The sequence below is a fragment of the Electrophorus electricus genome, chromosome 15, assembly GCF_041902795.1.
Source record: "Electrophorus electricus isolate QZ-2024a chromosome 15, ASM4190279v1, whole genome shotgun sequence".
NCBI classification, from domain to species: Eukaryota; Metazoa; Chordata; class Actinopteri; order Gymnotiformes; family Gymnotidae; genus Electrophorus; species Electrophorus electricus.
The window spans coordinates 10828729-10892845 of NC_137511.1; the positions used below are offsets into that span (position 1 = coordinate 10828729).

Here is a 64117-nt window from a genome sequence, read left to right on the forward strand (position 1 = left end):
AGTCATCTGTATTAAAATTTGCTGACAGGAAAGGTGTTTGTTTACGAGTCAAAGTAACATGCCAAACTCAATTGGTAAAGTTTACTGAGTTGAACTAACATGCCAAACTCAATTGGTAAAAACCCGCCTGACACATTGCCCACTGATAAGCATGCTGAGAAAATGGCACTGAAATATGCTGCTGACTATTTCTGGTGAATAAATTGTGATTGGATGAAAATCTACGAGATGGATTTGATGTAGTTGTTTTGTAGACAAAGACTATGTCATTGATTCTGTATGATGTGAGTCAATCTGCATAAACAGATTGCGATTTAGAGCAGGGAATTCTGAGAATGTGCTCCAAAGGCTTGGATACTGGAAGCCACTGGGTTTGAGCACTGACCCCTGCATTAGTATGTTGCCCCATTCTTAAGATACATTTCACAACTCCATGTTCTGTCCCACTGAGTGAAAACACTGCAACAGTTCATTTGTATTTGTTTCAGCTTTTGCATAAAATTTGCACTGAAATAGAATAGGGATACACTTGAATGTGAAATACATAATTGTATTTGTTACATGGAAAATAAATAAACTGATCATATAAATATTTATAAAAGAAGAGTTCTGATGTGTTTGGTGAGTTTTAGTTTTAGAAGCTGAAGTGAACAATATTTTTGTGTAATCTATTATGATTGTGTTTTAGAATGTGTAATAAAGTGGATCTTTTTAAACTAATGTAAATAACTAGATAATGATATACCTCTTTATGTTGGTCTTGAAAAATAATATGAAATTATGCTGGTATTACTATATGAATTGCTTTTTTTTTTTAAGTAATTTATCTTTGGTAGCAGTTATTAATGTTTCCAGGGGATCATTAAATAGACATTTGCACTGGTTATGTTTAAGATGGTAGAAGATGATGTCAGAGTTCAAATAGTTTCTGGCTTTGTCGGCGACATTTGTTGCACTACTCGCTTAATGAGGTACATTTAGTGATCTAGTGTGCATAAGGGATTTTGCTAAGTTGTTCTCTGTCTATTGGAAATGTTTTCATTTCAATTTGTGTTCCTAAACTGGCCTTTGAGGTGAATAAAGTTTAAGTAAGAAGGAACTAAATGAGTCTAACATGTGTTTGATGTTGGGCTTCTGTATGTAATAGTCTCTAGTCTCCAGAAGTCATACAGTTGTATGGCTGGGCTGTGCTTAAAGGCATACAACCTTTCCTTCACATTCCTCTGTTACTGGTAACAACACAGCCAGGAGAGTTGGCAGAATCTATACACAAATATGTACAATGTGTGTAAAATTTCAGGTTTATGGAAACGTTCAGCTACTGTGGATAGCCACTTATTCTGTGCTGAATGTGTTGGCCTCTGGTTTTGCGTATACAGCCCTACTGCACTAAACATTCCAATTGAGCAATGAGTGCAAGATAATTGATTAAAGCAGCAAAAGGTTGTTTAGTGGTGTTTGTGTTTTTGTAATATCAGTACACTTCTAGCACTCTTACAGACTTCTCAGTCTTTGCTCATTTAGGATGTTTAGTTATTCTATCAGTGGTCAAACACACTTATGCCAGAATCACTTCAAAATTGCTTCCAGAGAGAGAGAGAGAGAGAGAGAGAGAGAGAGAATAGACCTGGCATTAACAGAGAGAGCTTTCATAGCATGGATTATTTCCATCTGTTTGTGAGGCATCCTAGCCATCCATAATTTTGTGCTTGCTGGAAAAACCACACTATCATTCCCTGCACATGTGTTCACATTTCTCACTCCATATTCAAAAAACTCTTCTTTGGTTAAGTGATTCAAACCTCAGATGAAGAACAGTCCGTACTTCAGCTTGACTCAAAACACAATGCAGACATGTGCTATGTAATGAGCACTCTTTGTCCATGTGCGCTTTTTTTTGTGTGTGTGTGTAATAGTTTCCTGTGAGACTTTTTTAATAAAAATGAAATGATAAATAACATTTCAATGTAATTGCTTAAAATTGCTCACAAATACCAATAATCAATTATCAGTAATGTGTTGTCAGACAGAGAAAGAGGGGTGATGTAGAAGAAATGGTGAAGAGTGTGCATACACACTGCGAACGGGGAAAACACAACAGCTGAGGAAACTTTCTGCTCACTCGTCTGAACTACAAGTGGCCACATTTCTACATCAAAGCTTGGACACTCTTCAGAGAGATATTGGTGACTGAACCTTAGCAGAGGTCAGTGCCTCCTCTTCTTCTCTATTCTTCTCGTCTCTTCTCTTCTTGTCTCTTCTCTGCCGCTTCTCTCACTTACTCACTCATCACTCACTCGCTCACTCCAGCCTGTGCAGTGATAGGCTGTAGCTCTTTGGGCGAACCCCTTCCAACAGGTCTCCGGCTCCCACCTGGCCAAACAACTCTTAGAATAGGTGTTGTGTTAAAATGTCTTGTGGGAAATTGGCTGCTCAATGTAATCTTGGGGTTTTTATTTATCAATGTGTAAGGTTAGAGTTAATTTGGGTGCTGTGTTCATACCTTTTCTAATGACTTGACACAGATGTTTGGTCACACAGGTTGTTGAGAGAACTACATATGCGTATGCTGAAATGTTGAGTATGGTTATCTCGCAGGGGTGGAAGCCAAAGACTGCTTATAACAGTATACATGTCCTGATGAGCTGTCTATGACATTAGTTTGAAGAATATGAATATTCTTCATCACCTACACAGACCCTGTCTCAACAGATGGTGTGATCTCCTCAGAGTTTAGTCATTACTTACACTCAGAAAGGAAACCCCAGCACTGTGAACCATTACAACATAAATAAAAACACACCCCCACACACACAGCCCACAAGAGACAAGATAATTGGTTGACCACCAGTATCAATATCTACTCATCCATATCAACAAAATGTCTACAACACAGAAAATCTGTGGAAAGAGGCGATAGAAGATGGTCGTTTTGGTCAGAGGTTCAGATAATTACAGGAGCACCATAAGGAGGTCTGTGCAGGCTCGCAAGAAGCTTTAAAGACAGTCAGAATACAGCAGGTAGCATGTAACAGAGAGCAGCATAATTAGAGTTTCATTCCCAGCACCATTAGACCGGAACTTTGCCTTTAAAAAAGAATGTAAAAAATCTACAAGGTAATTTGACCCTGAAAAACCCAGATCCCCCCACTTCCCTGGTGCAGGCTGATCAAATGAACAACCTGGTCACCTCACTCTCCTCATACAGGCTGATCAAATGAAAAGCTCAGTCACCCCACTCACCTGGTGCAGATTGATCAAATGAACAGCCTGGTCACACCACTCACCGGGGCGTGGCTGATCAGATGAATATGCAGTTTGTCTAAAAGCAATAATAAAGGTGCAACTCTGTGATCCGCACTAAAATTCACAGAGGGGAAAAACATTGCAAAAAATGTTTGTGTATGAATTTATTGATTACATAAAAGATATCTGGTTTATGTGAAGCCCAAAGCACAAATTAGCTATGTGCATTGTATAACTCTACAGGTTGATGCCACGGAGCTCATGTAATATTGTCTTTATTAACCATTTGCTCATTGGTCAATGTCTCTACTGCTGCATAAATTATCAGTTCATCTGATTTCTCAAGCATTCTTGGACTGCTACAAAGTATTTAGTTTAACTCAAATATGATATAAAACATAAATCCTGCTAGATTTGATCAAGAAAGTGGTCCAGGGAGCTGGAGTACCAGATTATTGGTAGTTGTATACTAGGCTTTCCGACTTATAAACAAAATAGTGATCTAGTGTCATTTGAGTACCTTTACATGTGCATAATGAAGGACCATTATTTGTTTTTTTACTAGTCAAACATACTAAAGAGAATTTTTAGAAAGTGCTAACCCAATTTTCACATTTTATATGTTGTTAAAATGCATTTTCATGTCATAACTGAGAGCTTTTAAGAGACTGGTATTCCATCAGGGTTATTAATCTTGGATCGGGTGATGGCTCTGAGAGGTTTCTAAGACAGTCCTAGGAAATCCTTAGTTCACACGTCTGCTATGTTCTAGCTCCTAATTCACCTGAGGCAGGTAATCAAGGGCTGTAAAACACTGGTGTCCAGATTATGGTGGGCTGGGGGCTGGAGCAGAACAGAACTGTGGACAGGCTGAAGTCCCCTGAGGACTGGGCTGAGAATCTCTGGTTTTTTACTTATAGCGACATAACTATTCACTATGACTATCTTGCAGTTTTCAACCAGCAGCCTTTAATCCAGGCCAAAATGTCAAAACCTTCATCTTTAGCAAGTCTATCTGCAATAATCACATCCACATAGAGTACTTTAATGCCAGAGTTTATTAAGAGCAGTGGTTTTAACATTTCATACATTTACATAAAGAATACAGATACTATTATCAGTAAATGGAACAGATAACAATAAAGTCCCCAAGCATCAAGCATTACCAAATGTCCCAAAACAACTGTGGGTCCAAGCTCAAACTAACCCATCTGGCACTAATATGATGATGATTCTGAATATGACTTGTAGCTGGAGCAAATATGTTAGGACTCAAACTAAACTGAGGGAATATCTCCTGGAAATGTTGGGTCCCCCTGGTTTAAGCAACATCAGAATAAAAAGCTCAAGTAATTCAGCAAAGTAACAGGTCTGAACTCTCAAAAGAATGGCAAAAAAAAACAGAATTCAACAAAACAAATCCTGTTAAAATGCCTCAAATAGCTTCATTACATCATTAAAATAAATTGCATAAATGGCATAAATTACCTCCTCTTTTAATTAAAAATGTTATAATTCAGAAGCTCTTAGGCTATATAAGAGATGAAAAGGTCCAGTTATTAAATGATTTTAAAGGTTTTGATTTTATCACATCCTACCTTCTTCATAAAAATCCAGTTTGCTCATACTGTTCTACCCCAGTGAGTTCTAATAAATGTCAAAGCCCTTGTCTTACGCCAGAGGAACTGATACAGTTTTAAGTTCTATCTCCATGCCTTACAACTGATCTAAATGACCTATTAACTTGAAAGCAAATTTATGAAACTCAATCCTGAGGTAATGTGATCTTATCGATGGCTTGTACATCTAGCAATATCCTTTTAAATCCTTTGCTCATGCAGTCTTTAATTATAATAATTCAAAAAAAGGCATTTGACCTCTTCCACTTCTCTGTTGCCATTGGCACTGGTTAGAAGTGGAACCAGCCATTATCTGAAAATTTTAACATCAGCAGAAGAAAGCTAATACAGTTGGAAGTAGAAAACTTTGGTTCCTAGGTAACTGAGCAGCCCCGTTTTCCCCCTGCCAAACCATTCTCAGTCTGACTATGCCACATTTCCTCCCAGTAAAATAGACAACAAGCAGTCTACATAGCAGTCTAGAAATCTAGAAAGTCCATCAAATAGTGAGAGGACAGTACTGGGACCAATGTTGTGGAACTGTATTTCCCCTGCAGTCCTCAGAAGTCCCCTCTAGGTCCCCAGGGGTCTATGTCGAGGTCTTCTTGGAAGTTGCCGAAGGGTGACTGGCTGCTTATTATACTTCTTCATGATTTCTTTGATTCGCGACAGGTTGGAGCGGGTGACAGTGAAATCGCAACGTGTGGCACCCATGTCATAGCCCACCTTGCACATTTTGCTGGTGGTGGGGAAGCCTTCAGCTCGCACGGTCACCCTGTACTCCCCTGGGTTCAGCAAGCGCCAGTAGTCACCTTCAGCAGCTGCCCAAATGCAAAACACAACCATAGGACCATGTTACTCTGCTGATGATTTTTTTTCATAAAAGGAGTACCCAATAAAATTATAATTTATAAAAACATCTTAAGTAAAACATGAGCTACATTAAATTACCATAAAACTATTTCTATTTAGCACAAAGTTAAGTCTTTAATTAAATTAGTTCATGTAGCTGGTCTAAATGTGTTTAATTTTTGCCATCTCTGCAAGACAACACTAAGAGGTTATCATTTTGTGATAATCGTTGGCTTGACTCAAAGAGAGAAATTTGATATAATTTATCCAGTACACCCTGCAGTCTTTTCATTTCCTTCTCTGTTCCTTCAAAGTTTTGTCTCTAAAACTTTGGGAGTACCTTTAATGTAGTACCTTTCTTTACTTTACTTTAAGTGACTGCCCTTTTTTTTTACCAAATAGAAATTTTCATGTTTCTTATTAGTCCTCATTGTTCTAAGTGACTCAAACCTCTGAGCAACTGCCAAGCTCTTCTGAGCAAAAGCTAAACTTGTGGACAGCATAGCTATAATACAGGTCAGGGACAGAAGGTGAGCATTAATGAAATATGAAAAGTCTTTTCCATGCAAACACCTACAATCTTTCATGTAGATATGGAGAATGACAGATAGGTTGACCACATTAAGTTCCTTTAGATCACAAAGGACAGAGCAGCAGTTCTACCTTGTTTGTAATAATTGGTAATTATTTTAAACATGCAGTTATTACTATAAACACCTAAACACCATCTTATTATATACTGTATATAACACTTTATTTATTATATATAGTATGTTTGCTATAAGAAAAAAAACCCTTGAGAAAATCTGTCTGATTGATTCTAAAAGCTTTTTACTGTTAACAAGGATGTCATTTCTACTAGATAAATTATCTATCCAGGAAAGGCAACCCACAGAAAGCAACTATGGGCTTTGAACATTACAAATAGAAAATCCTTTTCTTTTGTTCATTTATGTTAATATGGTAGCTACAAGCTGGAGACTTGAGACATCTCGGAGAGGCTTTACATGCATTGAACAAACATTTGTATTTATGGTAATCACGATAAATTACATCTCTTTTAATTTCCTGCTTAAAAAGAGGCCACTATCTCTCGAACATTCACTGTAAGAGGGAAGAATGTTATTTTATTTGTGCTTCTCTGCAGAAGTCTGCTGTCACGGTCCTAGCGTCCCAGTCTCCATGGTTTCCCTGTCTTGTTTATTTGTTTTGCTTCCGTGTTTTGTTTATCCCTGCCCATCTTTGGTAGCACCTGTGTCTAGTTAAATCTTATTAGCACATGTATTTAAACCCTGTCTTGTTGCATGTGTGTTTGCCGGTCATTGTGTTAAAGACTTGCCTCTGTGTGTTAATCCTAGCCACTGTTCCTTTTCCAAGCCTCGTGTTTTCTTTGCCTGTTTTGTGATCTTTTGTTTTTGCTCTTATTGTTGCTTGTGCTATTTTTATAGCCTGCTTCCCATTTTGTGATCGCGTTGTGTTTCATGTAGTTGCAGATTCCTTGACTGCATGGCAGTCCTGACCCTGCATGGCTCACTGACCCTGGACTGTGATTGTGGATTTGCCCTTAATAAATCTTGCTCTTCTCAGCGTATGCATCTGCCTTGTGATCACTCCACTTTATATCTGCTATTCTATGGGCAAGAAGTCAAACACTGTCATTGTGAACAGCTTGCTTAAAACTAATGTGACTCAGCTGGGGAGAAAAAAATATTGTTAAAGTTGCTTTAGCACTATAATGTTTATCAATATAGGCAATACAAATGGTAGTTGTCTGTAAAATTCTATCTTAAAACACTACAAACATACCTTATATCGACAAACAATTTTTCATTTAAAAAAATCACTTGAATGGAAACATGACCAGTACTTTTCCAATAATAATTAAACAATGCCTGTGAGACATTTATACCAATGCCCACAGCAGCACACACTCCAGGTAGCATTTCAGTTAAAGCGTTTATTTAAAAAAATCTTGGACCTCAATGATTGTACATATCATATTGGCTTTTGGTGAGAAAGTATGCTTATTTTTAAGTCATCTAAGCTATTTGAAAGCAGACATAATCACAGTCAACAGCACCTGCTAAAGGGCTTTAGCTAGCAGCATATGCATTGAGTGTCTCTAAGGCACTGCTAGGAGCAGAGGCTCTCACAAATGCACAATGTTGGCATCTGAATTCAGGCACCCGGAGAATCACTGGAGAACATGCAGCTTTAGGAGAACCAGACTGCATTGACTGTACAGTGTCAGCAATCCTGCATGCTGTTTCCAAGACAGAGCAAAACATGGCAGGGATAGAAATGTTTTTCTGCTTTAGCAGATTAGGATATATGTCAATAGGTAACAAACTGCAACATCTGTCAGAATAAGAGCTTTTGCAGAATGTTATACAAAGGTAATTAGAAGTGTAATATGCCATGGTGGAAATGCAATATTATGCCAAAAGCCAATTTGGAAATGTTACAGACACAACAGACAGTAACATTCCAGTACTGGCAACTAGTCAAGCTAAATGTACTAGCATGAAAAGGGGAGAACATAGAGACTTTCCAACAATTGCACAGAGGTACAACACACCAACCAAGCCATTGGCCTGGAGAATACTGGGGCTTTGTGCTTCAACTGTCTGGACTGAGCACAACCTAAAAGGTGCATGTAACTTTGTTTAAGTAAAAGATAAAAACACAGAACTAAAGAAAGATGATCTTCAGTCATAACATAGAAATATGTTTCAAAATTCAACTTTAAAGATTTTTTATTGCATGGTTGGTATTACAACTGTGTTAAGATTTCCTAAAAATGATTAGAAAAATGTAGTTGATGTGTGTATGATTTTAATGTATTAATAATAATATACCATTGATCTACATACTGTATAGTGTTCCATGCTCATTTCTCATTAGGTATTCAAATTCATAATGCTCGGTTGCACTGTACCTGTTCGAATGTCATGGTTGATGCCCTCCACAGAGATTATTGCATTTGCAATTCCTCTTCCCTGCATATCCCTTACCACCCCTTTAATACCACGATGAACCTAACACACACAGAGACATCCACACAGTCATCATCACAAAAGATTAATTTACAACTGTATGCAGTGGTAGCTCCGTGGCTGAGGTACTTGACTAGTAATTGGAAGTTTGCCAGTTCAAGCCCCATCACTGCCAAGTTTCCATTGTTAGACCCCTGAGCATTGCTTAAGTTCTATTCAGTCATACTTGTGAGTAGCTTTGGATAAAAGTGTCAGCTAAATTCCATACATTTACACTGAGAAAAAAGTTAGCTTGACTAGAAAGATACATAACTATATATTCATTTATACCACCTACACATTTAAGACTACAACATTTAAATTAGATATTCATTGTAACTGCCTTAAGTAAATAATCTTCATTAGCCTCTTTGAATTCAGCTAAATTGTGAGAAAATATTTAAATTTGACCCTTTGAAAGCCCCCACACACTCACACTACACTTGTTAAGATTACCCTGGATCTCATGAGGCTCCCATCACTGCCACTGCTGGTCTCTTCAGCCTACTCTGATTACATTCTTCCCACTTAATTCATAGTTTCACAAATGCAGAACCCACTGCTCGGATATTTATGCTGAAAGGTGATCTAGAGATCGCATGTGTAGGCTGTTGGTGTAAATGTCATTGGGTTCATTATGTCTTACTGTGGAATATGCCACATGCCAAGTGACCCCTCAGCAGACCTGAATGGAGGTCTGTGTTAGATCTCTGACTGCTACAGGTGACATGATTTACCTGAAGTGAAAATTTGGCTTGGGTGCTGGAAACTAATAATACTGGAATAACAGACATGTCAGTATTTCCTCTCTTTGGTTGGTTGTTGCTGTGTTTGTGTGTGTGTGTGTGTGTGTGTGTGTGTGTATGTGGGTGGGGGTACCTGTTCCATAAAAACAAGTAGCGACTCTCGGTTGTTCTCCCACTCCTCAGGCAGTTCACTCTCGTGGGGGAACTTGTCACAGCCAACATACATGGACAGCTCAAAGCAGTTGGTATGGAGGTAGCTGAAATCATTCATACCTGCAAAACAGAGCAAGCAGCACAGGCACAAGCCTTCCATCTGCTGTACCAAATGATGTGATTGTGATCTATCAGGCATCTTAAACCATGCTGCAGCTCACACTGATTGGCCTGCTGTTACAAAACCCAGAAACCATGCTCAGCCCCGCACTGCCACGCCCACTTGCACACACCCCCAATCTGATTCACCAGAGTACTAATACACACCTGATACTCATCTTCCTCATTACTGCCCCCCTACTTAAGCTTCCCTCCCTTGCGTTCACATCGTGAAGTATTGCCAACTCCATGTTGCGTACCGAGAGTTCCAGATCGATGTTTGTCTTCGACTTCTGCCTGTGTTTCAGACCTTGTCTCCTGCCTGAGCCCTGGACACCATCTGGACTCTGCCCCATGTTATTGACCTTGGAACTACCTGACTACAAATACCTGCCTGACCCCACTGATCTGTTTGATTTAAAAAGAAAATAAAACCTCTTGCAATTGGATCCTCTTCCCCTTGTGTGTGTGCAATCGTTACACCTGCGTTCAGATAAGCATCACTGCTATCAGCATCTGAGGATCTAACTCACCACCACTGCACTTCAATTACAGTGTATAAAAGACTAGCGTGAACACAGCAAACTTTCCTCAAGTCAGGAAGTTTCAGGAAAATGTACTCTCTCTCATAAATATGTAGAATACCTGATTAAGTGCTATCTGGTCAGTCTAAGGAAATGGCACCAACACATGCTGAGCATGCTGAGCTGCAGCAATAGACTGGCTGGGTGCACGTGTCTAGTCACACGTGTCCTGATGGGAGCATGTCTTGCTAACTCCTTCATCATATACTTATAACTGGGGCCAAATAGTGTAGACTTTATATTGATATTTTGAGAGTGTTATATTTTTGTTTTCCTTCTTTTACAGAAAGTTAAACCATGCAATACAGTGACACAATATTATGCTCTGTAAACCAAATGCATACTTTACAGCACATAATCAATAAATAAGGCTTCTGTGTCCACTGTAAGAAGAAGCATACCAATAAATGTGCAAATACAATAATATTTTTTAATATGTTTATCATAGAATTTTCCATTAAATATATAGAGCAACACACAGCCATAACAAATGGAATACTTCTCCAGGAACAGAACCCTGACCCCACACTGACCAGTGCCTCATTTACCACCAGAGTATAGCCTAGCCAAAATTATACCAAACTTATCCTTAATGCTACAACATGCGGGTGACAAGTGTTCCAAGACCCTGACACCTGTAAGAAAAATATTTTTACACTAGATAAAATAGTTAGACTTCATAAGGCACTGCACATTGTAACAGGCGTTCAAGCTCCAGATTTGTTTTTTGGCATCTGCTTGTTAAATAAAACTGAAACCCCACCTGCCACCTTCAAAGGCCTGTGATGATCTACTAACCCCCCACCCCAAGTGCCTGTGATGAGCTACTAACCCACTTGCCACCCTCAAAGGCCTGTGATGAGCAACAAACCCTACCCACCACCCTCAAAGGCCTGTGATGAGCTACTAACCCCACCCAACACCATCAAAGGCATGTGATGAGCTACAAACCCCACCCACCACCCTCCAACGCCTGTGATAAGCTACTAACTTCCTGCTGCTGTGTGCCAGGACGCGCCATTAATGGTACCATCTTCCTTGGCGAAGTCGTCAGTGTGGCACACCCTGCGGGCAGCATCCGTCATTAGTCGGTGGGTGGAGGCATATGAGAATGCTAGCCAACGGAACACATGGTCATCTGGAGTGGGTGTGGCTTCCCGCATGGTTCTGTGGGGTCGAGTGCGGTCATACGGGAAGGTCACCACCAACTCGCCGCCTTGCAGGTTGCTCCCCAACACGAATGGAATCTTCTCCATCCATCCCAACAAGGCACGTGTCTCCATGGCAACCTGCACTTAGTGACCAGTGGAGTTTGGATTTGGAGGAGGGGGATGTAGGGAAATGTGTTATCCTTTAAAACTTCAGGCTTATTATTTAGTTATTATTCTTAATATATATTATTCAGTAACTACTGTGAATTATTCAGTTACTACAGTAAATTATTATTCAGTAAAACTGAAAATGATGTGGTTACAAAAGTGAGGGATGACAGTCAAGAGTTCTCAAAGTGCTAGAGGTTAAATGTGTTAAATGTGTTTGGGGACTTTGATGGAGCAAAGGCTCTTAAAACAAGGATAGGATTTAAAGTGGTGCAGCGTTATTATTTCACAAGAGTAATCATGAATGTTAATTTGGAGGTACCTTATAAGAGAAAAAGATATATTATGGCACTGACAGTTAGTACAACACCATGCTAACTCTTTCCTTAAAAGCATTAGACTTTGAAAGGAGTATTATTTAGAATGATAATGCCACAGGGAGTGGTTGAGGTGATATTTCTGTAAGAAGAAACATTACTGGTGAAATAAAGAGAAAACATTAACTCCCCACAGTGCATGTTTGCATTAGTGTGGCAGCCATAATTAGAAAATAGAGGCAAACTGCCCAGGCTGTCAGTGTTCACACTGTTTTAGCAGCGTTTATTCAACAACGCACACACACACACGCACCTCTTCCTGCACAGCAGAGTGTGTGTAGCTACAGCATCTGCTCTGCTGTTGCAGTTATTTTTGAACATGTGTGAGTCACTGTCAGTGCTGCCTGCTGTCCTTGCTGTCCTCATTATAGAAACCGCAAGATTGCACCATGAATTACTGAACACAAAATGTGCTGCTTATGAAACCCTCTTAAATAGACACAATGATATAAATTAACAGCTAAAGCCCTATGTTATAACTGGAATTGTTTAAAAAATAATATTGGCAAGTTTGTTTTTTGTTGTTGTCATTGTTTAGGATAACATAAATATAAATACATTCTAAAATAAGAGCTCTTCCTAAAATTCCTCTGTGTGAAAGATTCAGGAAATTCCGGAAATGCATCACTCCTGAATACCTTTTTCATATTCTTTAGTTTCTAATTAGCATTCCTTTTGCCTTTGCATTCTGTTCCTTTAAAGCAACATAAGAGCTATGAATGACTAGACATAACAGTAACATACCGTGGCATTCTTGGACTGGTACCACTCTGGAATGGGTATGTGGTGGTTGGGGAATCTGCGGGGGACCCACTTGCGGGACTCCGCTTCCCAGAGGATGGCATTGAGATCAGGGAAGTTGTGGTGGATGTCCAGGCCATCCTGGCTCCATCGACCCAGTGACCAACCACTCAACTCAGAACCCTGCGAAAATGTTAGAAGAGTGTTAGGAGTGAGTATGTGTGTGTACGTGTGCATATTAAGTAAGATCAATAACTTGAAATAGCCAGTACAAGACATACATTTAATGAAATGTCAATTAAATTCTACACGAAAGCTGGGAAAAAATGTAAAAAAAAAAAAAAAACATTTTGCAGTTTTTCAAAAAAACTGTAATCAGGTCATAGAGTGAATAAGGTTTTATGTACAAAAGAGCTTTCTATTTCCTGATTAAACATAAGGTATAAACAGAAACATTAACTGTTCATTAATTTCTGTACTTTGCTTATTAAGGAATTTATTCATTCAGTTGTGATTGCAATCAAGTTGAAAGTTATATCTGCTGTTTTGATTGTTGTTTTGTTCTAGTTCTGTTTTTGTTTTTGGATATTGTATTTTGGCCAGTGTTTTGTGAGCAATATTTGATTTTGATGTAGATTCAGAGATTACACATGGCACTTAAGAAAAAGGTTCCCTTCTGTATTGTATTGTATCCTATTCTATTTGTGCACTGATACCAAAGCAGAGCATGAATGAGTATGATTTAACCAAAGCTATAGAAATTAATTTCAGGCAAATGTGGATTTGCACTTCTTCCAATGAGCTGTCAGTATTGCACATGACCCATGGCTGTGTCAGTCTTGAGGCTGTGGGAATGCCAATACCCTTCACTCAATCCTCTACTGCTTATACTACAGCTCAGCAGCAGCACTACACAAGCTCTGTCGAAGGTCAGAGGTCTGTAGAATACTTTCATTTATTCTCTCTCTCTCTCTCGTACACATACACAAATGTTTTAGCTACATCAAAGTCACATACTCATCCTGCACTCAGTCATCTGAAGTATGAAGCCTGATTTACTCCTTGCAAATGAGAAACCATGGACATGAATGTAGTCTTTCAACCTTTTCAGCTTCCCTGAAACTCAATGAAGTTGCTTTTCCCTGCCTGACACTGTAAACTAGTTTAGAGTTCTGTGTGTAAACTAGGTCAGAGGTGTATTTATTAAACTAGGTCAGAGGTGTGTGTATGTGTGTGTGTGTGCATGTGAAAATGTGATCCGAGGAGCTCACGGCTTCTGCCGCTTTGTTGTAGCCATCGGGGTTGATGGAGGGCAGCAGGTGAATGCGAGTTTCATGCACCAGCCGGCGTATGCGTGGATTACGGGACAGGTACTCCTGACACATGAACTGCATCAGCAGGAGCAGGAGCTCTCGTCCCAGCACCTCGTTACCATGGGATCCTGCAGTATATCGGAACTCTGGCTCACCTGTAAGGGTGTCAGGAGATTGGGGGGGAGGGGGAGATTGTGTGGGGCCTTTTGATGAGTCATGCATAGGAAAAGGCTTCGATGAGTCATTGTAATGCTTTGTTCAAGAGGTTAGTGGTGCACGTATGAAACATCTCTTCTACTGTGGCTGCTAAAGGCTGGATCTGGGGACTGATGCCCTTAACAATGTGCTGCGATTAGGAGGGCTTACCCAGCTCATGCTCTCCTGGGTTATCCGAGATCTCAAAGGCATAGAGCTTCTGCCCGCTGTAGCTCTTACCGATGTTGTAAATCCGAGTAATGTTCGGGCACATTTCATTAACCACCTTCATTAACTGCAGCAAAGATGATATTTTATTAAATGTGTTTTAAAGCAAGAGCAATATTCATAAAATCAAAAAAGCAGATCCTGTAAGACACATGCTCTTTAACTCCCTAGGATTTGTCCCAGTAATAAACTTGATGATTAATTTTATTAATAACACACTTTTCTAATATCCATAGTGTAACAACACAAAGCAGAACAGACAATATAACAAGATGAAGATATGCAGGAAGACACATCAGGAGCCATGTGCTGGTATCCAAATACATCACCACTACTAACAAATACTAATCATCGAAAGCCATATACTTGCAAAAGATTCCTTTAATTAATTGAAAAACTTGGAAAAATGCCATGGTTGGGTCTCATTATCTTCAATTAGCTCTGGAACCTCAGTTCAGTATCAGATGAGACCCAGCATAGAGATTATAATAGAAATATTTCTATGCATTTCAATTTCAAGTGTGTACTCTTGTAGAATTTACCATCATTACAAGGCAACTGTTGCACTAACAGAATCATACCATGCAGTCAAAGCAATTCAGGCACTTTATCTTACTTCTGCAAACATTCATATTTGTATGGACTTATTTAAACCACATTTAAACAAGTGGTGCACAAACTAGGCCATGTCCTGCCTTTGGGATCTGCAGTTTGAGGAATTTCTAACCTGCCTCATAAACGGCCCAAAGGCACCAAGGCAGAAAACAAAGCATGGAGATGAGTTGCTGTCGAGGAGGAGAGGTATAATTAACCTCTGATCACACTTTAGATCAGTAATGACGGCAGGTGTCATCACAACAATGACATGAGTTATGGTTAGAAACGTGCTGCAGTGCCCCCTCTGAGGGCTGTGCATCTGGATGTGAGCTCTCTCTCATGGCAAAGCAACAAACGTTTGAGCAAAGGCAATGCATGCTGGGAAACACTATGGCAAGCTGTTAAATCAGCCCATCATTAATTTTAGGTTTGTGTACTTTATTTATTTCTAGTGCCAGCTGGTTGTATGGTAATTAATCAAGACATAGGATTTTAATTTAGAGTATATTGAAGCTTGATTTCTACATTGTAAATAATTTTTTAAACATCTGGTTTTACTGCTTGAGTATGCAGGTGAGCATAATTAACCAAACATTAGACTAGTTAGAACTAAGAAGCTTGACAACAAATACATTTGCAAAATCAGCATAGCTTTTGAATAAACCTACAGTTTGTCTTTTCTTTAAGTACAGGCCATATGAATTATTTGAAGTGAATAAAATGATGCACTAGGAGATTTTAACTAGCAAAAAACTTTCAAGACATTCAGTGTCACATCAAGGAAATACTACACTTCTTGTGCAGTATCATAACAGCAGGATACATTTTGAGTTTTATCAAACAATACTTTCTTATATCACTTTTTTCTCACATCACTGCACGACATCCTTCTGTTTTGAATGCTACAGAGGAGAGTGGATTAGTCTGACTGATATTTAGACATAGTCTTTTTCAGTCCTCAGCTGAAGGCCTGCAGACAGCGCAGCACCATAATCAGCCCAAAACTCCATAACAGCTTTGACACACATACTTTGGCAGCCCTCCATCACCCTATCACAGAAATCTTGCCAGCAGCACTCTACTGCACAGAACTTTATTTTAGGACGAGAAAAGATAAAGAGTTCCACTCACAGGATGAAGAGAGAGAGAGTGCGAGAGAGAGAGAGAGAGAGAGAGAGAGAGAGAGAGAGAGAGAGAGAGAGAGAGAGAGAGTGTGCAACTGGATAAACACAAGGGTCAAAAGGATGCCCTCTCCATATAAGGATGCTTAGTTTCTTTGTTTTGGCATGGCCCTAAAGTAAGTTGGGCTCTCTCCAATTAGTTTCCCAAAGTCAATGCAGTATAAGCATCATGAACAATAGTTACCCACAGTTATGTTAAAGGAATATTAATTAATGATACAAGATACTGCTGTCATAAAACACACCCTCAAAATGTAATGTGGACGACTGATGGGGCTAAAGTAATGTTATAACCTTAAGAACAATAATGATTTGCAAGGTCACAAGGGAGAAGCACAAGTGTTTATAAAAGAAGATTCAACATTTTCCAGAGGCCAAAGGACACTCCGTGGGATGAAATGGTTCTTGGTGTGTGGGCTTGTGGATCGTCAGGGTGCCGTGTGATGCTCAGGGTTCCATGGTGCTGCTTTTATATTCTTTGTATTTATTCACTGGACTTCGGAATTTGTGGGAGAGAAGGATGGAGTGGGATGGGGTGGGATGACACTGCCTGAACACTCTGCTATGTGTTTCCTCACCACAAGCAGACTAGATCACACCTCCTTCCTCACAAGGCATGCACACAGTGCATCCCTTCAGCATCAAAGAGACCACGCCTCTATAGACAGCATGATGAACACCCACTGGCCCACATCTGACAGAGAGCATGTGGAACACACGCTTGTATGTAGAGTCTACTGTTCTCCATGTTTTAACATTTAATATGCTTGGACTGGTTCATTAACTAATTACCACTAAGTCCACTGTGTACCAAACCAGGTCTGTTATATAACTAAATTATGCAGTGTTGTGATCCTCCTGGATGTTTTATACAACTGCTTTACATGACAGTGCACAAGAATTCCACCTATAGGTTAGTTTAGTAGGCTTAATGAGGAGCATGTTTAATGAGCAGACACTAATACAGCACTGACAGCATGAAGTGGCATAAAATCCGTCCTTTACCTGCCTCATCTCCTTGTAGCTGTGGTGTTTGAAATCTAGGTTGTCTGTAGTGGTGATTTCATTTCGCCTGTGGTAGTAATTGTTTGGATCTGTAAAAATTCATATAAACAGAAACACTGACCAGTTACCTATGAATTTGCAAAACTATCAACCCACTGCAGAAAATGTGAGAGTATTTATTCTGTAAATAACATAATGAAATATTAAATATTATCTTACAAATGTAACTGACAAAGGTTATATACCATTATACATCCTAAACAACATAGGTTTTAACATAATTTTTAAAAATCTTTCAAATATAGTTAATATTAGTTGGCAAAATTATTCATGGCGACCAACACAGCTAGTCAATCCAGTAATTTGATTTGAGATATAATAATTCTTAAAACCTGATTTGAAACACAGCCTGTTAGCCACTCTAAAGACATTATATATATATGACATTTAACTGTTGATCTCTCCTTGTATCATGGATTTCTGTTTGGTTTTTTTTCATTATTTAAATGAAAACAATCAGTCCGTTCCATGTTCCGTGTTTTCCATGTCTTGTGTTTTTGTTCCGTTCCATAGTTTCATTTTGTCCTCACAGTGATTGTGTACACCTGTCCCTCATTTCTAGTTCATGTATTTAAACCCTGCTGTGTGCCTTGGTTGTTGCTGTTCATAGTGTGTTTGACTGGAGGTTTGACGGTTTGTTTCATGGTTTGTTTCATGGTTTGACTTAATGTTAGAATCTTTGAGGGTTGTTTCTTTGTGCCCTGTGTATTTGTGTTTCCTAGCCCCGAGTTTTCACCTGTCTTAGTTATAGCCTGCTGCCCTAGTTTGCTTTCATGTGTTTTTGTTTTGTTACGTATCCCGGTACTCTCTGTGTCGACTCTATGACCCCTGGACTGCCTATATGACCCTGATTTTGGATTTGCCCCTATTAAATCTCGCTCCTCTCAGCACGTGTCCGCCTCCTTACCGCTCATCATTACAATATATATAGCATATGAGCATTTTTTCCTTCATATTTCCTTCATATCCATTTTTAGAATGTAGTTTGACATTTTAAGTAAGGTAGGTTTTAACTCTTCTTCTGGCTTACAAATATATTCTACATAGGTAACATTCTCTTGGGTTCTAACCTGGCATGGGGCATCCCAGTATCTCTGTCCTCATACAGATGCTGCCACCACTATACCATGAGCGAGGGTTGATTCTAATGTAACGAGCTACCACAGGCCTGGGGAACGTGTTCTGGACTGGGATCTCCTTCTCTTTATTGCCTATGAAAAGCTACTGAGACAAGCAGAGGTTATTAAAAAAATGACAATCAAATATTATACATCAACCCCTTACATGCACCATTCTGAAATTCAAAAGAAACCAAGCAAAGTGATAATGTACAGCAAACATTTAAAAACTAAGCTATATGTGCCATACATGAAAGCACAGCGAACACTGAAATATACAAAAAGAGAGATTAAGAAGAATTTTGATTTCTACAGCACATAAAAATAAAAACATGTTCACTAAGTGCTCTACGGAGTAACCAAAACATATCAGATTAAAAGACAAAAGAGAAAGAACAGATAATTTAGCATTTATGTTATTCATTTATCTCATTCAAGCCACTCTTTCGGGTGTAAACTACATTCAGTAAGCAAATACTCCTGTGTCTCTCCTTATACAGGATGTTTATTCATGCCTTTTTTGTTAGACCAACACTCACTCCTTATTGTCCCCGTTCTTTAAAATCAGCATTGGAACTGGTTAAGGACTGCATGATTAAACACTTCAGTTCTTAAGTGGAAAACCAGTGGCATGATGAGTTATCCAGGTGTGCCTTCATCAGCGTATAGAAAAAGCTACTAATGGTTTCATCTTTAGAGAGGAGAACAATTATAGAATACATAGCTTTGCCACAGTCAGGAATTCAGACATTTTCCAGTTTAATGCTCTTTTTGGAGTGACAACTGGCAATCGTGATAAGACCCTACTGCATGCTGACTAGGTACAGAACTTAATAATTGCTGTCATTTTAATTAATCACTCTCCACTTCTCAAACCAATATAACAATGAAAACGATAATGCATGCTCATCATTCTGGGCTATTACAAGAATGCTGCAATCAGTGCCTCTTTTTCTTCTTCAGGCACAGATGAGATCAGCCTAACACTCTTGCCATGACTCAGCACTGTTTTAATAAACTAGTTTGACTCTGCCATATGGTTCACAAATACCCATATTTACAGTATCACCTCCAGCTCATTAGATTTGCAAATGAGCACTCCTACATATCAAAACAGAAAATAAGGATGCTCTGATCAGAAACTGTGCAGAAATTGATCATCTACATCTAAATGATCTGTAACAAATCCCATATCTTTAATTAATAACAATCCCAAGTAATCAAAATCCTAATTAATTAAAAAAGGCAATGATCAGTCTCCAAAGAGAAAATGGATAATGGATATATAAATAATATATAATAATAAATAAAACTTAATGAAAGGTATTTTGTTTTTTTCCCTACAGTTCGGAATGAAGTGATCATATTATGCCAGTGTCTCTCAGAATCACAGGTGGCTTGAAAGCACTGGAGAAAGCATTATATTCTTAGAAGGTAGGGAAGCTCCAACAAATTCTGACCTTTGCATTGCAATGGTTATATGCATCACCTGCCGAGTGGCACTTTATATAGACATTTGTGACTTTTAAAGTAATTTTGCTTGCAGAAGTATAAAGTAGGTATGTTTACTTTTGAGGATAATTCCTTTAAGATAGTAGAGCATTCACAGAGCATCTTTCTTACCGGCTAATTGGTCTTGCATATCTAAAGCTATAAATATTAATCTTAATCTGTCAAAAGCTATGGCCAACAGAACCTCAAACCTCTTCCTTCATCTTAACAGCAAATCAAGCTGTAGCATTACTTCTTTGTTGATCCTAGAATGTACCTTTGCCTGTAGATCACGGCCCTGCTAAGCCCAGGATAATGCCATGCTCGTAACTGTGGAAGACACACGGCCTGCTCACCAGCTCTCTGGTGCCATTCTTCAGGGCCACCCAGGTGTGAGAATCATTGCTGAGCAGCACACGGTACAACGTCACCCAGTCACTTCTGCAAAAATGAACAGAGATGGAGGAACCTGCATTATGGCATCACTGTCTGAATTATGCCATCGGGCCTGCATTATGGAATCATCATATCAATTCATGTGTGGATGGAGGAAGATTAGCTATAGTGTTTATTTAGACTAAGATCTTATATTTCACACAATATTAATCAAGCACTTTCATTTGAATTACTTTATTGTGAAATAATTTCCCCACCAATTCAGTTGAGTTTAAAATATATTGGAATCTCTTATAACATTTAAAATGTATGCAACTTTTAAAAGTTAGAAAGTTGGAAGTGAAGAATGCTTAGCTGAACAATATCTGCAATCTGCACCAGTAATGAGCTCCAAAAAGACTAAAATATCCCCAGCTAATTAATTTATAATAAATTATTCTTTTCTTCAATGGTAATTAATATAAAGTGGCCTTGAGCAGAATTTCCAGTTCGTCCTGTTCCGTTCACAGTGTGGGAGGCTTGAGGGTGACATGATGTATGTTGGCCAGATGGATGTGTCTATGAGAAGTCACAGCAGAACAGAGCAGTGCAGTGGGGAGCGAGACTAAGAATATGAAATATTAAAATGGCACAGAGACCTCAAAATGAACAGAGATATTGGTTTGCTTTCACTTGTGAACCTCATATAAACTGTACAAAATGTGTAGCACATATCTTTGAGAAATTCAGTGTGTGCGTGTGTGTGTGTGTGTGTGTGTGTGTGTGTGTGTGTGTGTGTGTGTGTCTGTGCGTGTACCCCAGTTTGTCTGTAAATTATTCTTTCCTAGTCCGTTTGAATGCATAAAACCTTCCTCCCTGTCTGTTCTTCCACCATGTAGTGGAGCACCATGAAGAGGGAATGCAGTTGGATTCAGCCATGAGCAGTGAGGGGGTGGGGCTGCTATAGATTACAGCCTATATTCCACCTTAAAGATCAATGCACACAGAAGATCACTATCACCCCCACAGCATCATAGCCCAAAGGCCAAATGTGCATGTATGCACAGAAATAGACGCACAAACATACACAAAGTCATACTCACATATATGCAGACACTCTCCCACACTCACACATGCACACTTCTTCACATGGTTGAAGTGCTACACCAACACGCACACACAGAGTTTGACATGGAATATTATTCACCAGTAAGAATGCAAAAGCTTCCTATAAATCAACAGCTCCTCAAATTAAAGACTCATCATGTAAAATATGACTCACACATACAATGTAAGCTTACGTGTACTGTTTTTGGTCTGTGACTTGTTCAGTCCTAATGTGTTATCTAGCTCTCAGCAAGGTGACTCTTCTATTTTTTAGCTGTCTTTTAAAACAATTACACTGTACTGTGTACTTATGATGTTTTTTGCTTTATACTCCATTATTTGACAGTCTTCCTTCATAACTTGGGTACAAGTGCTTAAATTCTAACCACCACTCACAGTTCAACCAGAGCTACGGATCCTCCAAACCAGTTGGCCCCTGCACTCTCACGGCTAGTGGGAGCAGGCTCTGTGATACACTGCTAGCTCTACCACCGCGGCCCACACACCAGCTGAGCTCTACCACTCAGATCTAGGGGAATCAGAGCACTGGCAGGGCCAAGCATGTCCTGCTAGATGACTCAAAATGACTTGGCACTTCAGCATGGCCCTAGAACATGTGCTGGTGCATTCTGGGTAATGCAACGTGAAGCAGTATGACAAAGCTTACTCAATATGCTGTACCCACTGGGCCACCTCGGAAACTCTGTGTGTGTGTGTGTGTGTGTGTGTGTGTGTGTGTGTGTGTGTGTGTGTGTGTGTGTGTGTGTGTGTGTGTGTGTGTGTGTGTGTGTGTGTGTGTGTGTGTGGGTGGGTGGGTGTGGATGTGAGGCTTGAGCTTTTCCTAACCCATTACTACCATCTCAGAATAGGACTGTGCATGTCAGATAGTGAAAATGCCATATGCTAATGAAAGTCAGGCAGTTCCATGCTGATAAAGTTGTCAGGGTTTCTGCTGAATAATGTTTGCATTCATTAATTGTTAACAAAAAGAACAGACAGCATTGTGTTACTGTCTTACAAAGAAAGAAAGCAGCAGTCTAACTAAAGTTTAGAAACACCAAAAAATTAACACAGTTTAGTATATAGCGAACTAAAATAATTAGGCCATACTGAGACTATGTTCATATTTGTAGTTTGTTGCATGGTATCCTCAGAAACAGCCGCAAACCTGAATCGGGACATATAATGTATGAGAGAAAGAGGAAGAGGAAAAAAAGAGAATGAGCACAGACATATTGAAACCCTTTTGCTGAAATCAACTACAGAAAGAATATTTGACAATGTAACTGTCAAATTGAGTCCTTGGTCTTATGGAGAATTCAAAGAAAGACACACAAAACAGGAATTTTTTTTAAATAAAAAATGGCTCTAACAGAACTATCTGGAAAGCAAAGAGTCTTAAATCTTACAACTTAAACCTGCAACTTCAGTTGTTTTTTGTGCTATGTGTTTGTGTGTAACTCAAAATCACAGGTTCATTAAGATTAAATGGGTCATACAAATTTTAAAAATGTTTTTCAAGGACTTCCTGTTTGGTAACCATAATTTTCTTCAGAATTTTCTGAAATAATATGTAACAAACTGAATGTCTAACAACCAACTTCAAACTGAATGCATCTGGTTCAAAATCAGAAAGTAATGAGCAGAACTGACTGGTGAGATTGTGTGTCATAGCGGAATGGTGAACAGATGGGAAGGGACTGGATGAAACATTCAGCATGTGTTATATGTTGGGGAAGAGGTTTTGGCGTTACTTCCATCATCATAACAGCCAATGTAATTACAGCTTAGCATCCCAAAACGACCACTGCATCCACGAAGAGGCCTTAGGAAGACTCATCCTCGCTCTACTTAACATGATCTTTGCACTGTGGTAATTTTAGTATACAAGGCATTTCTTTGGAAGATTAATGCCAAATTCTAACATTACAATTACACATCACTGAATAAAGTATATGATGGTGTAATTTACTTCATACATGATGCTACCGCATTTTGTCCTAATTTGCATATGAGCTTAGCGATTCTTAATAAAACAACACTGCAAAACAAGCAAACCAATAAATAAGCAAAAGAAAAAAAACACCACATTTAGTCATATGCAAGTAATCAACAAAATTCTACACATGCACCTATTTAGTTAATTGACAAATTTATTTAAAAGGCACTTTTTTTTCTTTTTTTTTTTTGCTCTGTTTAGAGTAAACATGATGGCAAACTTTGCAACTGCAGAGGAAGGGGGCTTGCTTGAGCAGGATCGCAGAATGCCATGAATTTTTGCCATATGATCTGTAACTTTCCTTGTTTGTTTTCTTAATCTGTAACACCTATAGACTGAGAAAAGATAGTATTTTGCTGCTCTGCCTTGATTTAAAAGAAGCAACTCATCAACTCATTCAGTTCCCATATTAGTGAAAGTTACAAATGTGCTACATTTTTATGTAACTGGCAGTGTTCAGCATCACTAGCCTCACATTTGGGGTTAAATCAGTCACCTATCTCTTGGAGTTTGTCTCTGATATTCAAAGCCTAAATTATATGTAAATTTTGTCTGGCTTTTGACTGGACAAAGTGAAGAAAGTTGAAGAAACATGCCATTCCCATCAAAACGTTTTGGGCACGTTGTTTATTTTGGACGTTTGGGGCTTATTTTGGACGTTTGCTTATTTTTTTTTAGTTACGTAAGAATAAGCTATTGATAAAATGTCATAAATGTAAGAAAATAAATACTTGTCATTAAGTACATGACAATTTGCTAAAAACCTGAAAGGTAAGTGCTGAGGAAGGTGGACATCACAATATTATAAAATGCATGGAGTAAGTCATTGTTCCCAAGCTAGCACTTATTATGAAAGCACGACCTTAGGAATACCTTTGTTGTTTCTTCAGTATTACAGGTTTTGTATAAAAAGGATCTAAGGCAGTATCAGAGAATACTAAGGCATGCATCTTAACACAAGAACCCAGGTGACGCATGCGTGATCTGTGGGGGAGTTGAATTAGAGAAATGAGGTGCTGATATACCAAGCATGGAATGAATGCCAGACATTGCCACCTCTGTGTATCAATTCAGGTACCAGCAATTTTAGGCAACTTATAAAAGATGCTTGTACTGGTTTAACATAATGTGCAAATATTTCACCAAGAGAGCTGGGCATGCTGTACATAACTACTCTGGTTTTGTCCATTGGTTGTTTGGCTGCCAGCCAGAACCCATTATGCTGATGATAGAGAGAGAGAGAAAGAGAGAGAGAGAGAGAGAGAGAGAGAGAGAGAGAGAGAGAGAGAGAGAGAGAAAGAAATTTTTTGATCACGCATGAAGTTTTAGACTTTGTGTTCATCCAATCAAAACTAGATATTTTTTGTTTTCAGCCAACACAGTACAGATCAGTTCAAAATAAATTCTAATTAAGGTGCTATAGTTAATAATAAAACAGAGTATATATGAATGGGTGGAACATTTTTCCATGTTCCATTTCAGGTTTGTTCACAGATACACAGAATGAAAATTAAATTGATAGGAAGGCTACAATATTGAATTTCTTGGGCTCATGCACTAATCAATAATTAGCACCTCATGGCCAATACTGCTATTAATAACTGATCATTTTACATTTATGCGTTTTAAGTCAGTTCAACCTATAATCTGTATATGAACCACAATGAGTGCAAGACATGTTAAATTCTAAAAATGGATCAATAAATAAATAAATAAGTGCCTTGAACTGGTACAAGTATGTCTGGAAACCTTATCCCCAGTTGTAATCATCAGCCCAAATTTCCAATATTGAACTGATAACAAAATTAAAAATGGTCCTTATTGGAAAATAATACATTGACTGCAAATATATCTTGCACCTATATAATTTGGAATAACACAAATTATTATAGCTGTCTTGTCTCTACTGTGTGTCATTTCTTTTGAATGCAGCTGGATACTATCATAACCCATCACTATAATACATCTAATAACATCTAATACATCTGCTGGTTGTATCCAGCTTTTTATACAACAGTATTTTCAATTCTTATGTGAAATTAGCAGACCATCCAGCTCAAGTTGCAGCAATAATCAATCATAGAAAATGGCACTGTAACTCAGCGTTATATTACAGGACAGGACTCAAGTGCTAAGCTTCTACTTCTAAGATTGACTGACAGAGAGACAGTGAGAAAGAGAGAGAGAGAGAGAGAGAGAGAGATCTATGAGCAGGGTTTTCTCTTAAATGTTTTGCATTTCAGTCATAGCAGTAAGCAGAACATAGGTGTCAGGCTCCAGTGCTGCTACAGAGTTTAGTTTCACAACTAATTCAACAATCCAGTTAATTACTCTTCACAGGCGTAGATGTTCGTAGGTGTTAGAGCTGGACAACCCTAAGATATGTAGTGTATTGAAAGACAATGAAAAGAGCAGGGAAAACATTAAACTCTGCTCTGCTATTTCAAACTCCAGTACCTCAGGTTTCAATCATTCAGGTTTTCAGTCATTTAGGTCATGGAACTGTCTAGAAGTAGTAAACCAAGCTATTTGAAGTAGCAGCTTAATCCTGATATTTTGCCACTCATCCCATCACTCAGTCCAACTGGTGAAGTTAAATGAGCAGCAAATCATCTTCAAGATCACTATCCCAGTATGGACATTGTGATTTTCTCCTGCCTAGAACAGATGAGTCAAGGCTTCCAGTGTGTGTATGCAGGTACTCACGACCAAACTGAGCTCCTGCCTTGGGTGATGACCCCAGTGAATTTGGTCAGCCGTCTGGCATCCACCTCAAACCACTGCAGAGGATCGTTCCTGCCAGCACACCAACCGCCATCATACAGATCATCCTCATACAGACCAGCCTGGAGAGAGACAGACACACATGGGAGAACACGCACGACATTTCATATTTATTGCCCAAACAGCACCACATCTGCCTCTGAAGGATCATTGGAAATGTGCACATATTTAGTGTTGTTATATTCAGAAATTGGGCCAACAGCTGTAGTGGTCTTGGATTGTTGGTTTGAAAATATATGCAGGAGGCATCCTACTGAGTTAGATATGCACTGGAGTAGGGTTATATGGTATTGGAAAATAATCACGTTGTGATTTTTTTTGTATTTTTATGATAAATGATGTGATACCACAAAATTAAAAATATACAATAAACAAAAACAGTAAAATAATTTCCATTAGAAAGTTAATTATAAAACAAGCAATGGAAAGGTTGCATTTGGAGTAGTGCAATAATAGCCACTACAGTATGTTAAAACACACCACTCTATCTTGATATGACTGCAATATTAATATCACAAAAGCCACTATTGCGATAACAATTACCAAGCCATGTGCAGCCCAGTACTAGGGGAGTTTTTATATATGTATATATTATACATATATGAATAAAAATTTCCCACTTGTCTTCCTCCAGGCAGTCTTTTTCCTTCAAGTTCGGGTACTCTGCCAGAAGCCTGTGAGCTTGAGGGTCCTGTAGCTGTTCGCAGGACTGCACTCTTCTGTACGGAGGTCTTGGATGTTGTTCCTGGGATCTGCTAGAGACATTCTCCCAGTGCTCCAATTACTACTAGAACCATTGTTGCCTTCACCTTTCACATCTTTTCCAGTTCTTTTCTCAGCCCTTGGCATTTCTCAAGCTTTTTGTGTTCCTTGTTCCTGATGTTGCTATTGCTAAGGATTGCTATTTCCCTATTCCGCTGTCTGAGGTATTCACTAAGCACTTCGTCACTTGGGGCCATCTTCCTGTTGTACTCCTGGATCTTCGTTGTATCATCCTGGACATTGGCTCTAATGCTCACTAGTCTTCTCTCCCCCTGCTTCTTCTTAGTCTACTGTCTCAGAGTGCTGGAGTTGAAACCCTCCATGCATTGTGAGAAGATTCCTTGTCTTGATGTCAGTGGATTCTATTTAGGTCTATCTCCTCTTTAGGTCATCTTATTATGCCAGCAGGGTATCTGATGAGCGGTAGAGCATAGGTGTTAGCCCAGATCTTGTTCTTCCTATTCAGGGGTTGTCTTCCACAACCCCACTGAGTTCTTGATGAAGGCTCTTGGAGTCTTGTTGATATTATACAGTCTCACATATTCCAGGAGCCACGTGTGGGCCATTGGATCATAGGCTTTCTTGTAGTCAATCCAGATAGAACCAAGATCTAAGAATACAATCAGATTATTGGCCCCAAGTGACAAAATGCTTAGTGAGTACCAAAATCCTTAGGAGAAACAGGGGCCATCATGGGAGAAAAAACCCTTGGACAGTATGTACCACCTGCAGATACTGGAAGTGGTTGATATACAGAAATCCTACCAATGGCTGGAAATGGCTGGATTGAAATACAACACAGAGGCACTAATCATGGCAGCATGAGAACAAGCATTAAACACGAGATCAGTATTGGCTGGGATCTACCACACCAGGAAGGACCCCACATGCAGGTTGTGCAAAGATGCACCTGAGAAAATCCAGCACATAACAGTGGAATGCAAGATGCTAGCAGGCAGGGAATACATGGAACACTATAACCAAGTAGCCTTGGACAAACAGCAGAAGGCTGTAGTGATAGCTGTGATAGATATGGCGATCCAGAGTGATAGCAACATCAAGAAAAAGGAACACCAAAAGCTCAAGAAATACCAAGGGCTGAAGGAAGAGAGAAAAATGTGGGGGTGAAGGCAACTGTAGTTCCTGTCGTAATTGGGCACTTGGGGCTATAACCCCCAAACTGGGAGAATGGCTCCAACAGATACCAGGAACAACATCTGAGATCTTGGTCCAGAACAGTGCAGTCCTGGGAACAGATAAGATACTACGCAGGACTCTCAAGCTCCCAAGTTTCTGGTAGAGGACCCGAGCTTGAAGGAAAAAGTCTGTCAGTAGGGCGAGTGGGGAATAATTTTTATAAACACACACACACACACACACACACACAAACACACACACACAAATTCACTATAGCACTGTTATAATGACTTATGACCCATATTTCCTTTTTCTGCCAATGTGAGTACCACAGCATTTCTGCAGATGTCACCTGAACAACCCAAAAGTAAACCATCCAAGAGTCAGTGTTTTTTCTGTCACTCTGTCATTTTTCATGTACCAGAAAGGCCAACTAAAATGCAACTTGTACTTTCCAGCTGATTCACTCTCTCCTTCTCACCTTTTTTCCCTGTCTACTTCCCAGTTCCACTCCTCCACTATGCTCAACACTATAATTTTTTTTTGTAGGCCAGCATAGACCATGTTGTTTATTTTCAAAACTTTATTTAGATTGATATAGAGCCCAACACTTATTCAACCAATACTCATATACAGTAGCATCAGAACCCTCCAGACAATCCATATTTTGAACAGAGCTTCCATCTCAACTGTACTAGCTCACTGTTGTTAAGCAGTTGTTGAGCAGTGATAGAGTAAGAGTGTGAACACTAGGAAACACTGCCCCATAGCCACAGTTGGGAAACACTGGTATTGTGGTCCTCCAGGGCTCTGGATGATCTCCACATAAAGTTAAATTTGTCCAAGTAGTGTTTTGTCACCTTAATGACTGAAGTCATGAAACAGCAATATGCAAAACTCTAATTTCTTGGCGTTCTCTCTCAGCACACTGACCACGCAGAAACAGCTGGGAGAAACTTGTGCCTCATGTCACTGCTGGAAGTCTGTCCATCCATCTTTCCCATCTGCTTTTTTATTTCCCCCAGTTTTCTATTCCTCTGGGTCTGTCAGTGCAATGACCAAACCCTCATACAAAGAGGTCTGCGATGCGTACAACCCAAGGGCTCAGAGTGTAGCAGCTAACACAACACAGAGCGCTTTTTGTATTTCATTGGAGGATTAAATGCAGACTGCATGGAAATTATTAAGTGCTGGTGTTCTGTGGCAACTCATTAACAATGGGGGGATATTGTTGCATGCAATCCTAGAAGGCAACAGCATGGCAACATTTAATGCTAGTGGCTCTCACAGGAAATACCATATATTTGCAGATGCCAGGTGTTTTTGTAAGGCTTAGGGATAAACACTGGGGTAAGTCCTATTTTAGCAGCTCAGCTGCTGTTTGGTGTGTCTCACTGGGCTTCATGAATATGAACTTTAAAACAAGCTGCACATACAGAGCGCTGAAATATTGCCTTTATGGGGGTTTTCCAGTGACCTTTACTGTAATAAATGAAGCTGTGCTGTATTACTATGGGTATACCTGTATAACTGAAACCTTATTCTCAGTAAGCATGCAAAAAAAAGACCAGTTCCCTGGAACTGGAAGCAGCAAAATGTCAGAACAGCACTGTGGGGGGTTTCCTGACTGTATTTACTTACCCCTACCCTGTTTACCCAACCACGATGCAGGTGAAAGTTTAGTGGATTTAAAACAATTTATCTGACTACAATTTATCTGACTCCAATTAACAAATGTACTAGAAAAAGAAAATTCTATTGTATTTTCCCAGCATAAGTCATGAGAATGTGTATCCAATTTTCTAGCATTCCTTAGTGTTAAAACACACTGCTTTGACAGAGGTTTACTGTTCAGCGAGCCTAATTTGTGGTGTAACCTAGTCAATGTGCCCAGCAGATTGGACACTTCACAGTGAACTGGTTTTGGCAATATATAAAACTATAGCTGGTTCTTTACTGTAGTTAGTGAGTACTTAATTACATCTTACAATATGGCAATGAGGCAACACACAATTCTGTAAATAACCAAAACGCAGCATAAAAATACTACTTGAATGTAGTATTCTTGAATGTACCTATAGATGGATAGAGAGAGACAGTGAAATAGAAAGCGAATGAGAACAAGCCTCAGGGCCCAGGGAGAGATTTCTCCAAACCAAACTCCTCATTCCACCAGCTTTGTCCCATCTCCACTCCAACTGTCTTCCAGCAACCCCCAGACTTCTTCTGTCTTATCTATACCAAGAACAGAGTTTGCCACCACTGACCAATCAAAAGTAGCCACATACTAATTTCACCTCAAGTCTGTACCTGACCCTAACCATCACAGGAAGTCACCTGGTATGACATTGATTTACAGTCCTGAATAACAAGTGACTGTAGTGCCTAAGTGACCATTGTGACATGAACACGCTTATCTTTGTGAGACAATAGATGTGCACAGTAGTGGACATAGATGAAAACAATACTTCAAAGACTGCAGAGAAATAGCTTGAATAATGTAAGAAACATTAAAAAATACTTCAATAAAAATACTATCTAGAACAAAAGCAGACAAAACCAAAACAAAGTTTAAGATGTTGCTATTAATTTGTAAGGGTGGTTAATGTTCTTGTTTGGAAAACGTAATTCACAAATTCTCCAAATCAGCATTTAAGTGATTTTAATGCTACAGAGAAAAGAGTTATTAGGTTTTGCCTTGTGTGTGTTGGACAAACCATGTTTGCCAGTATTGCTTGTGTGATGTAGTGTTACTGTGTGTGCCACTTAGATATGATTAGTATGATCCCGCAAGAGCCAGTGTCAGAAATTAAGCTTTAGCAATTTGTAGTGCAAAATTTAAAATATCCTGGTGCTAAACTAGGGAACTAAAAGACTGTGGATCACTGTTATGCTCTCTTTGTGGCTCACTGTTATGTTCTCTTTGTGGCTCACTGTTATGTTCTCTTTGTGGTTCACTGTTATGCTCTCTTTGTGACTCACTGTTATATTCTCTTTGTGGCTCACTGTTATGCTCTCTTTGTGGCTCACTGTTATGTTCTTTGTAGGAGCATGATAAAAATTAATTTAGAGGTATGGCACTGAATGCTGTTGAGAGAAACGTTTAATTGGTTATATTCAACAGGGATTTTTGTTCCTTAGTGTGGCTTAAGTGGTGTTATGGGGGAAGTAACATACTTCACCAGTAGGAGGGATGGATATGTTCAACATTATGGTTTTGGACAGCATTTACAGATTCTTGCTTAAATGTGAGACTCCAAATGTGCACAGCATTAGGGGCAGATGAGAGTAAGACTTCATAGATCAGAGTTTGGCCTATAGCTGCAAAAGTTTCATGTTTCCTGGATATCCCTATAAAAAGATGAAAACAGAATAAACATATGCATATATGTCCATGCAGTTCCCTGAGGGTCATTTATTATTTGAGCTGGAATAAGATCATCATTGCTGGTCAATCTGTGGAGTGTCCTGGGGTGTTTCTAGTTGACTGTCCATTCTGAATCACATGCCTTTTCTTAGGGATCAGAGACAGAAATACACAGCAGGAAGCAGGAGAAGTAGATGAAGATTCAGTTTGAGCCACTTTGTGCAATAGAGGATGGCATTGTACAGGAGTACAAGTACATTGGACAGAAATAGTTTTTTTTCCATTTTATAGTAGGGGTGGTTAAACACAGGCTTAAAGTTCAGTAGCTAATAACAAAGCCCTTCACAAACTGAATTAGGCATGGTAGTAAAAGGATAACACTAAACACTAATAATTCTCAGGGTTTTTTTTACAATGGCACAGTGCATCTATACTATACTGTATGTTTTAAACCCACAATGTTATAATAGATAGCTATTTAATATATAGCAGATGGTAATGAAATAGATAGCAGATGGTAATGTTCTGTTTATATTTCTAGATGTAAAAGCATGTAGCTTCTCATAGGTAAGTTCCACATTTTCTGAGCTCCAATGTGATAATTAATTGCTGTGAGCTCACCTGGATATTGAGTCGACCTCTATGAGCACCCAGACCATAACGTTGCATGGTCGAGGCATGAAGCTGGAAGTCATCAATTTTCAGGTTCTCCAGACCCAGCGGAGGGCATTCTATAAGATCAGCACCAATATTTATTGTCATTAAAATCAAACCAGCAAATAACACAGGAAGCAGCTCTTTTCATGTGACTCATCTTTAATGGCTTATAGTTTAATGGTTGTTGCAAACCCAGTCTAGGCAGCATGGCCATAACAGAAACACTGAGTAATTTGAATAACTGAGACAGGTGGAGTATGGAATAAAAGAATCTAAAATAAAAAGTGATATGGCAAAAAAGTGATGTATATTGTACTTTCAGAAGAACACACACTGGTGAATCATCAGGAGTGGTTGCCATGGCAAAACAACAAACAAAAACACACTATAATATAAATCCCAGATCTATCTACCCTCAAACAAAACATATACTACAAAATACTACTATATATACTACTAAATATACTAAAAAATATACTATATCCTACTCTAGCTCCCTATCCAGAAAAACAGACACAAACCCCAAACCCAAGCACACTCTACAACAAGTACTCTTTACAAGTATTTACAGGTCTTCACACAGGTCTCATACAAACAATGAGCAAGATGGGATACACAGGGGAACTAGGAGAACACAAACACAATGTTAACAAACTCTCTCAATCCAGGCACAGGGATAACAAACACAACATCCTAAGGGCTAATAACCTAACAGAGACAAGCCCAAAGACACTAAACCAGAACAAGCCCTAAGCAGAGTAAAAGCTAACAACACTGAGCCATAAGTAGCCAGCTTCAGGCTTCCAACTTCCAACAGTGTTACAAAATGGAATAATGTACACATAAATATCCATATCTGAAGCAGCCACAAATCAGACTCTGTAGCACTGAAAATAAGGTCAAGCATAATTTTAATAAACATTCATCATGTCATTCATCACCTACTAAGGTTCATCACTATCTGTGAATTTAAATAGACATAATGTGAAAATGTCAATTGTTTCTCATTATTCCGACTGCTAACATCCAATCCAATGAAGGGAGAAGTGAGAATCCACTTTATTGTACACCACTCTGAAAACAGCTCATGTGTCTCAGGGGCCAGAGAAGCTGGAAAATGTCTGGATGTTGTAAAAGACTGCTTAGTTGTAAAACACTTTGTCAGTGATTTGAAAACTCATGCTGACCACTCTAATTTTTTAGTTTATGGTTTTTGAAAAGATATTTTCCCAAGACCACTGGTATTTATGAGACCTCCACAATGAAAAGGGCAAACTTTACAATAGCTACAGATGACAAATGAAACATTTCTACATTCATGTGGTGCTGGCTGGCTAGGGCTGTGCTAAAAGCACAGCAACCACATAGAACATGTATTTGATAGGCCACCAGATATAGGGAGAGGTTTGATTAACACATATAAAGTGTTTTCATTTGGTCACTTTGCAACAATCTGTATCCCTGCTGTGATTATGTCCCTGTTCATCTATATATATATATATATATATATATATATATATATATATATATATATATATATATATATATATATATATATATACAATAAATAATGATAAGCTTATAATAAATATGTACTAAAGGCAGTAAATGTAGTTATTATTAGATGCATTCAATGCAGCTATTATTATATCCTCAATTTTTTGCCCACTGATAATATGATGACTCCTCTGATAAAATGCAATAGTCATTCCCAGTCAGGCAATTTATTGGTAATCTACTTTCATGTCAGGTTTTCATAGCCCAGGGCACACCGGTAGTAAATAATCCTCCTGTGTTCAATCTATGCAATGTATTAAAAGTGGCCCTAATGTGTACAGAAAAGGGCATGAAGTTTACTTCCCTATGGTGTGTTGCCATGGCAGGCTTGTTGTCAAGGCGACCCATGAGGTATGTGAACCATCAATAAACCATTCTCACTGTCAGTGTATGTGTAAATGCAGATTTTAAAAAACCCATAAAAACAGAAATAAAAGCAGTAACATGTAATAAGCACTTAGGCTCATTTCTGCAAACTAATGACATAAAATAAAGCAAATATTTAAAATACATAAAGAACTCAAATTTAAATACCTACTTATGCTGCCAATTTACAACACTGCAGGCTTAGGTTCTCAATCCAGTCCTCAAGGATTTCCAGTTAGTCCAACTTTCTGTTCTGGTTCAGCTCTTTATACAGTACATATGAAACAGTTAATCAAGATCTGCAAATCTCTTCATTACCTAGCAAAGTTCTGTAGGGAGCTGTGAAAACAAAAATCTGGTCTTACTGGGGGTTCCCAAGGAGTGGACTGTGATCTTCTACTGTAGAAAATTGGGTGGTGTAGGGAAAGGTGCCCATCAAGGTACTCCACCCTGCTCCTGGAGAACCAGTAGCACATTTTGGACTCCTCACAATCATTCCATGCTCAAATGAACCAGATTTAACCAATCAGTTAATTTTAAAGATTAGTTTGTAAGTGCAGGGAAATGACCAATCAGGGCAGGATTCTGGACTGCTCCCAGGCATGGGTTGGAAACCTTTCAGTTACACCATAATTCCCTGAAACACCTTGACCTTCATTGCAATAAACATGTTTAGGGCATTACTGGAGGATGTATAGTTTTCCTTCACTGAAAATGTGGAAGGGCCAAAGAGCATTTACAGCAGCTGTGGAGAAGTTTGGAGTAAAACTTCCAGACAGCTACAGGTACAGCCTGACATTTATGTGTGTGAGATGTTGGTGAGTTCTTTAGAAGACAAGCGTATATGAAACGGTGATGTCCACCAGAAGGTTGTTTGAGGTGAAAGGATTTTTCCCAGCACTCAGCAAGAGTGCATTTTACTACTGACAGAAAACACAGAAGGCATGAGATCAGAGATCCAGAAGGGAAAATATAAAGCTGTAAAAGACAGTGTTAGCTGCAGGGACAAAGAGAAGGGTTAACTCTAGCCTGGATAAAAATGATGCTGTTCATAGTGATTAAAACCAACCAGCTCCCAGAACACCCAAGCGACCTGTCACGTTCTATTGGCCAGTATGAACACCTTCCGCAGATCATCTTCTCCAAGAATTCTAACTCTATTCCCCTGTGGCTCATTTCCATAATCCTATAAAAACACTCTGGTTAGCTTAGTTTTTTGTGAAATATTGCCAGCTAAGAAGTGCCTTCTTAGCAATTTCTTGTATCGCCTTTTTTGGTCACAATTGCATGTTCTGGTTTTTGGATTTTGGATTGCCGTTTGGATTTTGTTCACCTGTTTCTGGTTTTTGGTACTTTTGGACTGTTTTTTTGACTACAGCTCAGACCTCCCTTAGGTTCATGTTTTCCTGTGTAGTGTTATAGACTGCTCTTCTGACCCTTTTGTAATTAAACAGTTTCCTACACTCCACAAGAGTCTGTCTGGTCACAAAACATTACAATGATGGAGCTGTCTGTTTCCAAACCTGTTCTGTCTGTTTCCAGACAGAAAAAGTAGATGGAGATGAAGTGCTGAGACAGCAGCTGCACATGCTGTTATTTAACAGCTCTCTCATACTGTTAGCTCGGGCCATTCAAAGGGATTCAAAATAAGCATACATGCAGTTGCCCATATGTGGGTTAACACTCAGCATGTTTACTACATGGTCCCCATTATATTTACCTGACACATTTATCCAAAGGAACTTACAATTGAGTACAACTTGAGCAATTGAGGGTTACAGGCCTTGCTCAGGTGCCCAACAGCAGCAACTTGGCAATGGGGGGGGGCTTGAACCAGCACCCTTCTGATTGCAAGTCAAGTACCTTAACCACAGCCCTGTTATATAACTATGACCTTGCCAGAACACAGAATATCAATGCAGAAATGAAAATTCCTCCAACCCAGAGAGGTGTAGAGTTTAATACTACTCACCCTTCTCCAAATGGTCATATCTTTACAGAGAGCAGAGAGTCCCTTTACCATGTGGCTTCGGGCACATACAGTTTATAGGGCTCTGTGCCAAAGAGAGCAATTGTAGCAATTTCCCTATTAAATTTGATCTCCCAATTTATTTGAGCAGTTGATTATGGCAGCAAAATCAGGTCTAAATGAAACCTACTGACAATGTAATAATTAGAAATTTAATTAAATTAAACACAATTGTGCAGTCGGTCGACTCATAACACAGGAAGTAGGTCACTATTAAATAAATGCTATTTGTGTCTGCCAAATTTAGGTAATTTCTTATTCCATTCCATTGAGTGATGGGATATGACCCAGGTGTCCTTAATGGTTTGTATTTGAAGTTTATGAACTCAATCTATTACAATGGAAAACTCAGCTTTCTCAGCAATACAGAACACACATTGCACACATCCCAGACTCCCTGTAGGACACCGGTGCTCCACAGAGGGATTTATTTATAAAAAACAAAAGCTCCTGTGGGAGAGTCATTCAAGGCTGAAGTTCCTGAGCCACAGCCCGGCAGATTACAGCTCCTCTTCTCCTGGCCAATCCACCATCCACCGTTGTTTCTTCAGTGGGAATGCTTCATTCATCAGATCCACAGGAGAACAGTGGGAAATGCACATGAAGCAAGCAGGGACTGCAAAAAGTTAATGCAGCGGGAGAAAGCAAAAGCAGCACATTATTTGGTGTTCAGCTGCCGTCGATCTGGGAGCTTCACGCTTGGCTCCCTCCATGGGTCCATGTGGGAAAAGCTGCAGGTGTGCATGCTGTTTTCAGAGAGTGAGACATCACCTCTTATCGGCATGAAATTGCCTGAGCACTCCGAGAAGAGCCCCAGAGGTTAATCAGAAAAACAAACTGAAGAACCTGACATCAAATCACGCATGAAGTTTTGGAAAAAGCGCTCAAGAAATTCAGCAAGAGTTTTGTCTAAGAGACTCACTCTTAGACTCACACACACACACAGATGCACACATGCACACACACACACACACAGACACACACACACACACACACACACACACACACTTAAATATATACACACCCAGGTTCAGGGGAAAAGTGTCATGAAAACATAATGTAGTGAAACAATCTCACACAAACCTGCTGCATATATCTCAATAAATGCTAAATATTTTGCTTGCATATACATAAATAACAACAAAGATCATCACTGATGATCGAGCTCATCAGGTCTCCTAATGGAGATCTGCCTTCCTGCAGAATTAATTTAAAGCCAACACAACATACCTGATCTAAATATTATAACAACTAAACTAGCTAAATCAATCTACTGCAGAGTTCAACAATCTGAAAACAAATAACTTCTCTCTTTGAATCTCCAGGAAAAGGATCCATGACTAAACTTAGTTGTAGAAAGCCATAGGCCATACTCAGACCAGTTTTGCTTCATTGCTTTATTAAGTTTAGGAACTAGGCTTAGAAGTACCCAAAACACTTTTATACACACACACCATGATTCATCCTTCACATAATCTTGTAAATTTATAAGGAAAGATAAGTATATGCAGTTGACTGAGTTAATAAGAAAACAGATAACTTCCTACCTATTGGCAACTGCAGACTGTTGGTGATTTAAAGAATGAAGTAAATCAGTGACTGTGTGACTGTACAGTGAAATACCAGGGTTAAAGCCATTTGCCTCACCTGCTCTTCCCCTGACATGTTTACAAACAATCTCCCCTCCCACAAACACACACAAGCTCTATTGAGTGATCAGTGATATGTAGATGTTACATGGGACAAGGTTGAATAGGTTCTGCTGTTATCACATAACAGGTAATAGGATCAATTACTTATTGGTAATATGTGGTAGAAGAAAGCTTGGGACAGGAAAATAGGGTCACTTTCTCACACATACACAAATACACACATAGACACACATAAAATTGTCAATGCCTCCTCTCAGTTGCAACTTCGGAAATGTTATCTCTAGCCCTACCTCCTGAATTATGACACCGTATGTCAGTCTTGGTCCTCTAGACAGTTACACGGACACTCAATTACACCTTCAAAACAACAAATCTATTCAATGACCCTCCAGCGAATCTAGGGATGATGAGTTACCATTCCTCTCTGAACATCTGTGAAAAGAGTGTGTTGGAAGCAGATGTGCATTTGGAGCAGTGTGGAGCTCAGCCTTTGGAAATGCTCTTTAGCTTCTAGAAATGGGCCCAGAAACAATGCTGTCATTCAGCTCAAGTCAAATTCTCTCCTCAGTTTGATCCTAAAGCCTAGATCTTAAAACCTTCAAGGACAAAAGAATTGTAGCAATTTTCCCATAAATCCTTTACTTTTCCATTAATACACTTCTCTTGTTAGATCATAATATATCATACCTTTGTGCATCGGGGTTGATTGTATGGATTTAAAATTTGTTCATTGTAGTATTGGATAATTGGATTGTAGTGTTGGATTATGTCTTACAATGGTCATCTTAGTCTAATGTTGTCTCTACTAAAAGACATTAATTCAAAAGCCTTAACTTTCCCAGAAGTTTAAAAAGACTGATCCTGACTAATCAAAATGTATGTGGAAGGCACCAAAGTAAACTCAGTAATGCAGGGTTTGGTTTTATAAGATATGTTATAGTATAAAGATTATCATTGACTAGACATTGATAGGTATTTATTAATGAGCTCGCTGAAAACAAAGGTTTTTTTAATACATTTTTACACCTGTTTATAAGGTAATTTCTGACTAAGAAAAAAAAGATGCTTGCTCTCGGACTCTCAATCAAATGACTTGTGCAGGAGATTATGTAAGATAATTAATTCATGTTTGTTTTACTTGATATCACAATTATTTCTACAATATGAAATAATTATGAATACACATCAGCATGTATAGTAAATACTATTACAATTTTCCCTTAGGGATGGGGTGGTCTACTGATTGCTTGTCACATTCGCCCCTCCCTGGCATCAAGGTTCCCATAGCAACACCTCTGTTTATTTACTTCCTGGTTTTGGTTTCTTCATGTTTCCTTTCTTGTTTTGTTTTATTTTGGTTCTACACCCTAGTTACTTCTATTACCTACCAGTTATTGTAATCACCTGTGTCTTTTTTGTCCTCATTACTCTCTGTATATAAGCCCCGTGTGGTCAGTTTGTTTTTGCGAAATCCTCGTTATGTTTCTGAGCCATTGGTCATTGTAACTGTGTATCCCTGGTTATCTGAATTTCCCTCTTTGCCTGTTCCCTGTCTGTTTTGGTTGCTTCGTGGACTGATTTTTGGATTTTTGACTCTGGCTTTTACTTTGGATATCGACTTTGAAACTCCCCTGTTCTCTAATAAAGCTGCATATACCTTACTGTGAGCAACTGGGTCTCTGCACATGCTCAGACCATTCTATTGCTCTTAGGATTCTATGATGTTTTTAAATTTTTGGATTTTGAATTAATTTAAATGTTGAATAGAAAAATGATTCCAGCCACAGAAAACTGACAGAAGTCTAGAATACTCAGAGGTGATATTTCAGATGGCTGAAATGGCTGAAGCCTGTGGAACTTTGCTTCTGTTTTATAACCATGGAAACCAAACATGGCGCTTCAGCTGAATGAAAGTCAGCAGGTTCTCTAAGAAATGTCATGCATATCATTATACATATCCTCCTTTTTTACCTGGGAAATATGCTTCCAAGCAAGCATTACACATATTTGCTTTCTGCATGTGTGTGTGTTTGTGTGTATGTGTGTTTCACACCAGACTCCAACATAAAGGAGTTTCATTTCTTAACTAAGATTAGATGAAGGCTACTGATGATCAGTATTTCAAATTTAAATCAGGCATTACACTTAATTTTTTTAATTATTCATTAGTCTAGCATACTCTTTTCCTCACAGAATTTATTATACTGCCTAAAGTCACTTTAGTTAGTATAACAATAAAATGTCAGCATATAGCTATTTGTTTATATGTAACAGACTTTAATGTGTAAATTCAGGAGAGCTTCCCTCACTGACTCATGATTTGATTAATTTCAAACTTCCATTAAAAAAATTGAAGAATGGGCTTCTGATGGGGCAACAGAAAAATGTTTGCTCCATCATTGATAGATTGCGATTCCTTGATGGCTCTACAACCAGAGAGAGCAAACTAGTTAAGCTTTCAGGTAGGGAGGAGTTGCATACTCACTCTCCTATCAATTACAGCAACACTGGCCAATCGTGGGCATCGGTGTGCTCATGCATCAAAAAGGTGTGGATAGTGCAATCCTCAGTGTGTGTAACTCCAACCCATTATGTTACATAAGCTTCAGTTTGAAAATATGTGGTGATTGGCTGCATGTACCTCAGAGAAAGCATGTCACAACCCTTGCCCTCTCTGACTGGCAGCTGACCTGAGATAGGGAAGACTTACCTGACTGGGAATTGGATAATAAATTAGGTTGAAAAATCCCCCCACTCCCAAAAAAGGTTTAATAAGAATTCTGCCATAGTAGTGTTTCTAGGCGCAGACAATTGAAACTACACTGGAATTCAAATTTTTAAAAAAAACATACTCTCTCTGTAAATCAAATCTATAATATGTCCCTCTGTAATTTAAATTCAAACGTACCCACTCTCTCTGATAGGAACTGGCGTTCTGCTTCGCTTATGCTGTTAGAAGTCTTCTCTGTCTTCTTTTTTGAAGCTCTGACTGAAAACAAAAACAGAACAAAAGTTTTTAGCCACTGGGCTTCAGATTTGCTTGTTAGTATGAGCCCATTATCATATTGTAGCTTTGGTGAGTAGACTCAGAGAATGCCGCTGCGGACTCAAATGGAACATTGTTTAAACAGGCATCACAGCAGTAGAAAGTTCAAAGTTCAACTTCAAAGTTCAAAGAGGTTTTATTGTCATTTCAGCTATATACAAGTACACAACAAAAATGAGACAATGTTCCTCCAGGACCATGGTGCAACACAAAACAACAGTGCAACAGACAACATGCTACACAAGTGCAAACAGTCCAATAGGACAAATGGGGAAAACAGGCGGGGGCTAACTAAAAGGACAGACTAACATGAAGAGGTTTTAAAACTTGCACTTTTCTAAAATGCTAACTCTTAAGAAAAAAGGTACAAAAGGAACATTAAACCAAATACATGCACAGAATAAATTATTAAAACAATAAACTGTGAACTGAAAGTTAAACTAAAGATTCCAGGGAAGCACATGGTACCCTATGAGTCCCTACCATGCTCTCTCTTTCTCTTTCTCTATCTGTTGGTGGCTGTCCCCTCAGCAGCCCCCCTGACCCCAGTATGCCGACCCCAGTATGCGGACCCCAGAAATCCACACAAAGTTCATTAGGCACACAGGTGTGCATTGTTCGTGCTGCAGTCTCGTGGTAGCTACTACTCCAGTCTGCCTGCCATCCTGGCTTGCTGCAGTGATGTTCAGTGTCCACTCATCACAGCCCAGAAATATATCCTTTCCAAAGGACCAGTACGGGGTGAATCAGTCTGTTGATCATGACAGACCAATGCTCCAGCCAGACCCAGTAAACAAAATCTCCTAGGCACTCCACGACCACACAGACATCCTCCCACAGCAACTGGAGCTTGGGGCAGAGTCCCTTCCAGAGGTGTAGGTTGAAGAGGCAGACCCGAAAGCCGGGTCAGAGCAACTGCCCCAGCAGCAAATTGCATGCCCGCATCTGATTGGTAATGGTATAGCCCTGGTTGTCCCTGGAGAGCCGGTGCACACTGGGGAGGCAGTAGCAGAGTTCCTTGGTATACCATGCCCCAGGCATGATGTCCTCCTCCAGTCCTAATCAGGTAGGCAAAGGCAAAGTCCATGCCATGATCTCATGGCCAAAAATGAGAAGAGCTGAAGTGAAATCAGCAGCCTCCTGCATGGCAGACTGGGATGCCAGCAGGACCAAGGGCAGGTGGTGGTCCCAGTCAGTGGTGCTGGGAGGTGACAAAGGCTAGTGATGGAATGGTGAGTGTCCATTTGAAGCGCTCCAGAAGGCCATCACTCTGAGAGTGGAGGGGCATCAATCTGAGGGTGGAGTCTGGGTCTTCCAAATGCCCAGCTGGTTGCAGACCTCAGCCATGCCCACCAAATTGAAGTCACTATGGAGAACCTCCAGTAGTTTAAACTGGCAGCCCAAGGACCTGCTCCTTCCTGCAGCCCACTGTGTAACTGGACACTGTCCCGGCCAGCCCATGTGGCATAGTGATCATCCAGCTCAGTTTTAGTCCAGGCTGGAGCCATCTGGGTGCCCAAGAGAGCTCCACATCCTCCCGTTGGGCAAGGCAGAATTCTTCATGGCTCAAAGAATCAAACCCTGAGTCACTGGGAGCAACAGCAGTGGTATCAGCACTCCTCTCAACTGCTGTTGCTCTCTGCTCAATGTATGCACAATACTGACTTTCTTTGGTGGCACACTGGTAGCAAGACATGGCTTTGGTATTATTGTGCATCCAATGATGAACCATTATACCTGGCTCTTGAGCTATTTGAACTGCATAAGCCATGTCAGCAAAGCAAGATCAGTGAGAAAGAAGGGTACACCATAGAGGTAAGGGTAGAAATGACAAAGGCCCACCGTCACAGCAAACAGCTCTCTTCTTGTCACACAGTAGTTTCGCTCTGACTTGCTCAAACACTGACTGTAGTAGGCTACAAGCTGCTAAGCCCTGGTCTATACCTGTGCGCCAGTGATGGTATTAAGAAGCCAACATCAGGAAGCACTGAATATCATCAGTGTCTTGCAGCATTCACACTTTGGCTCTGCTCATGATGTGACAAAGGTAGCTTACACATTCATGAAGGAGGTTGAACTTCTTTGAATGCAGCACGAATGCCAATAACTGCTCTGCAGATCCAGTTAACTAAATCACACTGAGCCAGCGAGCTGCTTTAAAGCACTGTCAATGTGTGGGAGTGGGTATGAAACACCAGTTGCCATAATTTTTCTTCAGCAGAATCACTGGTGCCACCCAGGGGCTGTTTGATGGCACGATGATTCTCACAGTTGCCATCTATTTCACTTTTTGACAACCAGTAATGTTGATGTGTGTTCAGCTCTTCCAGCCTGGCAGCATCACCCACAAAAAAAACGTGGTGCCTCCAACCAGAGAGTGCACCCATATCTGGAGTTCCACCAACCAACTCTGACAATGCATGTTCAGCTCATCCAGAGTTAGTTTTCCTCACATTGACTGCCAAGATGCCCCAACTCTGCCTCCACCACAACTCTCTGCCATGGACAGCTTCACATGCCTCTTATTTAAACCCAGCACCTTGAGGTCAAGTATGGCCCCAGCCACCTTGAGGAATTCCAAACTGAACACATGCATCCTGTATACATGTAAGCCAAAACTTGTGCACTTGATTAAGACTCCCAGCACAACTTCTTCTCTCTCATGTCGACACTGCTGCCAGTGACTAACTTGAATTGAATGGTCATCACCTTCCAGCCATCTGGTATTCTGCTCACAGTGCAAGGGAGCACACATGGCTGCAGCAGCTACACTGACGAGCCTGCATCAGTGAGGGGAGTGTGCTGTTTCCCATGTATGCTACACTTGACCCAAATCCACAACAGTAGCCAATCTTCCTAGCTGTAGAATGGATGCTAAGGGTCTTAGCTCCTGTTTTCTGCAGGCATGGATTCATGGTATTGATTAGCGCAGTGCCAAATTTTTTGTATTGCCAGCATACTAGTTGTTCTGAAGCTTTGGTGATAGATACTTGGAAGTTGGCTGATATAGTGAATTGCACATTGTCTCAGCTCTTCCGGCAACAACACATTGGGAAAGTGTTCCAATGCTAATTCCTCAAGTGCAGCCTTCACAAACTTTGCTCAGCTCTGTGGTCAACATGCTGATCCACTCTCCTTGAAGCCTTCATCTCTCCAGGAGAAGCTGCAGGACCAATAGCACTGCCAGTACCTTCCTGAAACTTTGCTGGATGATACTATGACACTATGACACAAGCACCTGTAGTGCTTTCATGCCCAAACACAACTGCATCACGGTGACAGCCACTGTCAAGCCATGATGCCATCTGAGTTTCAGTAGCATGTTGACATGAATGAATGGAATTCGTAAATTAAAACCTTGGCTAATTTCAGAGAATCTTATCCTTTTTTTACTCTGACAACTGATGCATGTCTGGTCTTTTTCTTCTTGATATTTTGGAAAATTGGGTTTAAATGTAGACCAAATAGCATAACATGCAAATATTGAAGAAAAACAAAACGTGTTACCAATTTGGGTCATTGCTAATCCAGTACAAGAAATTCCACTTAACCTCAAACCTATAGTCTGTAAGATGTGAAGTGCTGTGAGATCACTGGAGCCCTGGTGAAATCGGGTGTTGGGGCCTTAAATACAAAGTAGAGCAAACCACGGTATGAATGATTACATCTGAATGGGAACAGATGGAGGCCACTCATTGCCAGTGCTTGGGAGAGGGTGCTCAGGATAAGCAGTAATTCAGCATCAGATATGCAGATTATGCAGGGATGGTTGCTGGAATCGTCTGCTAATCAGGCATATAAATGCAACCATTTGTTCTAATTCTGAACCTACAAATCCACTTATGAAACCCCTACATATAATAAATTGGGTCTATTCAGTATGATCAGATGCTTGTTTTAATTAGACATTGTAGAAATTATGTTAGGAAGTAAATGATAAGTCTATATAAGGAAGTTTAAATCCAACATGTTTTAAGGACAATCTATAATAGCTACAAATTGTATTAGGAACCACAGATGAGGAGGCTATCCATATAATAAACAATTTGAAAATTGTTCCTCTACTAAGATACATTTTTCCTTCCAAATGGTGAATAAGATTTCATTTTCTGAGATGAGATGAAAGCCATCAATCATCAGTTTATTAGATTTTAATAATGTATTTCACTTAGGATGGATAATTTAGTAGACTCTCATGCCTACAAATCCTACCCTCTCAACTAAAGATGCATCTGTTATTTATATCTATCAAACCTCAGATAAAAACTTTGTACAGGATATGCCATTCAAAAGTCATTTTAGGCCTGTGTGGTTCTTAAAGACTTTGGTAGAATGAAGCATTCCCAGCAATTAGCTTATCTAGGACTAGAAGTGGTCAAATTACTTTTTGACAACAAAGTGAAAAGAACTTCTTCCCTTGGTAAGGGACCTTACAATCAGCAAGAAAAGCAAAACCAACCAGAAAAGTGTAGTCTGTATGAAAAGTATGCATTGTTCAAAACTCAGATTTAGCACCTGTTGCAGGCAAGCAGCTCTTCCATCCATGCATGTGCGTGACTATGCCTGGAAGAGTGAGTCACATCACTACATCTGCTTTCAATTCCCACACGCTGTCCCACTTTCAAATGCACACATAGCAGATCTGTCACAGCACAGCTATGTTTGATATACTCCCTACTCCATGCTGTACAAACCATTAGGCTACCGTTGGGCTGCAGACTTCACAGAGAAAGATTTGCGGCATAGTAGTAAATGCTAGTAGGATGTGTAAATAGCATCGCAATTCCAGGACAGTATTCACAAAACATTAGTTTACCATGACTGTTCTTAGGTCAGTCTGCAAGGCTACAGAGTTGGATAAATAGAGAAAAACTCCACCGTAGATCCTCTCATTCTCTGAGCTGTTTCATAAATGCAAACCTCTGCTCATATAAATCAAGTGTGTAAGTGTGTTGAACTAGGACCAGCTCAGGATATGGCAGGCAAAAAAGAATCCTAAACCAGCAATTGGACTATTAACCTTTGAATAATATATGCACTTTAAGTATTAACAAAGTGGATCACATAAAACAGTGAAGCAATTACTGCTACAATTGTGTAGGTTATTACAAAAATAAAATAATTACATTTCAGTTTATGTAATAGTTAGTAATAGACCATTTGGGCTTTTGTTAGTGTGCAGCAATTGTTGGTGCTGTAAAGTGGTGTTCCCAGTGCATTACTATTGTCACTACAGCTGAGAGCAAGGTAAGGAACTAAGGGCATCACAGCAATTCTAATCTTAAAATGTGGCACTTAAAATGTTATAATAAACTGAAATGTTCTTTAAACTATAATTGTAAGTATAACTATATTAAAAAAAACTACAAACTATAATTTGTAAGATGCAAATCACTGAATTTTATTAACAGAAAAGTGCCTTCTCTGAAATGCTTTAGTAGGTATACTTTAGTAGGTGTTTTATTTTAGAAAATGACAGATGATGGCCAGTCATTTATGTTTCCAACATAGAATTCCAATTTATAATGCAATTTTGTGCAATATTCTGATTGATCTGTGTCTTTTAAAATTTAATTTAGCACACAGTAGTTGTTGTTTCAATTTAAATATAGCTAAACTATTTAAGTTTTTTTATTTGTATGTTCTATAAATCCTATAAATCCTATAAATATAAATCCTATAAATATTGACAGCTAAAAAATATACTCGAGACATCTTGCACTTCTGTGCTAGCAAAACAGTTCAATCAGTTCAATGAATATTTTTCTTCTCTGAGAAGAAACCTGAGTGGTTCCACTCTCAAAATTTTAAAGGGAGAGAAATAGTGTCCAAACTCCAAGAGTGTTGGCTCACAGCTTTTGGTCGGTGTAAGATTCAACGCTTTATTTACTGTGAAAGAGGTGGACTATATCTGTTTATTCAGTAGAGGGGCTTTGGTTTGGTCTGGTGTCTGAAAGACTTCAACAGATGAAATAAAAACAAGCTCCTTCACTTAACATAATTTCATACCTGCTGATACCTGAATGATTTCATGTCTGCTAGTACTGTCCTGGTTTAACTGTTATTTATGTACATTTGTGATAAATTCTGAGTGGTTTCTCTGAGGTCTTGTTTTAGTTTTTTCAAATGCTCTACTTTTAACCCCCATTTTGTCACAATTTAATGAACAGCTAACTTAGAATTCTGATTAAATTCACAGAAAAAAATGTAAAGAGTGCTAAGGCTCTACAGCTTTGCCTACAAGGCACACTTAAAACCCTTAAAACTATAAAAATCTTTAAAAACTTGTCAAGAACTTGCAAAACAGGTTTATTTTGCAGTGCACATGAAACATTGTGGCTGTTTATTCTGTTCAAATGCTGAAGGTTGAAGGTTACCTGAGTTTTCTTTGGTTCCGGTTTGCTTGACGGTTGGTTTGCCAGACGTAGACTTGACTTTGGGCTTCTTACGGGCAGCTGGAATGAGAAGGTCATCTGCCCGGATCTCGTCTCCTTCCACAGGGCTTTCCTCTTGGGCAGGAATATGATAATAATGTTCCCTGCTCAGTAATTCCTGCATGTAGTAATCCTCATCCTCAGATAGGTATCCTGAGCATACCTCTGGCAGCAATCCCAAAAGGCCAAGCAGTGCGAGAGCTAGAAGAGCAGGGCAGTGTCCTATGGTTGCTAGAAACAACATCATCAAAGAACGGCCCGGGGAGCAATGCAGCTGTGGCGAAAAGTCCCATCTGCAGCTGAGCTCTTCTTTCTCCGTTCCTCTGCTTTATTTCTCTGTTCCTCTCTGTAAAATCCCAGAGCTGGAAAGAAAGTTTTTGGCAGACTCAAGATCCTTAATGAAGGTTAAAATGCCAAGAGGTCCCTGCAAACTCCAGCTTGAGAACTCTCTCTCTCTCTCTCTCTCTCTCTCTCTCTCTCTCTCTCTCTCTCTCTCTCTCTCTCACTCTTTGTCTTTCTCAACAGAAGGAGGGAAGGGGGAATGTGAGTGAGAGAAGAGAGTTCATGGATGAAAGAACAGACAGATTGAGTGAAGCCCTCTCTTTTTTAGATGCTGGTAGGTGGGTTTTTTTCTTGGAAAAAGTTGAAAGTATTTACCCTTTTCACTCCTCAGAGAAGACACCAAAATGAAGGATGGGGAAAAGGGGAGACATATGGAGACATATGCTCTTCCCCTAACCTGATTTCCATTCAGCTTTGCATCCTTCAGTAATTCTCTAAGTTACTCTCATTCATGTCCTGTGAATAATTCTTCTCATAGTCCTTTGCATTCATACATTTACATTTATAAATAGGTCCTCCACATAAAACTTTAAAAACTGTTTAATGGTGTAAAAATCTTTGTATTTATTAGAGTATCACAAACTAAATTCTAGTAAATATTCTGCAAGCAGAACCATAGTTCACTTTGTTGGCAAATATTTGCTGTTGGAAGTCCTGTGTGTTCCATGCTGATCTCAGGTCTGCCAAAGCACACTGAGCATGGCTGCACCTGTGTTTCCCTGAACACATTCTCGGCTAGAGGATCGGACTAGGGCTGTTCCCATGCCCAGACCAGCCTAGAAAAGGACACAATTTACACATTAGAAGAGTACCAAGTTGTTGTTGTTGGAAGTGGTGGTGGTGGTGGGGTGTGTGTGTGTGTGTGTGTGTGTGTGTGTGTGTGTGTGTGTGTGTGTGTGTGTGTCTTTTTATGTTGTGTTATGCCCAGGCATGCTTACACCCACTTTAGCCCAGTTTCAGAACTCATCACCTAAGCAACTACTGGGGACTCCAATTCCTATGTTACGCATACAGACAGACACACACACACACACACACACACACACACACACACACACACACACACACACACACACACACACACACCACAAACAATCTCAACAACCCCAGTTTACAGTAACTTCAGATTAAATCCATAGGGCTTTCCTGACTTCACCTTGTTGCTGGTGTTGCCTGATGTCCCTGGGGCCATTCCATGGAGACAAATAAGTTTAATTATGGTGCAAAGAAGAGGGAAAAAAGATCCACCAGAGAAACCAAGGTTCAGTCTTCCAATCTTCCCACTGCTGCCATTTACGATGCACAGCAAATGAGAGAGAGAAAGCGAGAGCAAGAGAGAGAGAGAGAGAGAGAGAGAGAGAGAGAGAGAGAGACAAGGAGACAGATAGAGAAAAAGAGATAGCAAGAGAGAGGGAGATGCTGTTCACACAGCCAAAGAGTGCGTCTGATTCTAGCCAGAACAGCATGTTCCATACTCGTATTGAACAATTGAGATTGTGCTTTACTGCGTCTCATTCTAAGAATGTGTGGGCAGAGTACCAGCTCAGTCTTAGTGTATGAGCAGAGCATGTAATACACACATATTCACACATGCATATACACACTTGTGAGTTAGGAAGAAATTGATTTTCCACCCACATCCAGGCAGAGTTCAAAGATGGACAACCACCTACAGAAATGGACAAGGACAAATCAGAGTGAGCAAAAGTCAGGAGAGAGGAGACAAGAAAGAGGAACAAACGGTGAATGCTGGAGGAATTGTATTAGAACTGTATTTCTGCTGATATTATTAATTCAAATGATAGATTCAATCTGGCATAATTACAGAAAAAAATATAAGTACTGATGAGTAGCATATTTGAGAAGTCCTGGATTTGATTGATTTATAAACTGAATTTTTCTATGAGAAACTGTTCATTATTGTGCAGTTATGGGTATGGCCAGGTCAATTAAAATTTGGAGGAGCAATCTTAATTCAATACATCCAAGCATTTTATGACAAATGTTCACAACATAGTGTCAGAATAGGTTTTGACAAAGACAAAGGAAAAGGTTCTGACTCCCACTAGACAAGACATGCTGCAACACAACCAGTGTCCTCTCATATCAGTTGAGCTGAAACACAATGAAGCCACCTTAACTGTTGATACTTACTTCCAGCTTAAATAAAATTGGCAGAGGTGGGAGGGAAATTTTCAGTTGTATATGATAGCCACAGGAGCAGAAGAGGAAGATGTCAAAGTAAAAAATAACCATCTTGCTACACTGAGGAAGCACTAGAGGGGTACAATATACACTTGCCATTTATTTTGCCAATAAGGAGAAGGACAACCCCCCAGGCTAGTTGGTCTCTGACCTAGCCGATGACTGGGGGACTGGCTGGGGTTCCTTCCCCCTTTTCCAGACTGTTAGCCAATCCTTTGTTTGTTGTTCATGTGCCTGTCCCCATCACCATGTCTGTCCCGATTACATTGAATGTACCAATTATTTTGCTCCCCTTTGTGTCTATGCCCATCCCTGTTAGTGTGTACGTCACTGTGTCTGTCATCATTCTGGTCCCTGTCCTTCCCCCCACTGTCCTGCTCATGCTGGCCCGAGGCAGGTTGTCCGGTCCTCTTGCCGTTTGGTGTTGGTCTCGGGGCCAAAGCCCGTTAGGGCTGGGGGGGGCTCTGTCATGGTATGGCCCCTGCCCCACTCAATCATCTCTGTGTGTGTGTGTGTGTGTGTGTGTTTGTCTGTATTGCCTCGCCCTCTCGTGTTTCACACCTTATCCTTGTTGTGTGTCATTGTCGCACGTGTATAAAAGTCTATTGTCTTATTGTGGATGTTGTTGGTGTTTGAAAATATAGCCTGAGTGCTACGTATTGTTGTTAGGTGTGTCAATAAATGTCTGTTTCAATGTGTCTCATCTCCACATCCTGCTTAAACCTCCGACCATCACAGGAGCAGGTTGAGATGTTTCAATCAGTCTTCACTGCGCTGGGTCTCACTCACTCATGGCCAATTTAGAAGAATTAGCTAAAAGTGAAGCCATAGCTGTCAGTGTTCCAATAGAGTGGGTAAACAGTCTGGTCATCACAGAAAAGTGAACTGAATCCCTAGGTGTGTGCTTGAATCCTTGCATGCTTCAAGCCGGGAGGTAAATCCATTTTCAACACTTATCACAGTTGTTCCTCTCTGGCATCACTGTTCCCATCGCGTCCATGACTGTTGTTTTAGTTTTATTTCTGTCTCTGATCCATCTCATGATCTGTTCTCTCCAAAGTTTACTGTCTTCACCTGGTTTTAGTTATCCCTCATTCAACTTTTTGCTAAATCTTGTTAGCTGAAGTGTTGTGTTTTGTCTTTGTGTTTTGTCTTTGTGCTTGTGTTTTGTCTTTTAATCTCTTGAAGGAATGGACCGTGAAGACATGCCACCACTTGATGATAAGAAGGGCTATGTATACTGTTGGCATGACAAGATATTTAGCTCATTACATTCTCAAAAAAGTGAACATAACAACTTCACCCAGCATCTCAGAACCATTAGCACAGTGCCACCTTGGAAAGTCTGAAGACCATACTCACTCACACTCCTGTTTTCAAACTCTATGAGTGTGATAAGCCTCCTCAAGAAAGTAGATGCATCCTTCAGCTGTAGTGCTATGGCTTGACAATTGCATACACACCTGGCAGACACATGAACTGTCACTGTCCCAGACAACAGTGAAGGAGCAGGCCAATGATGTCACCCATAATTTGTCTGAAGAGAAAATAGTGTACGTGCTGGTCCAAAAACACTGAGCAACAGATGCTCTAAGCTCAAACATGTTTAGAGGCTACTGGGTACATCAGAAAATGTAAGCCCAGACAATACCTTGACAGCAACATACACCAATACAGACCAATACGTCATACTGTTAGTGCCAGGAGGCATATTCATAATGGGAGACAGGATAATTATCCATCAAAGACTCATTCTGGAGAACATACAACTGATTCAATAGGTGGGCCAATGTATGAAGGGCCAGGACTAAAAAGTCTTATGCTAGTCAGGAATGGCATGTGTCATAGAGCAGATAGAGGAAAAGAGTGTGACATGTCAGCAGTTCCAACCACAAAACCAAAAGGAATCTCTTAGGTCACAGTGTTACAGAATATCCATACATGGACATTCCTGCTGTCTACTGGTAAAGTACCTTACAAAATATTCAGAGATCCTTGATAAAACAAATCACCCTTACTCAGAAAATCAAATCTGTGCTTGGAGCCATCGTGTGCTGCTTAAAGAAAATTAAACTCACACCTACCAGCTCATATTATCCACAGTCCTTGCTGAACAAACCATAAAGACTAGAATCAGGCTCTTAAGAGGTAACTTGAAACAGGGATAGGCCCATACTTTACTCCTGTGTCATTGAGAAACACACCAGTGACAAGTTTAGATATTTCTCCAGCAGAGATCTTAATGGGATATTACCTGAGGCCATGATCTATTGCAGCATTACAACCGCACACTGCACAGCAAAACTAAGCAATACTACAATGTGAAGACCACACCACCGACTGAGGTTGCACATCCAGACAAGGCAAGGATGTAACCACCCCCTTACCACATTGCTACATTGTGCAAACACCATCTGGACAATTCTTCAGAATGAGAAGGTGCCAGATGAGAGTCACCCAACATGTTCAAGAACACAGTGCCTGAGTCTTGTCAATAGTCTTGATTTTCCATCATATCAGAAACGAAGTGTACTTGTAGCTGCCATGGCAATCCATTCTGACATAGACCTTCATACCACCTGCCTGACCTTTCACAGCCATCGAAGCTGTCATGCCACATCACCAGGGTGGCATGGGGCTGACACCTCTGCTTGACGTGATTAAGCAAATTAGGTTCCTCATGTTTGAATGCATGGAACATCAGCACAGCAAAGAAAGGAAGAATAAAAGTCACCAGCTTGCTGCCATCACTGTGACCTTTCCAGTGCTGCATTTCACCAGTAGAGAGGAATTTACTTCTAACACATTTACTCTTCTCGTTGGCTTATTCTGAACCTTCCAGAGATTCCAATAAAATTGTCACCAGGCGGCCAGTTGCACCACTCCCTTTTCTGTAGACCAGATGTCACCGTGAACTTGAATGGAAGAGAGAGAGGGGGAAAAAAGTATGTAAAGTACTCAAGTCTTGCATCTTCTTTTTTAAAAGGCATAACACATTTGTGTTTTTTGTTTGTTTTCTGGACTTTTGGACTATTTCACCTGTCTCTGGAGTCTGGAGTGCAAAACACAAACCATGACTGATGCAGCCACACACACAGGTGCCTTTTTGAGTATTAGAGCAGACCACTACAGAGAATAGCCCAGTGGAAACATGTACTGCTGCTACACTCTCCACTGATGCTGCAGCCTTTAGATGGCAGCATGGTTGCACAACATACTTTTTCTTTGACATTCCAAATCTTTCACCAAGTTCTAAACACCACGTAGAAGCATACAAAGTGTGCTGTCTCACTGTTCCTGGAAGATTTTATTATAATCTGTATTTGTTCTTAATATACTCTAAAATCACTCTATACACAATCACATTAGTGTTGTTTTTAAAATCCAAGTCATTATTCAAGCTTCTTCAAAGGCCATATTGAAAACTCATACAGTATACTGATAAAAACAAGATACATTTCAAGAAATGTAACACATTTTGAGAAATATTCATATTATGTAGTCACCACAATAGACAAACATTTTTGGGCTGCCATTATAGGCAAGCTCTGCAGTACAAGAATGAATACAGTATGCTGAAAATGGAGGATCAACTCCTGATTTCCTGATGTTTTGACTGAGCTCACAGAAACTATCAAATTAATGTCACGTTACAACACATTGTGGCGTCAAAAATCTTCTGAGGAGACATGCATAGCAAAACTAGAAAGAAGTCAAATATTGTGCATGGCAGCCAAGTCCAATACCTGGTTTTAAACTAAAATACTCAAAAGCAATGCTGAAGGCTTGAGGCCCTGGAGAGTTACCATGGGAATTCCTCCAGTCATAGCCAGCCTTAGTAGATTGCATCATGCCTAATCTTATACCAGGAGTGATGCATGGTGCATAATTTTTTTTTCCCCAAGAACCCTTCATTTAAAATTAACACAGACTTGTTTCCTCAGTCTAGAAGTCTCAGGGCAAGACATTTTAAAAATATAAATGAACTACCACAGAAGATTGGCTCCGAACCTCTCTGCTTTCTGCGTGACAAACCTCAATATGTTCTTGGTTAAGCAAATAAAAATGTAATTGATGGTTACTTGGCTAACAGATTGAAGAAACCCATGAGCTCCAAAGCCTAACTGTTTTACAGTGGAGGAATGTGCTTCATCATGTGCAACTCATTAAATGGATATCCATGTTTGGAGACAAAAGCATGTGTATGAGTTACGTAGCTCTGGTGGGTGAGACAGATCAGCTTTGTCATTCATTTCTATATTATTATTGCCTTCAAGGAACAAGCATTAGAAAACAAGCTCAAGAACATGGAGAGATATTTTCTGTTTTAAGAGAGGCACTAGAACATCCTCATAAAACGTTTTCACCAATGTGTGCAAAAATCAACATTTTTTTTAATTAATAAAATGATAAATATTACTGTCATGTTAATAAAAATTAATAAATTAATTGGGTTATTTGTATTAGACTCTCTGGCTCTAAACTATACTTAAAGGAGAGGTTCAATGTTTGTGTGCCACAGTAGCAGATCTTTTAACTAATCCACAATGTGTATAGGTTTAGACCATTCCCAAAGCTGTGAAATATTCACCTTATTGTTATATTTCTTACTTTTATCTCTTTATAAGCATGTCAGAATCAGAAAGACTTCTTTCACTGTGAAAAAAAACCATCCATAACGCCTCTCGTGCTACATCACCTATTAAAGTTAAGCATGAGTGAACTTGACAAAGAGATGCTTGCAAACACACAGACTGTGTAAAACACTGGCCAGAGCAGTGGCCTGGCCTCACGTGTTCTGCTGGGTGAGAGGCACAGGCAGCCTGTCCTAACCCTCCACCTAGTGTGCATTGCCAAAGAGCTCTGTGCAGTTTCTACCTTTGTGCTCACACAAAGGAAGTTCTGCAACGGCACCTTTCAAAATCAGGCAAGTCAAATGAGCAAAATCAGGACAGTTTCACACAGCCATTTTATATATAGATGTATATTACTGTATTGTAGAAAACATTTAAGGACCATAAGATGATAATAAGATTTTAAAAAAAAACAAGGTGACCATTCTCTTTTACAGCACAGGGACAACAGGTTAACAGTACTTCCTACCCTGATTATGACAAGTCACATAACTTGTCAGAAATATACTATTTCAGAATTAAACAGTGTGAGCAAGGCCAAGAAGAAGATAAAGGTATTATTATACAGAGCTAAGAAATAAACTGTGCTTACTTGTGACAGGGAAAGAACTAGGTATGATTTGAAGCAACTGAAAAAAATCAACTCTAAACTTATGTACTGCAACCCTGCTAGCATTTTCAAATCAGTCCTGCTCCAGTTGCTGTAAAATCTTTATATACGGCAACACTGATGTAACAGAAGAACGTAACAAGAAGACTGATTGTAGTAATTAGATTTTGTGAGAAGAAAAGAAGCAATACAAAGACTTCCTTAAGCTAGGTAAAGCACCATATAAATCTATTCATCAAGACCAGTAGTGGAGGTTATTAGTGACTGTTTTCACCATTATTTTTAATGTACCACACAGGTGGGCCATAAATTATAGCAAATCTGAATCTTTTTTTTTTTTTTTTTTTGGCCACGTATGCTGAACACACAAGGAGCATGTTTCTATGTTACAGTTTTTGGCAACATATGCTGAACACATAAGGAGTATGTTTCCATGTTACAATACTCCTTATAGTGCACAAAATATTGTTAAATTGATAATCGACACTGTGTTTACATAAAACAATAGGACAACAGCCATAATTTATACAATTTCCAATCAAAAGAAAGAATTTAAAGCTAAAATATATTTACTAATACCAGTATATAACAACAAAAGCGGGTGCAGCAATACCTGAGAGGAGTGATCAAGGTGCTGAATTTACTACAAGTGTTGAGGTCCAAAAACACTGAGTTAAAGTATTGCCCAAAGTCCCAAAATACAGTCTTGCGCAGGACAGAGTAAGTGGTGTTAGTGATAATCAGTGCACCCAACTACAGTGAGTGTTCATTATCTTAATTGATAATAGAAAGAAACTGTTCTTGTATCTGGATGTTTTGGTGCCAGGTATTCTGGAGGGAGAGCAGGCTGGTGCCAATGATCAGCTCATCTGCAGTGTGGACTTGTCATGCTGAGTGGAAAAGCCAAACCAGACAGAGATGGATGTGCAAATAGATTCAATGATGTCTCTGTAGATCTGACACAGCAGTTCCTTGGGTAGGTTATACTTCCTCAGCTTGTGTAGGAAGTATATCCTCTGCTATGCCTTCTTTGTGATGGAAGTTACATTTGACACCCATCTCAAGTCTTTACATGATAGTGGCTAGGAACTTGAATGATTTTGTGTTTTCTACAGTGCAGTTGTGGCCGCTGTGAGGAGACAGTAGAGGAGGGTTCTTTCTGAAGTCCACCACCATTTCTACTGTCTTGAGGGTGTTTAGCACTAGACTGTTGTTATTACACTAAAGTGTAAGGCTGTCAGCCTCCTGTCCGTATGTAAGATTCATCATTGTCCTGGATGAGGCCAAAGACTGTGATACCATCTGCAAGTTTCAGAAGCTTGACAGAGTACATGGAGGTGAGGTCATTGGTGGAAATGTAGAAGTGGGGAGAGAGTGCACACCCTTGGGGAGTAAAAGTACTAAGAGTACTGGATGTGATTTTACCCAGCCTCACCTGCTTCTTTCTGTCAGTCAGGAAGTTGGTGACCCAATGGCAGGTGGACCTGGGCACAGACAACTGGCTCAATTTATGATGAACAATACTTGGAATGTCAATGTTGAAAACTGAGTAGAAATTCACAAAAATAAACCCTGGCTTAGGGATCTGGGCTGTCAAGGTATGTATGTAGTGCAGACCCATGCTGACAACACAATCCACCGAACTGTTTCCCTTAAACGCAAACTTGTGAGGGTCCAACAGCTGGTCTGTAATGTCCTTCAGGTGGAACAGCACTATTTGTCAAAGGTTTTAATCATCACAGATGTGCTTTTTAAAGTAAGATTGAACAATAGACAACTCAAATGACTTACTGAAAATCTGTGTGAAGATGGGTGCTAACTGGTCAGATGTGATGGATATACCATGTCAAGTCTTGGATCCTTCCTGATCTTTTTTGAATAAGCATTACACTTTCTCGTCACAGATCATTACGGCTGGCTGAAGAACAGGAAAGGTGAATGGGTCTATGGTGGGAGATGATGGCTGGTTATTTGACTTTTCAAACCTGTACTTGTATATGCTAAGGTCCTCAACCATTTTTGATTCTGGTCTGGGAATTGGATGATTTCTTGTAGTTGGTAAGATCTTTATAAATTGTTCACACTGTCTCCAGGTCATTAGCTAGGAATGTGCGCTGGTAATATACAGCTTTTTAGAATAATTCTTTTTAGCTGTCAGTATATTTATGACTCTATTGTACTGGACCCTGTATCCCCCTTATCCTGTCCAAGATGTCAGAATTTTGTTCTGAACCAGTTTGTCATTGTTGAATTTCCTGTGAGTTCTGCTAGGTCTTCTCAGAAGCTAATGTACAACACGACAGCATCTGTGAGCTTGTCCAGATCCACAGCCGCACTCCAGTCAGTCTGCTCAAAGCAGTCCTGTAGCTCTAGCTTGGCGTCCACAGCTTTTCCTAGTGATGACTACTGGCTTAGCAGTCAAGGTTGGACTGGGAAATAAATTCAGCCTAGATCAGCCCACTTCTACCCCAGGTCACCCCCACCCAACCCACACACACACACACACACACACACACACACACACACACTTTTGCATGTCATGACTCCATTCTTGAATAAGGAGAACAATCTTTAATAAGTTCATAAGGGATTTAATAAGCACTATTCCTAAAGTTTAATCTTATGAATGGAACTCTGTGTTTTTAATTCTATTTTAGAAACAGTTGGGCAATTGACTTTTTCTGAGGAGCAGACTAATGATACGGTGAAGGAACTCATTTGAGAAGGTATGTAGTGCACTATATTGGACAGGAATTGGCAGAAATTCCACCCAAATAGTGCATAATATGTCTAATCTAAAGACATTTATATTCAGGAATAGTTTAGATAACTCCTTATATAACATTCAATAACTGTTAATTGAAATGTTTGGCGATATTGCAGTGGTAGAGAATAGGCTGATAGTCTTTACTCAACCACCAGACTGGACGAACTGGATAACTTATACCATGGATACAGTACTTGACTTTCAAAGCAGTACTGGTCATATGACACAACTTGCTGTCTTGTAATCAGAAATTACCAAGATAGATAACAAAATAAAGGCTCTGAACACTGAATGTACCTTTTCTGTAATGTAACCAATCTTTTCCTTACTCTCACAGCAAAACAAGTGCAGTTTCATGCAATTATCTGCATCTTGTTGAAGTATCTTATTTTATCACGTGCCTTTTCAGCACTTCCTTTGTGCTTTTTTGATGCTTTCTCCATTTTGTATTCATTACTAATGTTTTACCTGTTGTTGTGATTACGGTTTATCTTGGGGGAGGCGGCATTTCCATGAATGGCTGATGGACATACACGAAGGATAATGTGAGCCATTATACACTTCAATATTATACTTAAATCGGGTTCTATTTTCAGCTTTCTCAATGGCCCTGACAAATAGCTGCCCACTGGGAATAGTCCCAGTACTTTGGCTGCTAAGAAGCTTGAAGTGCATCTCACATGCAGGCATGTGGTGGATTGTAAACAATGACCAGGATGAATAAGGTGTTAGAAATTCAACAATGAAGAGACATGATAATTTGAAAATCAATAAAGTATTTATTTATTTTGCACATGTGGAGTATCTTCAGATCAGTTATTCAGCATGAGGGTGCTAGTCTAACATCAGGCAGTCAGTCTAACAACACAGAAGTGAGGTCAGGCTTAAACAGAAGGCGAAATAGAGGAGGAGAGAAGATAGATGGGGGAAGGAGTGGATGGGGTCTCAGAGGCTCAGTTCAGAGCACATTATGACCTTGTAGCCTGCTTTCACAGAGGCACAACTCACAGAAAAGGTCACAGCCAAAGACATTCAAAAGAATCATAAACCTTAACCTTAAAGAATCATAAATCACATAAACCTTAGCTGTAAATCTATCAAATATAATATAAAACTGAATCAGAAACTATCTAGACACAAATCTAGATGGTCAAACCTTCATTCAACATATTATGCTAGGATAGATTACACAAATTTCAGATAATCTTACTACGAAGACTCGAATCAACAGGATATCATTAGGTGAATAGAGCAGTCTACAGTTAAGAGTCTCCAGGCTGACATATGTAGAAACAAAGGGTTCATTACATACTAATTATCATCTTTAGAAGGATTACATCAGGTGTATTAGACTGGCAAGAACAGTAAACTGTGTACTGCTGTGGCCCCTATTGGACTGGGAAATGCCTATCATAGCAGGATTGCATAATGAACTGTCACTGCATCCTCCCTTAAGCAAAGAGTGAGATCACATTAAAATGAAGGATGAGATTAGAGGTGCTCCTGGTCCTGGTGGAAAATTAAAAACTGAAGGTGTATTGTGCCAAAACTCAGACTTAGCGAGAAACATATGAAAATGTCATTTTTGGAGCCTAAAAAGTCCCCTCCCCACACACGCACACAACAGTGATATCTCTTGTGTGCATGTGTGGGGAGGGGACTTTTTAGGCTCCAAACATTAAATATAAATAAAAGCTTGACTGAATTAGATTTTTTTATTTCCTTGGACCAAGAGCAGTTGAATCCTGTAGCTGTAACTAATTTGCCGTTTCTCCCCCAATTGTCCACTGCAATTGCCAATACAGACCAGCCCTAGACCCTAAGACTACTAGCTAAAATCATCATGTATTATGCGTGCCACTAAATGGTCTTTTGACAGCTGTCGTATTAGGAAGCTGTTGTGGAGCTGCACCAAAACTTTCCTGTAGGCATCCAATGAAAATGGAACCAGAGCCAGAGGTAATTCCAGTAAAGGATGACAAAGTCAATGAAGGGGAACAGTGCTGAATAGCAAAGACACTTCTGTATTTCTAATCAGAAAGAAGGGCTTCCTCTGCTGCTTTCACTATTTACTGTTCACTTCTCTGATCCATTACAGCAGCTAAAGCCATCACAGCTGACAAAATAACACAGATCCCTGTATACAATAGGGTCAGGAGGGGGCACGGATAAATCAGCATAAACAGATAGATCTGTTTGACTACCAACAAATTGTGTTACTGTACCAGCAGAGAACCTGATGAACGGTAAACCCAGGAAAATATAGGTTCTTTACCCAGTCCTCACACTTTGGATATTATTCTTTCCCAGGAACAAGCTCATCTGAGTCATGCTACCATGGGGTGACTGATGTTATCTGCCTACGATGTGCAGCCAGTAGAGCTGTGTAAATACTATGATATATCATTGTATTTATACTTTGAACCCATGTATCAATATTTCTGTATTTATATATTTATTTGTTGTTTATATGTGCATTTAACCACTGCTATAATTCAGTTTATGTGGATAACAAAAATTATGTAAAGTCTACAGTAGCTAGTCTCTACTAGAGCAGTATCATACAAGAACCTATAGAAAAATAATGATCAAACTGCGATGTCGGAATGATATTTAGAAAAGTGACCTAAGTATCATGATGAACATCATATTTTGAGATAGCTGGCAATACCCAGCCATAGCTGAGCTGTAACAGATCAAGCATACAAACTGGCTGGAGATCCTGCCCACACAGACTTTCCACTCAGTCGTATTTTCCGCCTAGACAGGGGAGAGGACACACCAGTCTGCTGGCTGCACAAACTGTTTAATTAATTGCATGTGATTAGAAAAGGGGGGAGGGCAGATTTGGCTCTGGGGATTATTTGAGTCCCTCAGTAATTTTTCTACTTCACACTCCACACTGGACTTAATTCATCAACAAACTTTGAAACCATTCATCCGTTCTATGTGGTATTATAAATGCATGGTCCTCCAGGCCTAACATGACATGGCAGTGCATAGTACAGTCTTGTTGATTCCTGACTGCAGATGTAATGTGCTCCCCTTTCAGACATACCACCTCAGTTCGGCATGAGCATTAGCTTGAATTTTACCTAATACATTAAGGTTTTATTGAAATGGTCTTTTCCACTAAGTATCAATTTGTTCACAGTTATAAAGTATTTATGAGATGACATCTTAATGACATTTTGCAAATCCAGCTGAATTTCATCCAAAGTTCAATAACCTTGTTTTACTTTGTGTCAAAACAAATTGATAAACATGTGATCCAGACATGTGGATCAGACAAAATGCATCACCATCCTTTCTCACCTGAAATGATGCCTAAAAAACGTACATTGATATCATGACCACAGTGTTCCCTGAAGTGTGCTGCAGACATTTGGGCAGCACATTTTCAGCTGTTTTAAGGCCAAATCTGGGAAGCCTGGGATTCCCATTTCCCCACCAGGTTTACAACACAGGAAATCAGTTCAAAGTGGGAGACAGCAAGAGAGAGAGAGAGAGAGAGAGAGAGAGAGAGAGAGAGAGAGAGAGAGAGAGAGAGAGAGAGAGTTCATTTTAAACATCACTAAAAATTTTCCAATTCAATTTCACCATATTTCACTGTAACTATAAAAGAGCGCAAGAGTGGACCTGGTACTATATGCTTTCAAAGAAGTATCATACACACATCTTAACACTATAACCCATGGCTTGCACGTCAAAAGTCCAGGTTTTAGACCAGCAGTGGTCAAATCTAGACCTCACATCCAAATCCATGCCTGGAATTTGTAATCAACTGTAGTTGATGTAACTGGATGGCCACTTTGTAATCACACCTGACTCCTAGATAAAGGGAGGATGGAAAAAGGACTGGGATTTGAATACCGTTTAGACTATAGAAGCCAAGTTTCTGTGCAACACTGGCAACCCAACATACCTGTGCTACCTTTGCACTGCCAAAACTGCTTCCTACCATCTGGCTGTCATTTCTTTAGCAGGCTTTTTCCTTCATTATAACACCTGTGAACAGCAGCTTTGGCCATAATGTTAGCAGAGGCCACACTACCAAAATATATTTTAAAAAGCTCCAGACACACACACACATACCCGACACCCTGCTAATGTGCAACGGAAATCAGGAACAGGTGAACACAATTAATAGATAGGTGAGTGGGAGCGGGGCAGGTGTGTGGTGTGATCCCAAGCAGGAGTGGGTGTGTCCCTCCTGCTGGATGACTGCCCAACCGTGACAAGTATTTATTCTTAAAGTACTTGATTTTATTTGGTCTAAAAAGTCATTTGATTGACTCAATTAATAAAATTAAAATTAAATGTCTAAAATATTACATTTTTATTGATGTGGTCATGATAAAAGTAAGTGGTAAATGCAATTTTATAAATAAATGCATTTTAGAAATGAGGAAGTTCATAATAAACAGTCTAAAACCTACCTTTTTCCTGAACTGAAAGGGCTTACAATAAGTAGCATCACTAGGGCTTTTCATTTGAGGCTTGAGCCCTGATTAATATGAGCTTAGCCCCAAATGTTTTGTTTGGTGAAGTTATTACATTTTTATCTATGCTCACTGTTTAAAAAACTGTTTTATAAAAAAAAAAACAGTAATCAGAAAGTATGGGGTGATCAAACACATCTAGTCAACAACAGTCCAACTTAATTTTATACAGATTTGAAGATTTAACAAGGTGGGCCATTTTCTTAAAGAAAACTAAAACCTGACTATGGAGGGTTTTTATTTCTTCATACCACAGATTAACTTTTTAGAGCTATCTTACTACCTATTATATTATTATGTCACTGAATATGGCTATTCAAACAAATATGACAAATAGTTGAGCTTATGATTATTCTTTAAACCATAATATAAACATTCCAATAATGCAGTGTACCTCTTTAACACAAATGATCTACTATTTATGTTCTGTGCTGCTGTTCTGTGCAAAAAGCTTCTGATTGCCTAACCTATAGTTAGTAATGTATTTAAATGTAGATTATATTAATATAAAGGATTCAATGCCCAAAATGCACATTTTCATAAGATATTATTGTGCAAGATGCTGTTACAAGGAATGATTGTGTTTGTTTGTGGAATGTGAGAATAGTTTTGCCTCAACTGTTTGCCACCCATCCCTGAAAGTAGTGGTTATAAAACACTAAACTGATATCACAATTGAAGTACCTCACACAATGTTTACATAATGGCAACTTACATTTCACTACATGTCAAATTGAATACACTTTGCACATAGAAACGTTTTTACTGTAAATTGACCCCTTACCCTGTAAACTGTACATTTATCCCTAACGTTACTATGTACATACTGAAAATTGTGTTGTTCTTGCATCAAACCTTGTGCACTTATTCCATAGCTGTCAGTAATGTTAGTGCACCCCTGTCCCGTCATGTAAGAGCAGCTTTATCATGTAAATTATTGTATCGGACAAGTACTGGCGAATAAAATTTATTCTAATTAGTATAATTTGTATAATTTGTACAGTACTTGATCTATGCTGCGAAAGGTCTTAAACTTTGATCTTCAAATAGCCTGAAAATTTTTCCAATAAATATCAAAAGATACTTTTTAGAAAACAATTATTTGGGGGGAAGATATCTTTGGACGTCCTTAGTAGAAACAGATGTCCTGTGCTGAGCTCCATATGTTTTCAGATCCTAGAAACGCCCCGGAATTTGATCAGGTTTTCACTTGAAAGCTCGTATAAACTCCCAGACGTAGCCACGTTAGCTGAATGTACAAAAAAGTAAGAAAAATGTTATAAAGTTTCCTCTACAATAACGGCAATTCTTTTGAGTCTCTAAAAAAATTCGAGGTCTGAACGATAATAGCGTCCCCCATTTACAAATAGCCCTGTTTCGAGGGAGGATGCTAATAAAGGACGCTAATGAGGGATGGGAAGATGGCTAATGAATTCACTAAAGGGCATTGTGACGAAAAGTCCGTGAACCGAGTTTTCCCAAAAGAAAATGTTAACGGAAGATTGCATGGAGCCGTCCACGGGCTCGCGGATGATGGCTTTATTTAGCGAGGCTTTGCACATCTTTCATTTCACCTTCGTTGAAAGTTAAATAACCGTGCAAAAAGATGGCAGTGGATTAATCTCTGACTGTACCAAATCGTAGCAAGCAGGGCTACATTGCACAGCGCTTTAAAAAATCATTTCCTGATCCGAGAGCCATCAGGATCAGATCGACGCGAGCCTTCAGGGGCTGTGCGGATTAATGGTGCATTTACTTCGTAACTG

The 64117-nt window shown here is 39.5% G+C and overlaps 1 protein-coding gene across 2 annotated transcripts; it reads right to left on the reverse strand.

Moving 5' to 3' along the window:
- Positions 1-4281: 4281 nt before the first annotated feature.
- cpxm2 (carboxypeptidase X (M14 family), member 2) lies at positions 4282-47922 on the reverse strand. Of its 2 annotated transcripts, none has more exons than XM_081697584.1 (14): positions 47235-47922; positions 40720-40800; positions 32172-32281; positions 26207-26346; positions 20376-20460; positions 18481-18631; positions 17351-17439; positions 14511-14634; positions 14103-14299; positions 12835-13014; positions 11425-11683; positions 9632-9771; positions 8656-8755; positions 4282-5686 (listed from the first exon to the last, which is right to left on the reverse strand). In XM_081697584.1, the coding sequence occupies exons 1-14, from the start codon at positions 47536-47538 to the stop codon at positions 5439-5441; spliced, it is 2208 nt and encodes a 735-aa protein (XP_081553710.1). In that variant the 5' UTR covers positions 47539-47922; the 3' UTR covers positions 4282-5438. The 2 variants fall into 2 exon arrangements, with proteins under 2 accessions (XP_081553710.1, XP_026872581.2); XM_027016780.3 differs by having other exon boundaries at positions 11386-11683; positions 47235-47920.
- Positions 47923-64117: the final 16195 nt, after the last annotated feature.

Coding starts and splice junctions, on each gene's coding strand:
- cpxm2 (XM_027016780.3), bottom strand. CDS start 47,538: ATGATGTTGTTTCTAGCAACCATAGGACACTGCCCTGCTCTTCTAGCT. Junction 20,461..26,206: donor GGCAGGAGCTCAGTTTGGTC/GTGAGTACCTGC, acceptor TCATTTTTGCAG/AAGTGACTGGGTGACGTTGT. Junction 13,015..14,102: donor ACAACAAAGCGGCAGAAGCC/GTGAGCTCCTCG, acceptor ACATTTTCGCAG/GGTTCTGAGTTGAGTGGTTG.